The sequence below is a fragment of the Leptodactylus fuscus genome, chromosome 5, assembly GCF_031893055.1.
Source record: "Leptodactylus fuscus isolate aLepFus1 chromosome 5, aLepFus1.hap2, whole genome shotgun sequence".
Lineage (NCBI taxonomy): Eukaryota > Metazoa > Chordata > Amphibia > Anura > Leptodactylidae > Leptodactylus > Leptodactylus fuscus.
In genome coordinates this window covers 5,648,065-5,720,153 of record NC_134269.1, presented here as the reverse complement: position 1 = coordinate 5,720,153, position 72,089 = coordinate 5,648,065, and the positions used below count along the sequence as shown (strand labels likewise).

General features: G+C 42.0%; 2 protein-coding genes across 2 annotated transcripts; both read right to left on the bottom strand.

Moving 5' to 3' along the window:
• Positions 1–54,381: 54,381 nt before the first annotated feature.
• LOC142204660 (olfactory receptor 11L1-like) lies at positions 54,382–55,317 on the bottom strand. Its single transcript, XM_075275968.1, has one exon. The coding sequence runs from the start codon at positions 55,315–55,317 to the stop codon at positions 54,382–54,384; it is 936 nt and encodes a 311-aa protein (XP_075132069.1).
• A 10,397-nt stretch (positions 55,318–65,714) lies between these two features.
• On the bottom strand, positions 65,715–71,529 carry LOC142204338 (olfactory receptor 11L1-like). Its single transcript, XM_075275649.1, has 2 exons — positions 71,524–71,529; positions 65,715–66,644 (listed from the first exon to the last, which is right to left on the bottom strand). The coding sequence occupies exons 1-2, from the start codon at positions 71,527–71,529 to the stop codon at positions 65,715–65,717; spliced, it is 936 nt and encodes a 311-aa protein (XP_075131750.1).
• Between the last annotated feature and the right edge of the window lie 560 nt (positions 71,530–72,089).

The window sequence follows — 72,089 nt, the reverse complement described above, 5'->3', positions numbered from 1 at the left end:
TTCTGAAATAAATCCTATTGTTGTTTTAATTGAAAAATCAGTAAAAAAAATTGCATTAAGTAACTTTCAAAAATTTCAGTAGCAATCACTCTATTCGAGAGAACAGAGAACCCGGGCTTGCTGCACATATCACTTACCTCAGATAACACTTACCTCAGATTGGTTCATGCTCCTTTATCTAGTGTTGAAGATGAATTGTTCTCCTAATATTGATCTGAGGAGGAAAAAAAACATAAATCAGAAAAAATATCCTCTGGCATCATGGGGGTGAATGTAGCTTAATATGGAATTGTGTGAAGAGGATAAAGACCTGGAAATGCTTCATATACAAAAGCATTAGCAAAAGAAATTCCCTGGCTTCATACGGTATATATGAGCAGAAGACGAGGCCCGCGGAGGTAAATTATTCTATAGAGATTTCTGCTACTTGGTCTCATATGGGAAAATAAATTAATCTCATAAGAAATATAAAAATTATACTGCAAGGAATCAAATACTCGGTAGAATTTATTAAGAAACAAATTCGTAAATAAAGTATAATGTGTATTCAGAATAGTAACAATGTGTCTGATCTATTGAGAAACATGAAATGAATACATAATACAGATGGCGGTGAGGGACAACGGTCCCCAGTAGGAACCATCAAAGACCAAGACCCCACGTTACAGAAACATTGTTATTTATATTGCAGATTTTGCTACATTTTTTTGAGCCAAAGCCAAGAATGGATACAAAAGGAAAAGGAAATATCTAGGAAATGATCGATCAACTCTTGGCTTTGGCTGAAAAAAACAACAGCAAGATCTCCACATTGTATACCCTGCAGTCTGAACAGAGCCTTGAGTATAATAATTTCATATACAATTTACGAGTGACAAATCTGTAAGTTTCCCCTTTGAATCAAGCACATAATTTTTGGCAAATTTGGGTTGAATTTGGTTCAATCCGAGTTGTTTCACCGGGTATGGCTGGCTAGCAGGTCTGAACAATGAAGTAGTTATAGACCATTGTTGAATAGTTAGCCTTCATACTGAAGACCCCGCATTGTTTTTATACTTATTTTTCCTGACAGACTCAAAAGTCCAATTTTAACTGGAACCCATGGATGACATTAGTAGAAAAACTATTTTGTTATCTCCTCCAACTCCATATTGCTTTGTAGACATAAGCGAGTAGTACTTGATCAAGTAGGTATTCGATCGAATACTACGGTATTCGACATACTCGTACTCGATCGAGTACCACTCGCTGTTCTAATGTAAAAGTTCAATACAGAACTAGTATTGATTGGCCAAATGCTATACAGTTGTGAATCAACGCTGGTTCTTCTCCTACCTTTAGAAGTCTTCTCCGTGCAACTTCCCTGCGGCGTCTTCCGTCTCTTCCGGCTCTTCATTCACTCTGCCAGGCATCTGGCCTGGGCAGAGCCGACTGCGCATGTCTGCTTGTAGTGCAGGCATGCGCAGTCGGCTATGCCCAGTTCTGATGCCTGGCAGAGTGAATGAAGAGCCAGAAGAGCTGGAAGATGCCATGGGAACGCTGCAAGGAGAAGACTTCTCGGAGGATCCAGCCCAACCCTCACTCGTGGACTTGGTAAGTATAATTTGATCGAATGTTGCTTACCCCTGAAACGAGCATTTTCCCCCATAGACTATAATAGGGTTCAATATTCGATTCGAGTAGTCAAATATTGAGGGGCTACTCGAAATGAATATCGAACCTCAGACATTTTACTGTTCGCTCATCTCTATTGCTGTGGCATCTGCTCCCATAAAGGGATATGTTTTAACAGATTTATTTATTTAATTACTTAATTTTTAGATGAATTCTTCCTCTAATTCTATAATTGTCACTTCTCCAGCATCTTGTTGATGAAGTCTCTGCTAAATTATTATTTTTTTCTTTTCATAAAGTCACCTTTCACCTCCACTACGACACTACGACAAAAATAAAGTCCTAACAGCCCTGAAGCCCTGACTATGTTGTACTCTATATTTTATAGATACAAAGTCTTAAGAGTCCTGACAGTGTCATACACTATGTATTATAGATATATATAGTCCTAGGAGTCCTGACAGTGTCATACACTATGTATTATAGATATATATAGTCCTAGGAGCCCTGACAGTGTCATACAGTATGTATTATAGATATACAGTCCTATGAAAAAGTTTGGGCACCCCTATTAATCTTAATCATTTTTAGTTCTAAATATTTTGGTGTTTGCAGCAGCCATTTCAGTTTGATATATCTAATAACTGATGGACACAGTAATATTTCAGGATTGAAATGAGGTTTATTGTACTAACAGAAAATGCGCAATATGCATTAAACCAAAATTTGACCGATGCAAAAGTATGGGCACCTCAACAGAAAAGTGACATTAATATTTAGTAGATCCTCCTTTTGCAAAGATAACAGCCTCTAGTCGCTTCCTGTAGCTTTTAATCAGTTCCTGGATCCTGGATGAAGGTATTTTGGACCATTTCTTTCTACAAAACAATTCAAGTTCAGTTAAGTTTGATGGTCGCCGAACATGGACAGCCCGCTCTCAAATGATCTGAAAACAAAGATTGTTCAACATAGTTGTTCAGGGGAAGGATACAAAACGTTGTCTCAGAGATTTAACCTGTCAGTTTCCACTGTGAGGAACATAGTAAGGAAATGGAAGACCACAGGGACAGTTCTTGTTAAGCCCAGAAGTGGCAGGCCAAGAAAAATATCAGAAAGGCAGAGAAGAAGAATGGTGAGAACAGTCAAGGACAATCCACAGACACCTCCAAAGAGCTGCAGCATCATCTTGCTGCAGATGGTGTCACTGTGCATCGGTCAACTATACAGTGCACTTTGCACCAGGAGAAGCTGTATGGGAGAGTGATGAGAAAGAAGCCGTTTCTGCACGTACGCCACAAATAGAGTTGCCTGAGGTATGAAAAAGCACATTTGGACAAGGCAGCTTCATTTTGGAAACAAAGATTGAGTTGTTTGGTTATAAAAAAAGGCGTTATGCATGGCGTCCAAAAAGAAACAGCATTCCAAGAAAAACACATGCTACCCACTGTAAAATTTGGTGGAGGTTCCATCATGCTTTGGGGCTGTGTAGCCAATGCCGGCACCGGGAATCTTGTTAAAGTTGGGGGTCGCATGGATTCCACTCAGTATCAGCAGATTCTTGAGAATAATGTTCAAGAATCAGTGACGAAGTTGAAGTTACGCCGGGGATGGATATTTCAGCAAGACAATGATCCAAAACACCGCTCCAAATCGACTCAGGCATTCATGCAGAGGAACAATTACAATGTTCTGGAATGGCCATCCCAGTCCTCAGACCTGAATATCATTGAACATCTGTGGGATGATTTGAAGCGGGCTGTCCATGCTCGGCGACCATCTAACTTAACTGAACTTGAATTGTTTGTCCAAAATCCCTTCATCCAGGATCCAGGAACTGATTAAAAGCTACAGGAAGCGACTAGAGGCTGTTATCTTTGCAAAAGGAGGATGTACTAAATATTAATGTCACTTTTCTGTTGAGGTGCCCATACTTTTGCACCGGTCAAATTTTGGTTTAATGCATATTGCACATTTTCTGTTAGTACAATAAACCTCATTTCAATCCTGAAATATTACTGTGTCCATCAGTTATTAGATATATCAAACTGAAATGGCTGTTGCAAATACCAAAATATTTAGAACTAAAAATGATTAAAATTAATAGGGGTGCCCAAACTTTTTCATAGGACTGTATATAGTCCTAGGAGCCTTGACAGTGTCATACACTATGTATTATAGATATATATATAGTCCTAGGAGCCCTGACAGTGTTATACACTATGTATTATAGATATATATAGTACTAGGAGTCCTGACAGTGTCATACACTATGTATTATAGATATATATAGTCCTAGGAGTCCTGACAGTGTCATACAGTATGTATTATAAATATATATAGTCCTAGGAGCCCTGACAGTGTCATACACTATGTATTATAGATATATAGTCCTAGGAGTCGTGACAGTGTCATACACTATGTATTATAGATATATATAGTCCTAGGAGTCGTGACAGTGTCATACACTATGTATTAAAGATATATATAGTCCTAGGAGCCCTGACAGTGTCATACACTATGTATTATAGATATATAGTCCTAGGAGTCCTGACAGTGTCATACACTATGTATTATAGATATATAGTCCTAGGAACCTTGACAGTGTTATACACTATGTATTATAGATATATAGTCCTAGGAGCCCTGACAGTGTCATACACTATGTACTATAGATATATAGTCCTAGGAGCCCTGACAGTGTCATACACTATGTATTATAGATATATATAGTCCTAGGAGCCCTTACAGTGTCATACACCATGTATTATAGACATATATAGACCTAGGAGCCCTGACAGTGCCATACACTATGTATTATATATATATATATATATATATATATATATATATATATATATATATATATATATATATAGTCCTAGGAGTCCTGACAGTGTCATACACTATGTATTATAGATATATATAGTCCTAGGAGCCCTGACAGTGTCATACACTATGTACTATAGATATATATAGTCCTAGGAGCCCTGACAGTGTCATACACTATGTACTATAGATATATATAGTCCTAGGAGCCCTGACAGTGTCATAAACTATGTATTATAGATATATATAGTCCTAGGAGCCCTGACAGTGTCATACACTATGTATTATAGATATATAGTCCTAGGAGCCCTGACAGTGTCATACACTATATATTATCGATATATATAGTCCTAGGAGCCCTGACAGTGTCATACACTATGTATTATAGATATATATAGTCCTAGGAGCCCTGACAGTGTCATACACTATGTATTATAGATTTTTTTTTTTTGTTCACTTTGTATCTGAAGAACCATTCCCTTAAAAGTAAGTCACTTATCTTGTTTTTCATATACTTCAATAAATCACATAGTTACAGTGTGACCTATTTTTTCTTGTATGGATTGCTGTATAAACAAGAAGCTTCAGCTGCCTGAAGATACTATTAAACACACTATGTAACCTCAGAGTCACACTTGTTTTTCTGCCCTACCTCTTTTGTCAATATTCCTTCTTTGCCTCTCATATAATCTTCTCCCCTAGCCCGCCCTCTCTCAATAATCTGCCTCTCTCATGTTATCAGATTCCTATAGCCCCCTCCCGATCTCACATACTCCCCATATTGTCCCCTTTCTCACAATCAGGTCACTTTACAAGGGCTTATGCCAGTGTTGCAATGAGATTTCTTGGGTCCATCAGATAAATCGGTTCTGAGGGCCCACCCTCCAACAACTTCTTGAAATTGGGCTATAGTGCCCTTTGATTTTTGGTGTGCTCTCTTGAGACATTATTGTTTTTTTGTTTTTTTTTGTTTTTTTTTTTTTATGTAGATTGTGAGCCCCACATAGAGCTCACAATGTACATTTTTCCCTATCAGTATGTCTTTTTTGGAATATGGGATGGAAATCCATGCAAACACGGGGAGAACATACAAACTCCTTGCAGATGGTTTTTTGCCCTTGGTGGGATTTGAACACCAGGACCCAGCGCTGCAAGGCTGCAGTGCTAACCACTGAGCCACCGTGTGGCCCCGAGACATTATTGTGTTAGAGCCTGGAGCCAGCAAAGTATCTTCTTGTATTTTGATATGTTCCATACTAACATGAGATGACATCATCCTGATAGTCTATGGTCTTGGATGATCAATCTTAGTTTTAGTTTTACAGTTTCTTTCATAAATAGAAAATGAACATTTGTGCAGTTGCCAGACATGAGTGCCCTCCATGTGGCATAGGACTTCCGGAATCCTGGTTCCAGAAAAAAGCCAAATGGACAATGGTGGCAGACAATGGAGTTCTGGGGACAGATGCGCATGCTTTTTTCATTTTGCCTCTACGAAGCTTGATCCAATTCCAGAACAATTCTTTAAAAATGGTTATATTATATAGTGCCAGTAATTCCACATTTATGGAGTATTTCCTGTAGAGATTTTTTAATGTCCTTATTCCTCAGACTGTATATAATGGGGTTGATCAGTGGAGTAAACACAGTATATAGCAGGGAGAGGAGTTTACTAAGGTTCATGGTTTGTCCACCTGGGAACAGATAAACACTTAATAGAGTTCCATAGAATATGGAGACCACAATGAGGTGGGAGCTGCAGGTGGAGAAGGCTTTCTGTCTACTCATATTGGACTGAAACCGTAAGATGGTGACAAATATTTTAACATATGATGTGAAAATCATCGTGCTGGGGATGAAGAGTATAGGATAACACATTATATAGACCTCTAATTCAATAACATAAGTACTGGAACAGGCGATTTCTAGTAAAGGAACCAGATCACAGAAAAAATGGTCAATGATGTTTGGTCCACAGAATGTCACCATCGATAATGTTACAATGTAAATCAATGTAATGAAGAAACTCAACATCCAACATATGATGGTCAATATCACACAATGTCCACTGGTCATGATGGAGGAATAACGGAGAGGATTACAGATGGCCACATATCTGTCATAGGACATCACTGTGAGGAGGAAACACTCGAAGATCACTGAGACACAGAAAAAGAAAAACTGAATTGTACAACATATAGAAGATATTGCTCCTCCATTATTCATTAGAACCTGCAGTGTTTTAGGGACAATATCTGAGGTCAACAAGATATCACTGATGGAGAGTTGTGAGATGAAGAAGTACATTGGAGTGTGGAGGATCTTACTGGTGGACACCAGGGTGATGATCAAGAGGTTCCCACATATTGTCCCACAGTAAACCACCAGGAGAAGACAAAACAAGAAGATATTTGAGTGTCGTCTGAGTTGGAATCCTAAGAGGAAAAACTCAGTGACCCCCGTCAGGTTGTCCTGCTGGATAAATAATGTATATAAGTAGGTGAGTAAATGGAGTTCTAGCCTTTGAACACATTGGGGAAGAGTTATCAATTCACAGTCAGAATGTTGGAACTTCTAGAAACTCTCTATATTTATGAAGGTCCTTAACACAGCCCCCTTCATATGTCTAAAACTATGGATGGATTTTGTAGTTTACGACAGAGAAAAGTGTCCCATCCTATGTAAATTGCATAAAAAGAAATTGTTTTTGGTGATCGGGCGCTCTGTCGTTCAATAAGTTGGCGTTTAGCCATTGTGGACAACTTCCCTGTAGCTGGGAATGAGCCACTGTGGACAATATATCACAGACTGTGCTGTGAAATGGGTGGAACTCGCTATAGACAAGATTTATGGACTATATACTGCTGCAACATCTTGGCTTTAACACTACATGGGGAGCCCTGGCCTCAGACATGTTTCCTTATTTAACATAAAAAAATGAATAAAGAAACATACAGAATCACAATGCCTATATCTTAGTTAGTTATCTATATCTTAGTTATTGGTTGCCTCAACTCCCTCAAAAGTGAATAAAATTAAAAATAATAAAAAAGTCTCATGTACCCAAAATATTATCAATACACAATACACATTACATCTCACCCTGCAAATCACACAGCCCTGATGATGGAAGTATTAGAGTGTTGCGCACCTCAGGATATGTTGATGCAATTTTATTTATATTAATTATATGTAGTAATACCTATAAACATAAATCTGGTATCTAACCTGGAAAATATGAATACCAAAAAATAAACTAAAACAATAATAAAAAAAAAAAGTTAATGCTTTTGGAACATTCCTATTATAGATAATTTAATACTAATTTATAGATGACATCAGAAGCTGCATCAGGTTTTAATAATGTGTATAACTTATCTATATCTATATATCTATCTATATCCTTTTCTTACCTGTATTACGTTACTTGCCATCGGTGATTTTCATCCAAATAGCTCATGTAGATCATTTATGGTCAGTGTTGCTCCACTCCATTCCCTTAAACCCATTAGATGATCCCATAAAAAAGAGACAATTCTTGATACCCCGAACAAATAAACAGATAAATAAATAGTGGTTACATATACATATGCCATAACTAGAGATGAGCGAACACTAAAATGTTTGAGGTTTGAAATCTGATTCAAACAGCCGCTCATTGTTCGACTGTTCGAATGGGTTTCGAACCCCATTATAGTCTATGGGGGGAAATGCTCATTTCAGGTGTACGCAACATTCGATCAAATTCTACTTACCTAGTCCATGAGTGAGGGTCGGGCTGGATTCTTCTCCCTGCGCAGCGTCCCTGCGTCCTCTTGCGGCCTTGAATTCACTCTGCTAGGCATCGGGCCTAGGCAGAGCCAACTGCGCATGTGCGGGTATGCGCAGTCGGCTCTGCCCAGGCCGGATACCTGGCAGAGTGAATTCAGAGCCGCAAGAGGACGCGGGAACGCTGCGCAGGGAGAAGACTTCTAAAGGTAAGAGAAGAACCAGCGTTGATTGGCAATGTATAGCATTCTGCCAATCAACGCTGGTTCTGCATCAAACCTTAAACTTCAAACAGCTAGTAGTGTTCGATCGAGTACGAGTATTTTGAATACCATAGTATTCGATCGAATACCTACTTGATCGAATACTACTCGCTCATCTCTAGCCACAACCACTATTGACCTGCTCACCCAGGACACACGGACATTTTTGGGCGGCTAATCCTGTAGAAAGGACAGAGAATGAGGAGTCTGTGAGTCCTGAGATAAAACAAAGAACGTAAAACACAGAAGATAGATTGTGGGTCGGGGGTTTCATGGCGTAGAAAGGAATGAAAATAGAAGATTTATATACCATACATTGAAACATTTCAGTGAGACTCAGTGTTGTGGGGTAGGGCAGTGGCCATGGCAGTAAGTGCTGCTGTTACTATGTTACAATTCTCTACATTCAGTCTGTACAATTGTTTTTGCATTTTCTGCGCCTTGCCACAAAAAAACTTGATTTTTTTTTTCAAGCTCATGTTTACACAGCACTAAACTTCAGTCCAAACTGAGTCTAAGTGGCAAAATATTTTAATTTGAATGGGAGTTCAAATTCATTCTCTACCTCCTAAGGAAGCTTCAAATAACAAAAATGATACACTCACCTGTCCGCTGGAGAGCCTCCGTTCCGGTCCCCGATCTTTGGTTACTTTATGTTGCACACACGTGTATCAGCCAAGTAGAGGTTGAGTTGTGAAGCTGTTAGAACAGAAAAGCAACCAATAAGTAAGATATTGATTGGCAGACTCATGTGCAAGCCAAAGGTCAGGGTGACCTAAATGGAGATCCTTCCTTCCGATGGACGATTCTATGGGGATAACGTCTATCCTTAGGGAGAGACCACCTTCTCAGGTGTGTGGAGACTTATACATAGTTATACATAGTGGAGACTTAGCCATAGTTGCTCCACTGCAAGGTTATAACCTCTCATCATGCAGTAAAGGCTTCTGGGAAGTCGGGCATGATGTTCAGGGTGCGTGCTATAGAGGGCAGCATAACAGAGGCACTGTCTCCCTGTTTACATCTTGGGAGACAGATTTGCATATTCTTCTGATGGACGACTGATCTATTTGTACAATGGTCAGCTCAGAAGTAAATGTCTAGAATGTAAGACCCAGGGCTTGGGGTAGTGAAGGTACGGGCAGAAATATGGCAACTGCAGTCATGGCTGGTGATGGCTTTGTCCAGGCATCTGCTGGGTGAGAATTTGTCTCTGCACTACCGGGTGTAACAAAACCATTGCAGTGGTCAAGCTCTAACGGCTAATATATATGGCCAACATGGAGTAAATGTGTCTATAATGGCTGAGAATACTCACAATGACAATAGTCCTAGAATTTTCCAGTTGTTGCAGCCAATTCAATTCTCTTGATGGGAATCATTTAAAATTTTTCTCCTTTCTTGAAAATGTTCTTCTAAAAAAAATGATGCAAAACGTAGAAAGTTCTTGTTCTGATAAGAGTACGACAAGCAGCTCTACAATATCGGGATCTTCTATGAGTAGATGGAGCAGCTAACTACCTGTATATATACTGTATATACTCAGTAAGGGAGGGGAGGATGGAAATCAGTTTTGCTTTTATCTCAAGAGTCTCCTGTTCCTCCAGATAATTGAGAGGGAAAACTTCCAATAATTGGTTGTTGTCAAGAGATCACAAAGTTTCCAAACTTAAAAGCAAAACTTTATGAAATGTATTTAGTTTCAGGCAAGATAGCAAAAACTAAATTAAAATATGGGAAAAAGTAGTAAAAAAGTTCATCAATAGGTGAGATACAGAAACAGGGTAGAGCAAAAAAATGGCTGCCACCGTTTGAGACATGATATCCCCCTCCTCACTCCACCACCTCTACAAGAGTCAGGAGAACCAGAAGCCCCATCAGCAGTTGGTGCAGTATCTGGAACACCAACTTCTAGAAATGTTTTACTTTGCAGTGCCAAACGGTTGTATGACATGTCATGGACACCTACCGGCTGCACAACCGGATACATTCATGCCTAAGTAGTACGGTTACTCCAGCAGATAAACCTGACCCTGAGGACTTCTAGGTCTGCAGAATGGAGGAGAGGCAGGAGATGCTCCAGTTTGCTGTGGGTGTTTTTTCAGAGGGTGGTCAGTTCTGACGGAGCTGCCGGATCTCTGTGCACCAAACTAAGCTCCAAAAGTACGGACACATGACTTCAGTGAAAATGAATCAGGTATGGATTTGTGAGTCAGACAAAAGAGTGGTCAAGTACAGGCTGAAGGACTGTGAGAAGTGATGAGTCTACAGGTCATGAATGAAAGATCAGGATGGGCAGCTGAAGGTCACAGGTCAGGGATAGGCAAGGGACATACTCAGAAGGTCAGAAGAACAGGATCAAAACCAATGAAAATGTCAGAAAACAGTCTAAGGTCAGGAGCTAACAAGCTAAGATCTGATAGTACTCAGGTGCTCTGAGGATTGAGCAGATCTAAATAGGGAAGAATATGCAAATCTGTCTTCCATGATGTAATTAGGAAGTCAGCTGATGCCTCAGTGTTGCAACCCAATAGAGGGCGCTCACTGGAATGTGCAAGCCTGTCTTCCCTGATGTAGTTAGGAAGACAGAATTTCAGTGAAATAACCCAATAAAGGTTTGCTCCCTTTAGAAAACCCTTAACCCTGTCTAAGCCTCTCACCTCTACCAGGTTATAGTCTTCTCTACATCGGGCTGACGAGATGCAAGTACATCGAAACAGCTGTCCTCGGTTGAGAGACTATACCTGGTAATAATCCCAGCGTCACTGCAAAACAAAGGCCTCTTGGAAGGTCGAGCATGATGCTAAAGGGAGCAAACCTTTATTGGGTTATTTTACTGAGATTCTGTCTTACCAACTACATCAGGGAAGACAGGCTTGCACATTCCAGTGAGCGCCCTATATTGGTTTGCAACACTGAGGCACCTGCCTTCCTAATTACATCATGGAAGGCGGATTTGCATATTCTTCCCATGGTCCCTTGCAAAGTGGAGTTCTAAAGGCTTAATGAGTCTCCACACACCTATATGGTGGTCTCTCCCCAAGGAGTGACAATATCCCCTTAACCCAGATCTAAATAGGTGAGGGCTGCATGGGATTGGCTGGAAAGGGTGTTTAGTGGGGAGGAAGGGATTGCTCAGTCTATGGACAAGTTCAGATACATCATCAGCAGAGAAAAGTGCAGAGGACCATGGGCTACACATCAAGAGATCAAGGGACAACAGCAGTTTGCAGTAGTAGTATGACAGTGGTTGCAGACCATCATCATCACAGCTGTAAGATATACATGGAGCCACCCATTGGAGGGGCCCAGAGGCAGGGGCCAATAGTAAGAACAATGTGTCAGTGTCTATTAATCTCACCTCCTGGGCTGGGGCAGAGCTGACAGGACCTGCAGAGTATCTGATGGTGGTGGCCAAATCTAGTTACATCTAGATAAGCAAAATAAAACTCCAGCATGAAACAAACAACACACAAATCCAGGATGTATGTACATTAAGATCTATGACCCCTGAAATAGGATGTGTCAGGGTGGGAGTCAGGTGGGGGAACAGCGAAGGGTTTCGTACTGTTGTGTAGTCTGTCCATAGACGGTTCACAGAGATGTTATCCAGACAAGCCTAAATAGACATGTATTTAGAGTAAGTGTATAATGGGACATGTGTCACCTATTCCATGTGTGAACTTTGATCTTAAGTAAATGTGAAAGCTGTGGCATTGTAGTGATTGTCCAATAACGAGGAATGAGAATTCTGGGTGAAAAAAGTATCCTATGGTGGCAAGCAAGACTTGGTGTCTTATACCATATAGATACGTTTATTGGAAGATTCGATTTTAAAATCTGATTTCCGATCATTTTCCAGCCGATCCCGATCGCGAAATTTGCTCAATCGCCAATCGGGATCCGATCTTTCCCGATCCCAATCGCTCAACCCTATTCCTGATTACACTCGCACATCTAGAAGGTCCTGGAGAGGTAAAACCCTTTAAGGACACAACATGGTTTCTTATTTCTTTCTGACTTTTTCATGTTTTAGTTCCTATTTTGTTTTTCTGTGTACATAGCTTTGAGAGGGCTTATTCTTTGTATTACTTTTATTAGCCACCATTTTGGGTTACATATAATGTTATGATTAGCTATTACAGATGTTTTTGGGAATCCTTGTGAAATAAAACACAATTCTGTCGTCATTTTTTGCATTATGCGTTTACGGCCTTCACTCTGCACTAATAATGACCTGGCAGCTTTGTCCGGCGGGTCAGCACGATTATGGTGATACCAGATTTATATTGGTCTTTGTTATGTTTCGCTACTTTTACTAATAAAACGTCATTATTTGAATATGAAAGATTTTCCTGGGGTCACCGTATTTGACCTATAACTTTTTATTTACAGAGATATGTCGGGGCTCTTTATTTGTGGGGCTAGTTGCACCTTTTATTGGTATCAATGTTTGGTATGTATGACTTTTTGATCACTTTGTAATTTTTGGGGGGAAGTGAGGAGATCAAAATACGTTATTTTTTTAGGACGTACGGGATAAATAAAGCTATTTTTGGATTGTCGAGACAGGTGGATCTACCTAACATCCTATTAATCCTACTAATATTTGTGTATTTGGATGTTTGTTCCTCAATCACGCAAAAACGGGTGAAAGGATTAGCATGAAATTTGCCACAGACCTAGATATTCACTAGGAAGGAAACATAGGCTACTTTTTAGGTCCCACACTCACCCGGAATGCCGACTGCGATCAGTGAAAGTGCTCTCTGGCTCCGCTGCAGGACCTGAGATGATGTCATCACAGGTCTTTCAGCGGGGCTCCGATTGCTTGGCTGCAGTCTGGGGGCGTGCCACTGGGGAAATCGAGCGACCTGATACGTTAGTGGGCTTGCGTGGGTGCTACTACTGAGAAAGTCTCTGCCCGAGAAAATGACGGCTGCTCCCGGCTCGGAGCGACGACGCCATGCCGGCCAGCAGCAAGGAGCCGGCATAGATTGCGGCCACCTCACCCCACATTCTGCAGACAGCAGCTGTGACTTTTGGTCGGAACAAACAGGGCTGAAGGACCTGAGCTGATGTCACCACGTCATGTGCGGGGCTCCGATTGCCCCAGGAACTGCGTGGGCGGAGCTATAGACCCACAAGCCGGCGTGCACCCACTCACAGGAAGAAAATTCTGCCGTGCATGCTGGCATCTGAAAGCCGCACCTGCCAGCATCGCTGGAGCCCGGCGCGCGATGTGGAGTGGTGAGTCCGCCGGGGCCCTGGGGGTGGAAGGGTTACAGGGAACTGTGCCGCACTCCCACAGATCGCAGTCTACTTGTGCCACGCACCGTGCATGGCTGCAGCAGCTGCGCTGCACGGTCTGCCAACCCCATGCACCCATGTAACCTCGGCACATTGGGAGCCTGGGGTGGGGTGGGGTCGGGTTCGCAGGTGTGGGTGGGGGGTTGTTAGAGATGGCAAAAAGGGGGCACAGGGCGCAGGGTGTAGGGCAGGAAAGGGGGCACGGGGTGAGGTGGGAAGTCGGCTCAGGGTCATGGGTTGGGGAGGGAGAACGGAGCGAGGGAATATTGGAGCGGATAGAGAAAAAAAGTGGGGGGCCATGGGGAAAGGAAGGGGGTCAGTGGGGTGCAAGATGGGGGTCCATGGGCGCACTGGGGTTGGAAGGGCCCACTGCGGCCACAAGGCAAAGGTGGCACTGCATGTTGGGCATCCAGGGGGTGGGGGACTGCGGACGAAGTTGTGGGTAATGCTAGTGGTTGTATATTTTCAAGCAGATATTTTCTGCAATGTGTGGATGGGATTAGGGAATGGCAGGAGCGAGCAATGGCTTCATGGCTACCATGGCAAACTATTGGACCCCGCAATCTTATCTGGATACTGTGATCACTCTTGATCATGGCATCCAAGGGGTTAAACCACTGCAGTCACAATATATTCTAATTCTAAGTCCCGGGCCTCAGCTGGGAAATACAGCCAAGTGCTGGAAGTAATATCGTAACTTAATAATACAGTGAGCAGCGAGAAGAGGTTAAGGATGGAGTCAAGTATCTTTTTGGACAAGGAAATATGTAAATCATTCTTCCAGGTAACAATATAGGAGTGAGTAGGGCTGATAAGTCTTTCATTACATTAATCAGAGACAAAAATTTCGTAGGATGGCTTTTCAAGAGGAGCGGATAATTTGTGTATCGGTATTGCAAGGGATGGAGGGTTTGGATGGGGAGGGTTCATTCACCCTTGGTTCACATCAGTGCTTGGTAATCCATTTGGGGAGTCAGAACGGGGACCCCCTGAATAGACTAATGAACGCATTTGCCAGCAGTGTGCAGTGAAAGCACACGGACCCCATAGACCATGATGGGGTCCGTGTGCTTGCCACGAGATCTCCGCAGGGAACATGCGGACAGGAAAGTCCTTCACAATCTACTATCATGTCCGCATGACTTGTGTCGGCAGCATGCGGCAAGCACATGGACCCCATTATAGTCTATGGGGTCTGTGTGCTTTCACTACTCACCACTTTCAAATGCGTTCCGTAGTCCATTTGGGTGGTTCACATGCGGACTCCCCAAATGGATTACCAAGCACTGATGTGAACCAAGGGTACGTTCTGTACAAGGAGTTGTATACCAAAAGGTCTTATGGATTTCTGGTCCAACCAAATTAGTGAGGACAGCGGTAAACCCAGTGTGGACTCTTCCATCGGCACATAGAAACTTCTTAGGGAGAGTCAATGTTTGTAAGCCTACTCTAGAGTGGAAACAATTCCAGATATACAGTTAGGCCCATAAATATTTGGACAGTGACATAATCTTCAAGATTTAGCTTTGTAGCCACCACATCACATTTGGAATGAAACAACTTAGATACAATAGAGATGCATACTATTCATGCAAAGGTGTGAACAAAAATATCCTTTGTGACATTTGGGAATTGCAGCCTTTGTTTTTCTACAAAGTCTCCTTCTCCATGTTGTGGGTTTAATGCAGCATCTTCCAAAGGGGAAATCTATGTCTGGAATCACCTACAGATGTTTTACCTGTTTAACCCCTTTTTTACCAATAACACTTTTTGATTTTCGATTCCCAAACCCCATAACTTATGTTCTGTTCTCAGAGACAGAGCAGGGCTTATTGTTTGCAGGAAAAAATTGTTCTTCATAAGGGCTAGTTCACACAGAGTTTTTTGGCAGTGGATCTTGACGCGGAATCTGCCCCAAAATCCACCACTTCAATGGGAACCGCTCGCTTTTTTTCCACTACCTAGTAGCAGAAAAAAGAGGCGACAAGACCTATCTTTAATTTGCGGTATCTTCAGCTCGAGACTCGCTCCTGTTCAGGCCCATTCATTTTGCCCTAATCAGGATCGGGATGCTGCATGGTATGTTCACAAGGTGCAAAGGTTTCCGCGACCTTTTCCTCCATGTGACCATAACCTAATGGTGCCATTTACTATTCTGTGCAATGTCTTGGGTAGCTGGAAAACAATTCAGAATTGGAGGGAGAACGGGAGAAAAAAATGCATTTGTGCAACATTCTTATGGACTTTGTTTTTACTTCAAAAAGTTCCCAGCTGCAATATTAATGGGGCACCAGCCCCCGCCGGCTTGCACCGAGTGGCAGCGATCTCCAGCAAAATGGCAGCTCCCATGTGCCATCGCCAAAATGCCACTTCAGTCAGCTTTTGAGGGGGAGGTTAATGCCTGTGATCAGTGCACGCATATATAATACAGATGAGCGGCCACCACATTTAAAAACCCAACATCCACCAAACTATTATGTTAAACCATTGCTATTGATTTCTTTGATAAGTCACAAAAGAGTTGGGCCAAGTTGGGTGGTGTGGATGTCACTTACCTGTATTTGGGCAAGGCTTTAGACAGTGTCACATAACGAGCTTGACTTATATTGCTATTTCCTGGACATCGATTCCTTTCTGGGTGCCTGATATAATGGAGGGTGAGGAGGAGGAGAAGCAGATGGTGATAATGATGATAATGACAACCATGGATGTGACCTGGAGACAGGAAAGATTGCTGGGAGAAAGAGTAGGACGGTCTGCTCATTTTGCTTGCCAATGCTAATTTTATTTTGTCAAACTAGTTGGTGATGTTTTATGTGAGTACGGAGAGATTTACCTCCTTCCTTTTGCCTACATGGCTATGGCTAGTGACCTATTTGATACTTTGGCCCGGAATCAGTTCAGGTTGTTACTATTGCTGTTGCCAGGACTCTCTTCATCCAATGTCATCTACATCGGAGATGAAGCAGAGCTGGCCGTTTGCTGAGCTTGGCTACTCTGGAGTAGCCGAGCTGAGCGCACGGCCCCATGTAGCAGTGCTGGCCAATGTAGCAGTATCCAATGTAGCAGTCCGATGCAGCAGAGCTGAGTGTGCAGCAGGGTTCAGCGCACACTCAGCTCTGCTTCATCTCCGGTGTAGCTGTGCTGAGCGCACGGCCAGCACTGCTACACCTCGGCATAGGAATGCATTGACCAGCATTGATTGGCCGAATGCTATAGCATTCGGCCAATCAACACTAGTTCTGCCGATGGAGGCGGAGTCTAAGAGCGGTCCACAGCAGTCTCTATTCTGGTCTGATCTTAGACTCCGCCTCCTCACAGACCAGCGTTGATTGCCGAATGTTGTACTCTGTATGGCATTCGGCCAATCAACGCTGGTCAATGCATTCCTATGGGAAAAAGTCAACTCATGCATATCTCAAGATGACAGGGATCCCGACTTGGGCTTGTTTTATGCCCCCAGACATGCTTCCCCTGCTGTCCCAGTTGCATTCCAGGGTGTTGGCATCATTTCCTGGGGTCTCATAGTGGACTCCGTGACTCTCCTGAGTCGAACAGTGGTTTCCCCCTCAATTCAAGAAAGACATCGATATTTTGGAGCAAGTCCAGAGAAGAGCAACCAAAATGGTGGAAGGTCTGCAAACCATGTCCTATGAGGAGCGGCTAAAAGAACTGGGATTGTTTAGTTTGCAGAAGAGAAGGCTGAGGGGAGATTTAATAGCAGTCTACAAATATCTGAAAGGTAGTCACAGTGCAGAGGGATCTCCCCTATTCTCATTAGCACAAGGAAGTACAAGAAGCAATGGGATGAAACTAAAGGGAAAGAGATACAGATTAGACATTAGGAAAAACTTTCTGACAGTGAGGGGAGTGAGAGAGTGGAATAGGCTGCCACGGGAGGTGGTGGGCGCTCCATCAATGGAAATCTTCAAGCGGAATCTGGATAAACATATAGCTGGGATGATTTAGGAAAACCTGCACTCGCAGGGGGTTGGACCCGATGGCCCTTGAGGTCCCTTCCAACTCTACCATAAGAATAAGAATAAGAATAAGTATTTATTCCCCATAGACTATAATGGGGTTTGATGTTCGATCGAACAGTCGAGTATTGAGTGGCTACTCGAATTGAACTTCGAACATTTCACTGTTTGCTCATCTCTAATCATCACCAATGTTATTGTCTTCCCAGCCACTTTTCTTAAAGACTCATCTAGTGATAGGCGATTATTCCAAGACTTGTTTCATGAATATTCACAAGGTTTACTGAGAGATTCAGTTGGACAGAACCAGAAGTGCTATTATTATACTTTGTTGTCTCTTCTGCCCCAAGTGTAATAAATGAAGGTCAGGGGTAAAGAAAAATAAGCAGACGGAGCCCAAGGTGCCAAATTACTTTATTTATAGATTATACAGTCTCTCTACGCATTCTATATTTTTTGATTATTTCTTGTAGAGCATTTTTAATTTCCTTATTCCTCAAACTATATATAATGGGATTGATCAATGGGGTAAATACAGTATACAAGAGTGCGAGGAGTTTACTAAGGTTCATGGTTTGTCCACCAGGGAAAAGGTAAACACTTGATAGAGTAATGAAGAATATGGAGACCACGGTGAGGTGGGAGCTGCAGGTGGAGAAGGCTTTCTGTCTACTGATATTGGACTGAAACCGTAAGATGGTGACAATAATATTAATATAAGAGACGATAATTACGGTGATAGGGAAGAAGAGCGCAATGAAACATATTATAAAGACCTCTAACTGAATAGTGTAAGTGCTAGAACAGGCGATTTCTACTAAGGGAACAAGATCACAGAAGAAATGGTCCATGACATTTGGTCCACAAAATGTCAGCGTCGATAATGTTACAACGTAAATCAATATAATAATAAAAGTTAAGACCCAACAAATGATGGATAATATCACACAATGAGTCCTTGTCATGATGGTGGAGTAACGGAGGGGATTACAGATGGCCACATATCTGTCATAGGACATCACTGTGAGGAGGAAACACTCAAATCCTTCTGCGAAGCAGAAGAAGAAAAACTGAATCATGCAACGTAAAAAAGTAATGGACCCCCCATCATTCAATAGCAGGTGGAGTGTGTTCGGGACAACACTTGTCGTCAATGAGATGTCATTAATGGAGAGTTGTGTAAGGAAGACGTACATTGGGGTGTGGAGGTTCTTGGTAGTGGACACCAGGGTAACGATCAGGAGGTTCCCACATATTGTCCCACAATAAACCAGCAGGAGAAGACAGAACAAAAAAATATTTGCAAGTTGGCCACTCTGAAATCCTAAGAGGAAAAATACTATATCCTCAGTCACATTGCTCTCCTACATGTGTATAAGAGATAAGAGGGAGAATTAATACAGAATATAAACAGCTTCGTGGATGGATATGGATAATCATTAATTCATTTACAACCAGATTTGAATCAAAATTTCTAAAAGTTTTTGGCTCACCCAAACAAAACCTTTGGGGTTTGTCGACAATGCTCGAGGAGAGGTGAGGAAAAATAGCAAACAGTTATATTCCTCTTGCCTCACCTCTCTTGGGCATCCTTATGGCATCCTGTGATCTCACAGCGCCCTCTTCAGGCCACTTCTGGTCACCGACTAATGTCGTGTGCCCGAGAGTCATCGTTGAGGCCTGTGATTGGGCCTCAGTGGTCACATTCTGCCCAAAATGAACTTGAAGGCCAAACCTCAAGAATCATCAGGTTTGCTCCTCTCTAATAAACTCATATTTCACTAACTTCTTCAGCATTTGGCTGAGGAATAGAAGCGTTTTTGGCTGCTAAGTAAATACAATGTAGAAAAAAGCGAATGAGGTTTTGGTTGTGGGAAAAAAACACTTTAGAATAAACATTAGACATGAGCGAGTAGTACTCGATCGAGTAGGTATTCAATCGAATACTACGGTATTCGAAATACTCGTACTCGATCGAATACTACTAGCTGTTCAAATGGAAAAATTTGATGCAGAACCAGCGTTGATTGGCCGAATGCTATACAGTAAGCGGCCATTTTCTTGTAGTGCGGGCATGCACAGTTGGCTCTGCCCAGGCCCGATGCCTGGCAGAGTGAATTCAGAGCCGGAAGACGCCGCGGGGACGCTGCACGGAGAAGACTTCTCGGAGGATCCAGCCCGACCCTCACTAGTGGACTTGGTAAGTATAATTTGATCGAACGTTGCCTACCCCTGAAACGAGCATTTTCCCCCCATAGAGTATAATAGGGTTCGATATTCGATTCAAGTAGTCGAATATTGAGGGGCTACTCGAAACGAATATCGAACATTTTACTGTTCACTCATCTCTAATAAACATGTTTTCAAAATATCTGTGTTTTTGGAAAAACACAACTTGTCCATTTTAACTACGGAGTCACAAGTATTTTCTCTATAGATTTAATAGGGGAAGAAAATACAGAAAAAAATGCTGCAAAATCCCAGTGAGAAAAGCTGCAGAAAGAAACGCGTTTCGCTATGTGGGACCTTAGGCTCTATGGGATTTTGGACTATGTTTGCTTCATTTGTATTCTATAACTCTTATAACAACTTTGTAAACTCTTCTCCATTAAACATTATTGCCACTGGCCTATTCTCTAGCACCATTCACATGGCACATGACCTGGCTGTTTTGATTTCTGCCTTTCTCTCCTTTCTGGTGTTTCAGGCACTATTTTACCCATCCAAGAACACACTACTCTATTGTTATCTCTTGTGTATGTCACCCCTCCCCCTACCCTTATTCCTTGTCAATTGTAAGCAATTTTCCCCTACACTACACTGTAAGGTGCTGGTGATTATTACAGATAGAGTGCTATAATAAGTATGAAGGTGTTAGATCTTAAAATATGAGATGCACCCAGAAGCTGAGCCGGTATCACAACCACCAGGTACCCCTGTGTAAGGATTCAGGGGTAATGCCCAGTATCAGAGTACTCTCGGAGAGCGGGCATTAACACTGTTTGTTTCTCCCCTTGTTTAAAGAAAGAAAAAACCACAATGGTCACAGAAATAACTTCTGACAAACTGGAATTTGCCAAACTACATGTTGAAAGGCCACAAAGCTTCTGGGAGAATGTCCTATGGCCAGATGAGACAAAAATCCAACTTTTTGGCAAGACACATCAGCTCTACGTTCACAGACAGAAAAACAAAACCAACTGTGACACATGGAGGGGCTCTGATATGTTCTGGGGCTGCTTTGCTGTATCTGGCACAGGTGTCTTGAATCTGTGCAGGGTACAATGAAATCTCAGGACTATCAAGAGATTCTAGAGAGAAATGTGCTGCCCAGTGTCAGAAAGCTTGGTCTCAGTCGCAGGTCATGCTAGCAGAAAAAAGAACCCATTGAAGTCAATGGGAGGCTTTTTATTCTGCACTGAAATTCCACACCAAATTCCTCACCACTTTCCTAAAACCAAAAGTCATAGACTAAGCTATGTCATCACCATTATCTAACCAACCGAGACAATAAAGTAAACGTCATTTCTGCACAAAGATCAACTCACCTGAGCAGAGAGACTTGTTGTGTTTGCATTTTGCACAGACATTTGGGGACTGAGCCTTTTCGTTTCTTCTCTTATTCTGTTATTTTATCTTTCCAATGTTTTTGAACCTTTTTGTTGTACTGAGAGATCAATTTGAAACTAATAAAAAATAATAATAATAATAATAATAATAATAATAATAATAATAATTAAATTGAAATTTATCTTCACCTAAAAATTGTCCAAGATCTTATAACACTTTGTATATTCCAAGGGGATGTTACAAGTACAACTTATCCTGAAAAGGAAAACAAAACAATGCATAAAGGAGTTGTTTCAATACAAATGACTGTACATACAATATATATGGATACAGTAAGATTCAGAATGAGACAGTTTCCTGAGTGCTGAAACAACAGACCTTAAGGGACATTTGCAAACTTTTCAGCATTATGGAAATCCCATGGAAATCTGTAGATCTATTCATGGACTCATTTGAAAGAATGATATATTTAATGGATGTCTTACAGATCAAGATTGTAAGACATTTACTAAATATCCATACAAATAAAGATCCAAGACTATAAATATAGGTGGATGGAAAAAGCAAGTGCAAGTGCAGGGGCATGCTCCTGAATTCCCTCTGTCTTGGGTCATCCATATAAATCAACTGGTAAAGCGGAGACCCCAAGGGTTAAAATTCTACATAGATAGATAGATAGATAGATAGATAGATAGATAGATAGATAGATAGATAGATAGATAGGAGATAGATAGATAGATAGATAGAGAGAGAGAGAGAGAGAGAGAGAGAGAGATAGATAGATAGATAGATAGATAGATAGATAGATAGATAGATAGATAGATAGATAGATAGGAGTTAGATAGATAGATAGATAGATAGAGAGAGAGAGAGAGAGAGAGAGAGAGAGATAGATAGATAGATAGATAGATAGATAGATAGATAGATAGATAGATAGATAGGAGTTAGATAGATAGATAGATAGATAGATAGGAGATAGATAGCTAGATAGATAGATAGATAGATAGATAGGAGATAGTTAGATAGATAGATAGATAGATAGATAGATAGATAGGAGATAGATAGATAGATAGAAAGATAGGAGATAGATAGATAGGAGATAGATAGATAGATAGATAGATAGATGATAGATAGATAGATAGATAGATAGATAGATAGATGATAGATAGATAGATAGATAGATAGATAGATAGATAGATAGACAGGAAATAGATAGATAGATAGATAGATAGATAGATAGATAGGAGATAGATAGATAGATAGATAGATAGATAGGAGATAGATAGATAGATAGATAGATAGATAGATAGATAGATAGATACAGTGGCGTAACTAGGAATGGCGGGGCCCCGTGGCGAACTTTTGACATGCCCCCCCCCCCCCATCCCAACTGACACCGAAGACCTCGACCGACCCCCTCCTCCGCACTCTATTATGTCCCTTACTGGCCCCTGCACACAGTATTAACCCCAATAGTGGCCCCTGCACACAGTATTAACCCCTATAGTGGCCCCTGCACACAGTATTATCCCCATAGTGGCCCCTGCACACAGTATTAACCCCTATAGTGGCCCCTGCACACAGTATTATGTCCCTTACTGGCCCCTGCACACAGTATTAACCCCTATAGTGGCCCCTGCACACAGTATTATGTCCCTTACTGGCCCCTGCACACAGTATTATCCCCATAGTGGCCCCTGCACACAGTATTAAATCCAATAGTGTCCCTCTGTGGACACCCATAAACAATTATTATACTCTGGGGTCTTTTCAGACCCCAGAGTATAATAATTGGAGACCCGGGGAATAAAAACATAAAAAAAAACAACCCACTGTTGCTTCTTACCTGTTCCCCGGCTCCTGTGCTGTGCTGTCCTCCTCTCGCGTCCTTCTTTAATGACGTCGGACGTCACATGACCCGGGAAGCATGCCGGGTTCATGTGACGTCAGAGACGTCAGACAACAGTAGGACGGAGGCCTGGCAGGATCGCGGAGAGGTAAGTAACAGTGTTTGTTATGTTCCATTACCTCTCCCGATCCGCCGGTCATTATACTCGGGGGTCTGCAAAGACCCCCGAGTATAATGATAGCCCCTGTGGGGCCCGCGGTGTCACTTGCCGATCCCGGCCCAGCCAGAAAGTGAATAGGGCCCGTAACTGCCTATTTTAAAAAAACCACAGCGGTAGCGGCTGTCACCGGGCCCCCTAATGGCCCGGGCCCTGTGGCAGCTGCTACTGCTGCTACCACGGTAGTTACGCCCCTGGATAGATAGATAGATAGATAGATAGATAGATAGATAGATAGATAGGAGATAGATAGATAGATAGATAGATAGATAGGAGATAGATAGATAGATAGATAGATAGATAGATAGATAGATAGGAGATAGATAGATAGATAGATAGATAGATAGGAGATAGATAGATAGATAGATAGATAGATAGGAGATAGATAGATAGATAGATAGATAGATAGATAGATAGGAGATAGATAGATAGATAGATAGATAGATAGATGATAGATAGATAGATAGATAGATAGATAGATAGATAGATAGGAGATAGATAGATAGATAGATAGATAGATAGATAGATAGATAGGAAATAGATAGATAGATAGATAGATAGATAGATAGATAGATAGATAGATAGACAGGAGATAGATAGATAGATAGATAGATAGATAGATGATAGATAGATAGATAGATAGATAGATAGATAGATAGATAGATAGGAGATATATAGATAGATAGATAGATAGATAGATAGATAGATAGATAGATAGATACAGTGGCGTAACTAGGAATGGCGGGGCCCCGTGGCGAACTTTTGACATGGGGCCCCCCCCCATCCCAACTGATGCCGAAGACCTCGACCGACCCCCTCCTCCGCACTCTATTATGTCCCTTACTGGCCCCTGCACACAGTATTAACCCCAATAGTGGCCCCTGCACACAGTATTAACCCCTATAGTGGCCCCTGCACACAGTATTAACCCCTATAGTGGCCCCTGCACACAGTATTATCCCCATAGTGGCCCCTGCACACAGTATTAACCCCTATAGTGGCCCCTGCACACAGTATTAACCCCCATAGTGGCCCCTGCACACAGTATTAACCCCAATAGTGGCCCCTGCACACAGTATTAACCCCTATAGTGGCCCCTGCACACAGTATTATCCCCATAGTGGCCCCTGCACACAGTATTAACCCCATAGTGGCCCCTGCACACAGTATTAAATCCAATAGTGTCCCTCTGTGGACACCCATAAACAATTATTATACTCTGGGGTCTTTTCAGACCCCAGAGTATAATAATCGGAGACCGGGGGAATAAAAACATAAAAAAAACAACCCACTGTTGCTTCTTACCTGTTCCCCGGCTCCTGTGCTGTGCTGTCCTCCTCTCGCGTCCTTCTTTAATGACGTCGGAAGTCACATGACCCGGGAAGCATGCCGGGTTCATGTGACGTCAGAGACGTCAGACAACAGTAGGACGGAGGCCTGGCAGGATCGCGGAGAGGTAAGTAACAGTGTTTGTTATGTTCCATTACCTCTCCCGATCCGCCGGTCATAATACTCGGGGGTCTGCAAAGACCCCCGAGTATAATGATAGCCCCTCTGGGGCCCGCGGTGTCACTTGCCGATCCCGGCCCAGCCAGAAAGTGAATAGGGCCCGTAACTGCCTATTTTAAAAAAACCGCAGCGGTAGCGGCTGTCACCGGGCCCCCTAATGGCCCGGGCCCTGTGGCAGCTGCTACTGCTGCTACCACGGTAGTTACGCCCCTAGATAGATAGATAGATAGATAGATAGATAGATGATAGATAGATAGATAGATAGATAGATAGATAGATAGATAGATAGATAGATAGATAGATAGGAGATAGATAGGAGATAGATAGATAGATAGATAGATAGATAGATAGATAGATGATAGATAGATAGGAAATAGATAGATAGATAGATAGATAGATAGATAGATAGATAGGAAATAGATAGATAGATAGATAGATAGATAGGAAATAGATAGATAGATAGATAGATAGATAGATAGATAGGAAATAGATAGATAGATAGATAGATAGATAGATAGATAGATAGGAAATAGATAGATAGATAGATAGATAGATAGATAGATAGATAATAGATAGATAGATAGATAGATAGATAGATAATAGATAGATAGATAGATAGATAGATAGATAGATAGATAGGAAATAGATAGATAGATAGATAGATAGATAGATAGATAATAGATAGATAGATAGATAGATAGATAGATAGATAGATAGGAAATAGATAGATAGATAGATAGATAGATAGATAGATAGGAAATAGATAGATAGATAGATAGATAGATAGATAGGAGATAGATAGATAGATAGATAGATAGATAGATAGATAGGAAATAGATAGATAGGAGATAGATAGATAGATAGATAGATAGATAGATAGATAGATAGATAGATAGACAGGAGATAGATAGATAGATAGATAGATAGATAGATAGATAGATACATAGATGATAGATAGATAGATGATAGATAGATAGATAGATAGATAGATAGATAGATAGATAGATAGATAGATGATAGATAGATAGATAGATAGATAGATAGGAAATAGATAGATAGATAGATAGATAGATAGATAGGAGATAGATAGATAGATAGATAGATAGATAGATAGATAGGAAATAGATAGATAGATAGATAGATAGATGATAGATAGATAGATAGATAGATAGATAGATAGATAGATAGAAGATAGATAGATAGATAGATAGATAGATAGATGATAGATAGATAGATAGATAGATAGATAGATAGATAGGAGATAGATAGATAGATAGATAGATAGATAGATAGGAGATAGATAGATAGATAGATAGATAGATAGGAGATAGATAGATAGATAGATAGATAGATAGATAGGAGATAGATAGATAGATAGATAGATAGATAGATAGGAGATAGATAGATAGATAGATAGATAGATAGGAGATAGATAGATAGATAGGAGATAGATAGATAGATAGATAGATAGATAGATAGATAGATAGAAGATAGATAGATAGATAGATAGATAGATAGGAGATAGATAGATAGATAGATAGATAGATAGATAGATAGATAGATAGATAGGAGATAGATAGATAGATAGGAGATAGATAGATAGATAGATAGATAGATAGATAGATAGATAGATAGATACAGTGGCGTAACTAGGAATGGCGGGGCCCCGTGGCGAACTTTTGACATGGGCCCCCCCCCCATCCCAACTGACGCCGAAGACCTCGACCGACCCCCTCCTCCGCACTCTATTATGTCCCTTACTGGCCCCTGCACACAGTATTAACCCCAATAGTGGCCCCTGCACACAGTATTAACCCCAATAGTGGCCCCTGCACACAGTATTAACCCCATAGTGGCCCCTGCACACAGTATTAACCCCTATAGTGGCCCCTGCACACAGTATTATGTCCCTTACTGGCCCCTGCACACAGTATTAACCCCAATAGTGGCCCCTGCACACAGTATTAACCCCATAGTGGCCCCTGCACACAGTATTATGTCCCTTACTGGCCCCTGCACACAGTATTAACCCCAATAGTGGCCCCTGCACACAGTATTAACCCCAATAGTGGCCCCTGCACACAGTATTAACCCCAATAGTGGCCCCTGCACACAGTATTAACCCCTATAGTGGCCCCTGCACACAGTATTATCCCCATAGTGGCCCCTGCACACAGTATTAACCCCATAGTGCCCCCTGCACACAGTATTAACCCCATAGTGCCCCCTGCACACAGTATTAAATCCAATAGTGTCCCTCTGTGGACACCCATAAACAATTATTATACTCTGGGGTCTTTTCAGACCCCAGAGTATAATAATCGGAGACCGGGGGAATAAAAACATAAAAAAAACAACCCACTGTTGCTTCTTACCTGTTCCCCGGCTCCTGTGCTGTGCTGTCCTCCTCTCGCGTCCTTCTTTAATGACGTCGGACGTCACATGACCCGGGAAGCATGCCGGGTTCATGTGACGTCAGAGACGTCAGACAACAGTAGGACGGAGGCCTGGCAGGATCGCGGAGAGGTAAGTAACAGTGTTTGTTATGTTCCATTACCTCTCCCGATCCGCCGGTCATTATACTCAGGGGTCTGCAAAGACCCCCGAGTATAATAATAGCCCCTGTGGGGCCCGCGGTGTCACTTGCCGATCCCGGCCCAGCCAGAAAGTGAATAGGGCTCGTAACTGCCTATTTTAAAAAAACCGCAGCGGTAGCGGCTGTCACCGGGCCCCCTAATGGCCCGGGCCCTGTGGCAGCTGCTACTGCTGCTACCACGGTAGTTACGCCCCTGGATAGATAGATAGATAGATAGATAGATAGATAGATAGGGGATAGATAGATAGATGGATAGATAGATAGATAGATAGATAGATAGATAGATAGGAGATAGATAGATAGATAGATAGATAGGAAATAGATAGATGGATAGATAGATAGATAGATAGATAGATAGATAGGAGATAGATTTATAGATAGATAGATAGATAGATAGATAGATAGATAGATAGATAGACAGGAAATAGATAGATAGATAGATAGATAGATAGGAGATAGATTTATAGATAGATAGATAGATAGATAGATAGATAGATAGATAGATAGATAGGAGATAGATAGATAGATAGATAGATAGATAGGAGATAGATAGATAGATAGATAGATAGATAGATAGATAGATAGACAGGAGATAGATACATAGGTAGATGATAGATAGATAGATAGATAGATAGATAGATAGATAGATAGATAGATAGGAAATAGATAGATAGATAGATAGATAGATAGGAGATAGATAGATAGATGATAGATAGATAGATAGATAGATAGATAGATAGATAGATAGACAGGAGATAGATAGATAGGAGATAGATAGATAGATAGATAGATAGATAGATAGATAGGAGATAGATAGATAGATAGATAGATAGATAGATAGATGATAGATAGATAGATAGATAGATAGATAGATAGATAGAAGATAGATAGATAGATAGATAGATAGATAGATAGATAGATAGACAGGAGATAGATAGATAGGAGATAGATAGATAGATAGATAGATAGATAGATAGATAGATAGATAGGCTACAAACAGAGGGAAACAACATTGTCCATATTCATGACACTAGAATTACCTTGCTGATGTGACTCACGTTCCATTTTCCTGTTCTTCTTATGTAATACAAACCCTACTTACATATATACAGTATATACCCAGTGAAGGGGAAGCGACTCTATGAAAGTCTGCCATGACTTTGTGTCTCTCGTGTCTCAGATCACAGAGGAATAACATGCAAATAATGAACTATCGAGAGATCACAAAAGTTTCCAAAAGAAATGTAAAACTAAAAGGTGAAACTTTATCAAATGTATCTAACTTACAGACTTGGAACAAAGTTAAACATTGTTAAAAAAGTTGTGTAATGTCGCCTAAACAGTTAATCCTATCCTACTAATATTATAAATGTGAAGGTTTGGATGTTTGTTATTCAATCAGGCAAAAACGGCTGAACGGATTTGAATGAAATTCGGCACATACATAGATTGTAACCTGGAGTAACACATTGGCTACTTTGTATCCTGGTAAATGACATGTCTTGACAACTGTTATGAATTTTTGTTCACATACTATATTACACTGCTCTTACCTCAGCTTCTGAGAAAGCCAGGGCTGTCATCTCTTGGTGTAAGCACACAAATCCTCAGTGGTTTGTGTACACACATTTGCATATTATCTGATCTGCTCCAGGCTGACACACTGGATGTGAAATCACCTTTAATCCAAATTGGCAGTCTACTACGTATATGCCAGGAAAAAGAAAATCTAATTTGTTGCAAAATTCTAAAATGACAGCTAAGAAGGTAGGCAGAAGTCACAGAGTTCTTCTCAAGCAGAGCTGACAGGGATTATCGGCGCCAACAACAGGCTCATCATATGGTGTCCCAGCGAGCTGATGACATGCCAGAACAATCAGGGGTAAAGTGCGAGGAATGAGTTTAGTGGCAGGCCAGCTTAACTGCTGCTGAAACACCGGAGCAGGCGGATCATCAACGCCAACATGCTCATTACATGGATTCCCAGCGAGCTGCTGAGATGCAAATATGGGCACAAATATGGGCAAATATGGAACAAATATGGGCACAACGTGAGGAATTAGTTCAGTGGCAGGCCAGCTTAACAGCTGTCGAAACGCCATAGCAGGTGGATCATCGATGCCAACAACACACTCATTATATGGAGTCCCAGTGAGCTGCTGAGATGCCGGAACAATCATGGGCACAGCTCGAGGAATGAGTTCAGCATCAGGCCAGCTTGACAGCTGGCAAAACGCCGGAGCAGGCGGATCATCAAGTCAGCAACATACTCACTATATGGCTTCCCAGCAAGCTGCTAAGATGCCGGAACAATCACAGGCACAGTGTGAGGAACAAGTTCAGCAGCAGGAAAGATTAAGAGCTGCCGAAACACTGAAGACGAAGTCACGGACAGAGACACACACATATGGGCAATTCTTATATTGCCCCTACACAAACAAAAAATAAATATAACCATGTGAAGCCGAGTCCTCCTGCTAGTACACAGATGAACAATTACTAAATGAGCGTAAGACCGACACTCAACTGACTCACCCTCAAATATGGAATACAATTCCAGCGTGATTCATTGCAGCTCTTTTTACTGTAAGGCTATTCCATAGTTTTCAGACAGTGAACCTCTCAGCTCCTCATGTCCCCGCGTGTCTTTCCAACCTCTAGCTCCACCAATCTTCCCACTCCTTTTCCTAAAGACCGATGTGCCCCTCTACAATCCTCTTCAATGTGTCAGCTCAATATGTACACACTGTTAGGGAGTTTGTTCCTAAAAAAGGCTTGGACCCCCTAAAGTGGACCCAACGGGGAATCAGGTGGATAGGAAGCATGATTGCTATCCACCTGACCCCCGTTGGGTCCACTTTGGTCCATACTAGTTTCTCGTGATGCTTTCGGGTGTTGGCAGGATCCTGCGCGCTACCCTACACCCAGAGAGGACCCCTCTAGTAACTGGTTCCAATGTGTTCATGGTGATCGTGACTTAAGTTCACAACTCCATAAGGTGAGAATCTCATCCTCTAATTTCCTATACTATAACCTTCCCAAACGGCGTTACGTTATGCAGTGCCCAGTGCTCTGTTTGACTTTACTTTATATTAAAGAGAACCTTTCCTGTCCTCGGGCACATGTGGTTTTATACACTGCTAGACTGCGCTGAATTCAGTTGGCTTTTCATTATTTGCTCCGGGGCTGCACCATTACCGATGTCCTGACAGTCTAGTTGGGCTGTGAGGATGCCCCCTCCCTGACAATACTCATCCATAGACGTGTACTGTGGTAGGGGGTGTTCCTTATCGCCCAAGGGATGATGCTAAACTGTGAGAAACCCCGTCCCCCCTCCCCCGACTGTACTAGTCCATAGACTCGTACTGGGGGATATGTTCCTTACCGCCACTGATGACACATGAAGACTGTACTCGTCCATAGGCTCCCAAAACTGATCATCATGACTGAAGTAGAGACTGCTCTTCTTACAGGTTTCCGCTCCATTGTGTCTGCGGTTTTCTGCATACAGTAAGTTACTAGAAGCTGCTAAAACTGACCCACCAGCATGTGCAACACTGACCCTCCATGTGCCTTCCACCATACAACCATGAAATGTGGGAGGGGGTAAGAGCAATGGCCTGCCCGTGGATAAAGGTCCTGCTGGGAGGACGTGGCGGAGGTGGATGGATCCCACTGGGTGTAGACATTTTACTTACCCCGCATGAGGTGATGTCAGTACTAAAAAGTCATGGCCCTTTTTTGTTTTTCTAGACTGTGGCCTCTGATCCTCTGATTCAGTGGACCACGATAGCTAAATACTGTCCTTATTCATAACTGCTTCTCCATGCTCGGACCTCATTGATGGTGGCACCTGCGTGCTGGGGTTACTCCAGCAGGTAACGGCCTATTTTTTTTAAAAAAAAGCATCAGCCCCTAGGTCCCAGCCCTGTGGTGGGCGCTACCTCTGCCACCCCGATACTTACACCATTGTTCTTACAGCATAGGCATTGCAGTCCCACAACAACACCCAACAGGTTTCCTGCTCAAGCAGAGGTTATACTTAGCTCAAAAGGATCCGGCTATTCTAGGCTAATGCTAATGCTTAGGCTCACAACCGGGCCTAACACAAGCACTAGAGAGGAGCGAACAGTGAAATATTCCAGATTCAATATTCGTTTCGAGTAGAGCCTCAATATTCGACTACTTGATCGAATATCGAATCCCATTATAGTCTATGGGAAAAAAAATGCTCGTTTCAGGGGAAACCACTATTCAACTAAAGGAGAGTCACCAAGTCCATGAGTAGCAGGAAGAGAGTGTTTAGGAGGAGCGCTGTGCAGTTAAAGCACACGGACCCTATTAAAGTCTATGGGGTCCGTGTGCTTTAACTGCACAGCGCTTGCAGTTGCGCTGATATTCCTCGTCCTGCAGAACCAGCAATGATTGGCCGAATGCTATATAGTGAATAGCATTCGGGAAATCAACACTGGTTCTGCAGCAGGCTCGTTCTTGCTAGTCGGAAGAGCTGGCAGCTTGCATTTATGCGGGAGCTGACTTTTTCTCATAGGAATGCATTGACCAGCGTTGATTGGCCGAATGCTATACAGGCTTGTCTATGAGGAGGCAGAGTCTAAGATCGGTCCACAGCAGTCTCCATTGTTGTCTGATCTTAGACTCCGCCTCCTCACAGACAAGCCTCCAGCAGAACCAGCGTTGATTGGCTGAATGCTGTGCACTGTATAGCATTCGGCCAATCAACGCTGGTCAATACATTCCTATGAGAAAAAGTCATAACCGCAAGCTGCCAGCTCTCCCGACTAGCAAGGACAAGCCTGTTGCAGAACCAGCCTTGATTTGCCGAATGCTATACACTGTATAGCATTTGGCCAAACAATGCTGGTTCTGTATCGAATCATTACTGTGAATAGCGATAGTATTCGAATGAGTATGAGTGTTTTGAATACCGTACTCATCTCTAACAAACACCAAACTCCAAAGGAACTCTAGTGGGACTGAGACACTCAATGGCCACTACAGAGCTTGTCCCATTTAGGAGACATCACTCCACCCAACATCCAGAAAGATCCACAACAAAAGAAGGAACAATGGCCCAGTTTACTAATAGTAAGACAATGTAAAGCAGTAGTGTGAACATACCCCAGATTTATCACAGTGACTGATAGTGGATTATACATCTGACCTATCTATATACTGTTTAGTCTACATTTACACCATCTTGTATCTGGTTTACTTTGAACCAGAATTTTTCATTACTATTTGGCAGATTTTGGTACATTGTGACTCATTAAATCCGCACCCTCTTTCCCTAGGAATCAACCACATCTGTGCCAAAGAGGCAACAAAGAGGTGACAGAGGTGCCATGTCTAATGTGCAATTAATTGGCATTTTCAGACTATGAAATATCTTAATATCTGATACCTTGTCTCGCCAGGTTTTATCAGTTTTTGGTTTCTAAGGTGTGAAGATCTTTTTATTATTTAGGTATCACATTTTGGACGAGTTCCCAGGACTGACGGTTGTGCACACCTGGACTCCAGGTAAGATCCTATATCCAGATATATCACATTGCGCCTTAATATCGCTCCTTAATCCTCAAGTGTACAAGAGAATAAAAGGAAATCTTCACATCTGATCTGTCTATTCATTCAGAATCATATTCCATAGTTAGATTAGATATTAAGAAGAGTCTCAGGGGTATGGGGTCAGGATAAGGGTAACACATACATTTCATAAAATTCTTGTTTTTTTTAGTCTCTGTATGAAGTATTATACAAATAGGCTCAAGAGCTGACAATTAGGTATCCTGTAGTCATGTGCGCAAAGGGATAGATAGATAGATAGATAGATAGATAGATAGATAGATAGATAGATAGATAGGAGATAGATAGATGATAGATAGATAGATAGATAGATAGATAGATAGATAATAGATAGATAGATAGATAGATAGATAGATAGATGATAGATAGATAGATAGATAGATAGGAGATAGATAGATAGATAGATAGATAGATAGATAGGAGATAGATAGATAGATAGATAGATAGATAGATAGATAGATAGATAGGAGATAGATAGATAGATAGATAGATAGATAGATAGATAGATAGGAGATAGATAGATAGATAGATAGATAGATAGATAGATAGGAGAGAGAGAGATAGATAGATAGATAGATAGATAGATAGATAGATAGGAGATAGATAGATAGATAGATAGATAGATAGATAGATAGATAGGAGATAGATAGATAGATAGATAGATAGATAGATAGATAGATAGGAGATAGATAGATAGATAGATAGATAGATAGATAGATGATAGATAGATAGATAGGAGATAGATAGATAGATAGATAGATAGATAGGAGATAGATAGATAGATAGATAGATAGATAGATGATAGATAGATAGATAGATAGATAGATAGATAGATAGATAGATAGGAGATAGATAGATAGATGATAGATAGATAGATAGATAGATAGATAGATAGATAGATAGATAGGAGATAGATAGATAGATAGATAGATAGATAGATGATAGATAGATAGATAGATAGATAGATAGATGATAGATAGATAGATAGATAGATAGATAGATAGATAGATAGATAGGAGATAGATAGATAGATAGATAGATAGGAGATAGATAGATAGATAGATGATAGATAGATAGATAGATAGATAGATAGATAGATAGATAGGAGATAGATAGATAGATAGATAGATAGATAGATGATAGATAGATAGATAGATAGATAGATAGATAGATAGATAGATATATAGATAGATAGGAGATAGATAGATAGATAGATAGATAGATAGATAGATAGGAGATAGATAGATAGATAGATAGATAGATGATAGATAGATAGATAGATAGATAGATAGATAGGAGATAGATAGATAGATAGATAGATAGATAGATGATAGATAGATAGATAGATAGATAGATAGGAGATAGATAGATAGATAGATAGATAGGAGATAGATAGATAGATAGATAGATATGAGATAGATAGATAGATAGATAGATAGATAGATAGATAGATAGGAGATAGATAGATAGATAGATAGATAGATAGATAGGAGATAGATAGATAGATAGATAGATAGATAGATAGATAGATAGAGTGAAAAAGTGATGAACTAGATGTACAGGTATACAGATATAGGAGCAGAGATTTTCGCACCATCAGTGCACGGTTGGGGACCCCACAATCACCCTAAAGCAGATTCCTACTCTCTTTTATCCGTCTACTGTCTGTATCCACCTCTGGTAACATCAGGGCCAAAAATGTTGAACAATATGTTGGCAAAGAAACAATAGAATGGTATTGCCCAGATCTATAATAACAAAGTAACTAAAACTAACATTGGAACGTTATTAATAAGTAATATTGGGGCAGAATCAGTTTATGGACATAATGCCCCCTATATGGAGTCAGTCCCCGTATGGATCTCATCATCTTATAATCATTACTGTGACAATACAATGGCAGCTCACCACATGTTACTATACTATATACAGTCCTATGAAAAAGTTTGGGCACCCCTATTAATCTTAATCATTTTTTGTTCTAAATATTTTGGTGTTTGCAACAGCCATTTCAGTTTGATATATCTAATAACTGATGGACACAGTAATATTTCAGGATTGAAATTAGGTTTATTGTACTAACAGAAAATGTGCAATATGCATTAAACCAAAATTTGACCGGTGCAAAAGTATGGGCACCCTTATCATTTTATTGATTTGAATACTCCTAACTACTTTTTACTGACTTACTGAAGCACAAAATTGGTTTTGTAACCTCAGTGAGCTTTGAACTTCATAGCCAGGTGTATCCAATCATAAGAAAAGGTATTTAAGGTGGCCAATTGCAAGTTGTTCTCCTATTTGAATCTCCTCTGAAGAGCGGCATCATGGGCTACTCAAAACAACTCTCAAATGATCTGAAAACAAAGATTGTTCAACATAGTTGTTCAGGGGAAGGATACAAAAAGTTGTCTCAGAGATTTAACTTGTCAGTTTCCACTGTGAGGAACATAGTAAGGAAATGGAAGACCACAGGGACAGTTCTTGTTAAGCCCAGAAGTGGCAGGCCAAGAAAAATATCAGAAAAGCAGAGAAGAAGAATGGTGAGAACAGTCAAGGACAATCCACAGACCACCTCCAAAGAGCTGCAGCATCATCTTGCTGCAGATGGTGTCACTGTGCATCGGTCAACTATACAGCGCACTTTGCACAAATAGAAGCTGTATGGGAGAGTGATGAGAAAGAAGCCGTTTCTGCACGTACGCCACAAATAGAGTTGCCTGAGGTATGAAAAAGCACATTTGGACAAGGCAGCTTCATTTTGGAAACAAAAATCGAGTTGTTTGGTTATAAAAAAAGGCGTTATGCATGGCGTCCAAAAAGAAACAGCATTCCAAGAAAAACACATGCTACCCACTGTAAAATTTGGTGGAGGTTCCATCATGCTTTGGGGCTGTGTGGCCAATGCCGGCATCGGGAATCTTGTTAAAGTTGAGAGTCGCATGGATTCCACTCAGTATCAGCAGATTCTTGAGAATAATGTTCAAGAATCAGTGACGAAGTTGAAGTTACGCCGGGGATGGATATTTCAGCAAGACAATGATCCAAAACACCGCTCCAAATCCTCAGGCATTCATGCAGAGGAACAATTACAATGTTCTGGAATGGCCATCCCAGTCCCCAGACCTGAATATCATTGAACATCTGTGGGATGATTTGAAGTGGGCTGTCCATGCTCGGCGACCATCTAACTGAACTGAACTTGAATTGTTTGTCCAAAATACCTTCATCCAGGATCCAGGAACTGATTAAAAGCTACAGGAAGTGACTAGAGGCTGTTATCTTTGCAAAAGGAGGATCTACTAAATATTAATGTCACTTTTCTGTTGAGGTGCCCATACTTTTGCACCGGTCAAATTTTGGTTTAATGCATATTGCACATTTTCTGTTAGTACAATAAACCTCATTTCAATCCTGAAATATTACTGTGTCCATCAGTTATTAGATATATCAAACTGAAATGGCTGTTATAAACACCAAAATATTTAGAACTAAAAATGATTAAGATTAATAGGGGTGCCCAAACTTTTTCATAGGACTGTATTACTAAGATATGCCGTATCCCTGATAGCGATATTATACATGTATTGCTTCAATGCATTGTATTTACTAAAGGGGTTATCCACAGGATAGATCATCTATATTAGATCTGTTAGGACCCAACAGCCGGAAGCCTCTGGGATCACCTGATTGAGTATAGCGCCGCTCCTGGTAACACTTACATGCCCGAAGTCGCGCTGCTCACTTGTCATACAATGTGCATTGGTGGCTTTGGCTACTTCAGCGCTGTCCTATAGAGTTTAATGGGGCAGCAGTGAGTAGCACAGCTCATAGGTAAACATTACCAGGAGTCGCAGTGTCCCAGAACAGCTGATCTGCGGGGACTCCGGCTGTCAGACCTTCACAGATCTAATATTGATGGTCTATCCTAAGGATAGAAAGGAGATAACCCTATAACTTTATAATGTTTTATAATGGTGTACTATATTTGTGGTCTTTTAAATACTATGAGATCACAATATTGCTGGCATATAGGGTTAACATTCTAGTCTTCTGACTCCACTCTTCTATCTTATGGCACATGGGTGCGGTTAGACCATTTTAGAGTTGTCCTTATACAGCAACAAGAAGGTTTAGGATGATGGGAACTCCCTCTCTCATGGACATAAATGAGTGATGGACACAGTTCTGGGTCATCCATGGGGGGATCTATCACAGTTCTGCTGCTATCTCTCCACTGTCTCCTGCAGAAGACTATCCCACAAGAGTCCATCAACCAGATGATCAACCATGAACCAAGCTGGAACTACAAGACATCCAGATGAAGAAACCTAAGTATGAGCCTCTCGGATGATGTAAGCTAATGAGACCCCTGTTTCCTCTTCTAAACCTTTATTATGATGCCTGGATAGCTCCATTAGGAATCCTTCTGCTCAGTGTTAGGATGGGGTCCCGCAGGTTTTCCTTCCGGCGCACAGCGCCACCTGCGGGTCAATCCAGTTCTCGCCCTCGGCGTCGGACGGTAAGGGTTGTGGAGTCTAAGTCCAGCATTTGGCCTACTGAGCATGCTCAGACTTTTTGGAGACGCTCTGAGGCTAAGTCTTATTTTCACCCTGCTGAGCATGCTCAGACTTTTTGGAGACGTTCTGAGGCTAAGTCCCTTTCCACCCATACTGGGCATGCCCAGTGAGGTTATGGCCACTGCCTTGTGGGCTGGGACTTGCCTTTATATGGGGTGAGCCGACGCCCGCTGGGTGCTCACACTTTGACTATCAACTTTGAGACAGGAGGTCAGGGCTAGGTTCCTGTGAAAGGCAGGTGTTCAGTTCAGGAATTCTAGATAGGATTCCTGGGTATTGCCAGTAAGGAACTATTAGCCTAATTGTACTGTCCAGTAGGATTTTAGCTCCAAAGCTGTTTGTGGAGCCTTTGTGTTGATGACCAGGGGTGACACTTAACCCTTGGCAGCCTTTGTTGCAGCCAACTCACATTGGAAGCTGCCTAAACTCACTTACCCAGTGAAGCCAACTGGTGTAAGACGCATTGCAGCCGTTTTATATTAAAGTTGCACAAACACCCTTGCCCAGTGAAGCCAACTGGTGTAAGACACATTGCAACCAGTTCACACTAAAGCTGCACAAATACACTTGCCTAGTGAAGCCAACTGGCGTAAGCCTCCTTGCAGTCTGTTCACATTGGGAGCTGCGCAGACACATTCATCCAGAGAAGTTAACTGGTGAACGTGTGTTGCTCCCTGTTCACACTAGAACCGCACAGACATACTGCTGCCCTGCTCAGCCAGATGGCCGCCCTCCTGGGGCTTGTGGACCTCGACTGCAACCACTACTGCAGTCAAGAGGTTCTGTTAAATTATAATTTATATATATATAGACAGAACCCTAACACTCAGTAGGACGGCCTTTACCCCTTGTTTCTTCCAATGTCTCGTAGATTGCAGGAGTTGTGATCGGGGTCCTCAATCATCCGATGTCACCTCGATCTACTCATAGATTGTAAACTCTTGTGAACAAGGCAATTACTCTTCTTGTGCCACTCCGACCTCTTCATAGATTGCAAAACTGTGCAGGTCATTATATCTTCTTAGATTGTACATTTTTTGTTAGTGGTGACCAGAATCCTATTGTCTACTTCTCATGAGCAAAGTCCTTACAACTCTTATGTGATCCCCTCCCCCCATACCCTTATAGATTGCAAGATTATTTTGTTTCTGTGTGTGCCCTGTTGTACCCCATGTCCTCATAGATTGTAAATTTGTGTGATCAGGACCCTCACCCCTCTTATCTCACCATAGTCTGTTTGGAGTTACTCAGCTCCTTATACAAAATGCCAATTTTCAATGCAAGGACGGTTTATTTACCCAGTGTCAACAGCAATGTTTCACCTTCTCAATAAAGGAAACTTCAAGCAAAAAGGTTCAGTACTGATTGAATATCTTTAATAATTTTGGCACATCTTGGGGAGTCCATGCCCAGTAGGCCAATGAATGCTAGTAATCACACATGTAGGATGTAAGTGAGATGCCACTGGCAGAGCTCAGAAGAAGCAGTGCTGGACTGTGAGGTCATTTTAATAACTATTTTGTTTATTTACTTCTTTCTTTCGCCATTGGTTTCTTTGTGCTTCTTTACGGGGTATAGAAGCATTTGGACTCCACCAGATTTGGTGGACTAAATCAATGGACAGATTTTATTAATAAAATAAAATGACCAACAAGACTTGTTTTGGGAGGCTAGTGAAATAAAATCTGTTTTCTTAAGTCTTTGTGTTTACTATCTTAGCAATGGCTACTGTTATGTTGAGACTATCCATCTTCCATTATTACTCCGTAACCTTGCCTGTGTGATTGACATCCCAACCTGTCTACCAATCAAGCTTAGAGCGAGTCCTGGGCTTCCTATCTACAGGTCATCACAGGCTTGCTGGCTATTGTGACCCTGACCTTAGAATGTGTCTCTGATGAGCTCCTCTTTCTGGTTCTATTGTATTATTGATCTCTGACCTCTGGCTTACCCTTGTGACTATTCTCTTGATTACATTTCTGCACTGCATTGCTCGACTGTTAATGGACCCTTTCCTAGCTGTCCTCCCTTTGTTGTTGTTTGTCATGTCTGCGTTCTTTGTTTTCACTTATATATAGGAAGGGCTTGTCGAAAAGTTGTCGCCTATTGCTTAGGATAGGTCAAGCAAGCAGGAAGGGACAGCGTGGGAAACAGCTTAGGGCTCACTGTCTGTTGTGACTCTCCCCCCAGGGTTCACCTGCAGTTACTGGGGAATTGTTTCTCTAGCAATTCCCTTACAGGTGGCTTCTAAGGAGTCACTGTACTTAAGAGGTTACTCATAGCCATGTCAAAACCATGAGCAACCTCTTATAAACCAGACAGAGTTCAGACATCATTGCGCTCTGGCTGGCTCATGGGTTACTTTCTGCCATGCAGCAACAAATGGGTTACTCTCAGTCATTAAATGGCCAGATTCCATTTTTTAAATCAATTTTACAAAAGTGACTGTCAATTTTTCTAGGTTGTTAAATTTTTGAAAAATTCCGGTCCATTGTAAATCAGTGCACTCACTTCTAGTAGAGATGATAGATGTCGTATCCCTACAAGTTTGATAAGGATGACCTATTCTAAGGATTGTGTACAATAAATTCTGGAAAATTCCTTTAAACCACCCAGATACCTAGTCCTTAGCTTAAACACGCTAAGTAACATGGATGTGTTTACTGTTTTATGAACAATATACTATATGGTTGCAACATCTGTGCCTGTTTGGGTTTCTGCACCACCCTTTGCTCACACGCTGTGATGAATTGGATTCTTTGCTTAGCGTTTTCTGCTCCTCTCTCTTGGATTACAATTTTGTACTGCGTTGCTCAACTGTTACCAACCCCTTGTCTACCTAACCTCCCTTTGTTGTTGTTTGTCCTGTCTGTAATCCGTGTCATCACATATACATAGGAAGGGCTTGTCGACCAGTTGTCACCTGTCCCTTAGGACAGGATTGGCAAGCAGGAATGGACAGAGGCTTCAGCTTAGGACTCACTGTCTTGTCATGCTCCCCCCCCCCCAAGGTTCACAACAACCACTGGGGACTTGCTCCGCCAGCACTTACCTTATAATGTCTATTTGTGCACTTAATACTATGCAGGTGAAGTCAAGATTTTTATGTAACAGCTGTATAGATTTTTTCTGGATAGACAAACCTGACAATGATCCTAAACAACCAATTCTATGCATCAATTTCTACATTTTTTGATTATTTTTTGTAAAGATTTGCTGATGTCCTTGTTTCTCAGACTGTATATTATGGGATTGATAAATGGGGTAAATACAGTATACAGCAAGGATAGGAGCTTCTTAATATTTAAGGTTTGTCCTCCTGTGGGGAAAACATACACACTCAATGGAGTGCAGTAGAATATGGAGACCACAATCAGGTGGGAGCTGCAGGTGGAGAAGGCTTTCTGTCTACTGATACCGGACTGAAACTGTAAGACCGTGGCAATAATATTAATGTATGATATGATAATTATTGTGATTGGGAGGAAGAGAACTGGAAAACTCAGTATATAAAGCTCCAACTCAACAATATACTTACCAGAGCAGGCAAGGGCTGTTAATGGAGCGAGGTCACAGAAAAAGTGCTCGATAACATTGGGTCCACAAAATGTTAGCATTAATATTACTAAGGTGTCAATGAGCGCACAGAAGTATCCAAAAAACCAGGAGAGAATGGCCAACTTTTTACAATGGCCGCTCCTCATGATGACATTGTAATGGAGAGGATTGCAGATGGCCACATATCTGTCATAGGACATCACCGTGAGGAGGAAACACTCAAATGTTTCTGAGGCACAGAAGAAATAGAGTTGTGTGATACATCTGGCAAACGTAATGGCGCCACCATGATTCAGTAGGATGTAGAGCATGTTGGGGACAATATCGGTGGTCAATAAGATGTCTGTAATGGAGAGTTGTGAGATGAAGAAGTACATTGGAGTGTGGAGGATCTTACTGGTGGACACCAGGGTGATGATCAGGAGGTTCCCACATATTGTCCCACAGTAAACCACCAGGATAAGACAGAACAGGAAAATTAATGAACATTGGCTGATCTGAAATCCTACTAGATAAAACTCAGTGACCAAAGTTACATTAGTTGCCTACATCTAAAAAAAGAAATTAAATTTTTTTAAAAAAAGACTTAGAATTTAGATATCATATAGCGCAAGATCTTGCTAACACATTATTGGGTCCACAACCACATGACGTATAAAGAAAATACAATTAGTGGTTAGTTGGCTCACCATTGGCTCACATGATGTATAGATGTGTCTGCACTTAACTACTATATAGATTGGTTAAGGATTTGTAGGTATAATTGACATTTGTAGATTTTTTTATGGGCTGATCCCATCCACTTTGTAGATACTCTAAGGTGCAGAATTTTTGCAACATGGAGCTTCAGCCTAATTCTCTCACTGCAGATTAGTTTCTGAACTTTCTGTCCTAGTCTTCTGAATGGAAGAATCCATGTGCTTGCCACAACCTACCCCTGTTTCACATCTGCATTTGGTAGTCCGTTTGGGGAGTCCGCATGGGGACCACTCAAATGGAATGGAAGAGCTTATGAGAGCACACGGTCCCATAGACTATAATGGGGTCTGTGTGCTTTCTGCATGTGCGGCAACCCAGTGGACTCTGTTCCCTCTTCAGGGCTGTGCACAGACAAGGGGGTCCTCAAGTTCCACCTGTTGGATTCGGTAGAGTCCTTGTTTTTCGCCAGGGCGCTCCTTGTTGGAGAGGAGACCACTCAGAACATGCGGACAGAGAAGTACTTTGTGATTTACTTTCATGTCCGTATGACGTGTGCGGGCAGTGCGTGGAAAACACACGGACCCATCATAGTCTATGGGGTCCATTTGCTTTCTCTGCTCACCGCTTGTCAATGCATTTGGTATTCCATTCGGGGGGTCCCCATGCGGACTCCCTGAATGGATTACTGAATGCAGATGTGAACTAGGGGTTAGTCAGATGAATGGTACTGACTTCTAGAAGTTTCTGCAACACATGTGACTATCTAGCTCACATTACTGCGGGTTGGCTCCATCCCATATCACTCTGGTTATAGCCGTATGTGAAACCTGAAGTATTGCCATGGACAAGAGCAGCAGGGAAGTAATTGTAGTGCAACAGCGGGATTTATCTCATTTTATAATTTTAATGGCAATAATAAATATTAAAAAAATATTTTAAAAAAATAAGTCTGGAATAGTTTTACATAATGAAGTCTAAGAATAAAAAAACAAAAGCAAAAATCCCAGCGAACATAGGAAAGATCATAGTGTTGCAGTTACTTGATCCTAATCTATGTTCCCTGGACTAAATTGCCCCCGGCACATTATATTATTCACTAATAAATTGTCATATAAAGCGCAGGTTATGTTCCTGATATTTCTGCAGAATTGGAGGACACTTGAGCACCTGAAGGTAGTTTTTGCCTGACTCCAGCCTCACCTTGCTGTACACTCACCTCAGATATGTTCATGTTCTTCCTCCTAGTTCTGAAAAGGATTTATCTCAATATTGAGAAGAAAAAAACTTATATAAAAAGTGCATAATAAGAGATAAAAGCAAAGGGTTAATATAGAACACGAGGAGTATAACAAAGCTACAAATGTTTCATAGACAGCAGTATAAATGAGATGCGAGGCTTCATATATATAAACCTTAGCACAAGCCCACGGAGGAAAACAAGTCTGTGGAGATTTTGTTGTGTTGTCTCTTGTGTAAAAATCATGAATTCAGTACAAAATATAAAAATAAACCTAAAGAAGAATAACAATGACAATAACACTTTGTATCCAGGATTTTTGAGACAAAACTGGAATTAGACCAAAAAAAGAGAAGACCAGAACAGACGGTCATGGTTGCAAGCATATGCATGGACCCAGAATCCTGCCCAACATGGCCATGGTCACCTTCATGGTCAACATCTCGAGTTGGAACATAGTAAGTGAGATGGTACAAGGCCAGGCCATTTTGGGATTACAAGTCTGGCAAGATGTTTTTAGCCACATAAGAACAGCTGCGATGTGAAAACACTTTTCTGCCCATGAGCGGCACTGCCCTTACGGAACTATCTCTCTTTCTTATCTCTTATATACATAAAAATGAGTTTATGTCTGCCTGTCTGTCTGTTCTTTATGCACAACCAAATGACTGGACCAATCTTCATCAAATTTGGCACACAGATACTTCAGGTGTCCAGGAAGGTTTAAGACCAGGCCTCGACTCTCTCGGACGTACCATTCCAGAGATACATTATTCCCAAAACAATGACCCCTATCAGCCAAAACAAACCTGCAAGTCTTTCACTCACATTCCACCTGCCTTACACAGGTCACTCCAAATGCGCAATGCAACACTAATATCCAAACTGAGATACACACATCAGAGGATTAGCTACATAGGTCAGCACACAGTATCACACGCCAAAGGATTAGATACGTGCCTCTACACACCGTACCGCACACCGTAGGATGAGATACGCACCTCAGCACACAGTACCACATGCTGGAGGATTTGTTACGTGCCTCTGCACATAGTACCACATGCTGGAGGATTAAGCATATGCTTCTGCACACAGTACCACACGCCAGAGGATTGTATATGCTCCTCAGTACACAGTAACACATGCTGGAGGATTAGATACGTGCCTCTACACACTGATCCACACAATGGAGGATGAGATACGCGCCACAGCACACAGTAGCACATGCTGGAGGATTAGTTATGTGCCTCTGCACACAGTACCACCTGCTGGAGGATTAGATGCGTGCCTCTACACACCATACCACAGAATGGAAGATGAGATACGCACCTCAGCACACAGTACCACATGCTGGAGGATTAAGCATACGCATCTGCACACCGTACCATACGCTGGAGGATTAGATACATGCCTCACAACACAGTACCACACATCAGAGCTTTACTCCAGGTTTTTCACTGATGTCCAAATTAAGATACACATGATCACATGACACTTATGGACACACACAAATGACATATAAAACACACCAGTGCAAAACTGGGCAATTCTTATGGGGCCACTACACAAACAAAAAATGAAATATACCTGTACAAAGCCAGTTCCTACTTCTAGTGTGTTTATAAAGCACGTATACCATGTGGCCCCAGACAAGTAATAGTGCCCCCAAGTAACCCCTGAAACTAATGTTTTATAGTAGCCACCTAATAACTAACAATATCCCCCAGTGGCCACCTAACAATTAATACTGTTCTCCAGTGGTCCATTGACATCTAGCAATGTTACATAGTGGCCGCCAGAAGAGAAGTATTATTCCCTATTGAGCCTGGCAAAAAATCATGTCACCAGGTGACCCCTGACAAGTTTTAATCTCCTCAGTGGCCCCCTGAAACTAAAAATGTCCCTCAGTGACTCCATGATAACTCATAATGTTGTCTAGTGACCCTAGGTAAGAAATAATGTCTTCCAGTGGCCTCTGATAACTGATAATACCCCCCAGTGGCCTCCTGATAACTAATAATGTTCCTCTTTCCTCGTGACAATGTCACTTAGTGGCCCCCAGACAAGTAATAATGTCCCGCACTGTCCACACACAAGTAATATTATTTTCTAGAGGCCCCCAAACCAGTTGCAATGTCCCGTGATAGCCCCCTGACATCTAATAATGTATAAAGCAGAATTTATGCAACTCTGACCACTGCGGAATGACCTGTATATGTTTTCACTGGATCTGTTGAATGAGCAAATGGGCTGCACAGAGAAACCCCTGGACTGTTTCACGTGGTAGACAATAGTCAAAGAAACAAAAAATTACTCCAGCATGCCCAATTATATATAAAATATAACTTTTACTTCAAAAATTTAAAACCATAGTACAGACATGGATCCAGGCACGTACAAAAAATGTGTAAGCTTATCTGTTTTTTGTACGTGCCTGGATCTATTGATTCTATGATTCTATTTTTGTTAAAATTCTCACCAAACAATACATGGTGTTGAATAGTTCCACGGATACAACAAATCACTATTCTACTTCCATCATGACGGATAGTAGCCGCACAAACAAAGTGGCACAAGTGTTTGGTACAGATGCATTATCTGTCCACAAGCTTTGGAAGGCACCGGACCCTACCATTAAGGGAGGATGCCAGGGACTGCGATGGTGGGTCACAAAAGAGGTATTTGTTTCCCCATCTTTCCTCAACTCCCTCTTTAACTGCTGTCCTCTCTGGTTTTCTATGTTTGTTATTGTTGTCTTATTCTTGCTTCTTTCCCCTTTCTTTCTTGTATACTCTACTGTCTGCTACATTCTGTCTGTTTTCTTAACCCCCCCCCTCTGTGTTGTGTGCTTGCTTGGAGATGGTACGCTCTGGCTCCTCTTAAGCTGGGGTCGGAGCGCCCATCTTCCTCTTTCTGCTCCTGCGAGAGAAGCTTCCCTCCCACCCGCCCCTTTCCTTGCTGTTTTTCCCAACAGGGTTCTGTTTTTCAAAAAAAAAAAAAAAAAAAAAACTGGAGAAGCGGAAGTCAATACGGAGTGTATGACTGGGTTCACGGTTGCGACGCAACTCTGGTGACATGTGTTGGTATTGTCTGCGTTATGTTGGTCATAAAAAAAAAAAAAAAAAAAAAAAAAAAAGAGAGTGTGAAAAAAGTGCACAAAGTGGTCATAAATATGTTTTTGTTTTTGTCTGTTTTGTGGTTCTGTTTTTCCCTGGGTGCTGAACTTCTAGTTCTTTTCCTGGTTCCGTAGGTGGTGAATTTTATTTCTTTTCTTTCAGTTGATCCCAGAGTTCTCCTGCAAAGTCACAGCTGGCGTGCGGTTTTTATGAGAAAGTGAAAAGGGGCGTGCCGGAAGTGGGAGTGGCCTCCGGAAGCGTAGGGAGAGGGCAACACCCCCCTTCCGGTCTCGCGCTAGTTATTTCCGGTTTTTTGTTACAAAGTATACAGGTTAAAGGTTAAGAAATACAGGTTAATTAAAGCTGTGGCCGACCTCCAGCCCACTAAAAGGTTAATGCTGTGTCCGTGTCTTTATTTATGCGTCGGGGTATTGTTATCTTCCCTCTGAGTTGAGGGGAAAAGAGTTGGTGTCTTTCCATCCTCACAGTGGCAGGAACACAAGTCATTGTTCCATAAATGGGAAAAACTCCTACTCCAAGAGACTAAACATTTTTGGGATTCAACAACTTTGAACCAGTGTTTATCTAAGAATATGATCCCACGAGGACTCCGTATTAAACAACATCCAACATTTGTCTATGATGAAACGTTTGAAAAAACCTGGAATGACATATTGTCTGATTGCTCTTTGAATCTAATGCATCTTATAGTGTAATATGAGCAAAAAAAAAACTTGATTTATTGAAGGTGTATATAGAAACCACATGCCGAGAATTGGAACCTATTAAAAACACACAACAATACAAAGATAGCTATTCAACCATTATGAAAAAAATTGATAAGGCAGAGGAGGACATAATGGCAATTAAAAAGAAAAAATTTGCCAGAGAGACACAAGACTACAAGACAGGAACTATTTACATAAGGAAACCCCAGTTTCCCTACACAGGACCCCCAAGACCCATATTAAAAAACAACAGAAAATATGCAAACCATCCTAACAGGAAGGACTCGTTTGAATCTTCATTTAGAGACTCAGATGTGTCTTCGAACTTACGTAGTGATTTTTCTTCGGACAGTTCCTTGGATCTTTCCACTACATCATTCAGAAGTGCCACAAGATCTGCTAATCACAGATAAAAAAAACAACGAGGTGGAAAAAAGCACTCCAAAAGAAAGCAAAAGGTTTCATCGGAGGAATCTCTAAGTGGTGACAATTTAAACGGTGACATTCAAATTTTGTCTAGGGGATTAACCAACAACTTATCAGGGGAACAGGATACTTTGGGTGCCCAACAGGTTAATCCACGCATTGATCTTGATGATAAGTATTGTGATAATGTTTTGAATTTATCTTCAGTTGTATTATCTAGAGACCAATACAAAGTACTAAGTAAAGGGTTAAATTTTGTTCCAACATGCAATTTTAATATGTTTGGTACTTTGTTGGATGTCAACAGATTTATCAGATCCATTACAGTAAAAGGACATTTTTTTCAGGATAATCGGGAGGACCAACCAGTCCCTAACAGTATAAATAATGATGTCACTGACAAATCTGTGACTGATAATGAATTTGTGGGTTTAAATGTTAAAGAACAAACAGCCACCTCAGAATTGTTGAAATTAGCATACAAGGGGAGTCACAATCTCATTAGGGATATGCACACTACAGATGTTCATAGTTTGAATCCAGAGTTTTATCCCCTGCAATCACGAGTACCATCCTATCAGCTTTTCCAGTCTAAAGTTGAAAAGGATTTGAACGATGTGCAGAAAAAAAAATAGAACAATCTGCCTTTCGTTCAAACCTTACTATTAAAGAGCAACAAGCTCTAAAAGAATTGCAATCTAATAGCAACATAATAATCAAAATAGCCGATAAAGGCGGAAAAGTTGTAGTGATGAACAAAGAACAAGACAAACTGGGATGCAATGAAGTTTTAAATGACACCACTACGTATGCCAAGCTAAAATCTGATCCAACCATACAATATATGGAGTTATTGGATCAACTAGTCTCTGAGGGAATAGAATTGGGCATAATTCCGGCATCCAAACTTTCATATCTTATCAATAAGTTCCCAATAACACCCATTTTTCATGGGGTTCCTAAGATTCATAAAAACTCAGTAAATCCTCCTTTTCGCCCCATCATAGCTGGTATTGGGTCTTTGTCAGAACATCTCTGTGATTGGGTTGATGGTTTGCTTCAACCCTTGGTACACCACACCCCAGGGTACATAAAAGATTCAAAGTTCTTGCTACAAATTTTCTATACTTTTCATTGGAAACCCAGTTATTCATGGGTGAGCTGCGATGTCAGTTCACTCTACTCGTCTCGAAACGCGTAAGCTTATCTGTTTTTTGTACGTGCCTGGATCCATGTCTGTACTATGGTTTTAAATTTTTGATCTAATAATGTCCCTCAGTTGACCCTGACAACTGATAATGCCCTACATTGGCCCCAGAAAAGTAATAATGCCCACCAGTGACCCATGGCAAGTAATAATATACCCAATGGCCCCCAGGCAAAAATAATGTCCCTCAGTGGCCCCAGTGAAGTAATAATGCTCCCCAGTAGCCTCCTGACAACTAATAATGCCCCTCAGTGGTGCCCTGACATCTTATAATGGGACCCAGTGGCCTCCAGACAACTAATAATGTACTCCAGTTGTCCCAGGCAAATAATAATGTCCCTCCAGCAGGAAATAATGTCCCCTATTGGCCTCTGACAATTAATAATGTTCCATAATGTCCCCTAATGACCCCATGACAACTTATAATGTCTCCCATTGGCCCCCTTATAGCTAACTAGCCACTGCCAACTTCGTCTGCGGGATGTTGGCCTATATTCAGCAAATTGCTGCCGTCGATGATTTGCCTGCTCCGGCATTTCGGCAGCTATTAAGCTGTCCTGCTGTTGAACGTGTTACTCACATCATGCATGTGATTGTTCTGGCATCTCAGCAGCTTGCTGGGAAGCCATATAATGAGCGTGCTGTTGGTGTTGATGATCCACCTGCCCTGGCGTTTCGACAGCTGTCAAGCTGTCCTGCCACTGAACTTGTTCCTCGCGCTGTGCCTGTGATTGTTATGGTATCTCAGCAGCTCGCTGGGACGCTATATAATGAGCGTGTTGTTGGCATTGATGAGCCGCATGTTCCGGCATTTTTGCAGCTTTCAAACTGGCCTGCCGCTGAACTTGTTTCTTGCACTGTGCCTGTGATTGTTCTGGCATCTCAGCACTTCACTGGAACGTCATATAATGAGCGTGTTGTTGGTGTAGATGATCTACCTGCTCCAGCAATTCAGCAGCTGTCAACTCATCCCTCGAGCTGTGCCCGTGGTTGTTCTGGTGTCTCAGAAGCTTGCTGGGACACCATATAATGAGTGTGTTGTTGGTGTCAATGATTCCCCTCAGTTCTGCTTGAGGAGAGCTCTGTGACTCCTGGCTTTCTTCATAGCTCTCCTTGTTTGTGACAAATTAGATTTTATTTTTACAGGCATGTTGAAAATTGGCAATCTGCCAATTTGGATTAAAGGTGTTTGCCCATGTCAGTTTGTCTGCACTGCCTGGAACAGATCAGTTAATATGCAAATGCATGAACACAAACCACTGAGGGTTAGCGTGTGTCTACACAGAGTGATGACAGCCCTGGCTTTATCAGAAGTTGAGATAAGAGCAGTGTAATATAATATATGAACATACATTCATAACAGTCATGAAGCCATGTCATTTATTGGGATAAAAAAAAATAGCCTATGTTTTAATCGAGGTTACAATCTATGTGTCAAATTTCATTCAAATCCGTTTAGCCATTTTTGCGTGATTGAGGAGCAAACACACAAACACACAAACATCCAAACACACAAACTTTCACATTTGTAATATTAGTAGGATAATGTCCCACAGTGGCCATGTGGCAACTAATAATATTCCCTAGTGGTCCTTTGACATCTAATAATGTCATCCAGTGGCCCCAAGACAAGTATAAATGTCCTCCAGTTGCCACAAGGAAGTAATAAATGTCCCCAGTGGCACCCAGATAAAAATAATGTCCCTGAGTGTTCCGAAACAAGTATTAATGCTCCCCAGTGGCCCCTCAGACAAGTAATAACACCCTACATTGGCCACTAGAAAAATAAAAATGCCCACTAGTGGTCCTCAGACAAGTAATAATGTCCCCCAGTGACCCACAGGCAAAAATAATGTCTCAGTGGCTCCAGTCAAGTAGTAATATTCCCCAGTAGCCTCCTTACAACTAATAATTTCCCCCAGTGGTGCCCTGACATCTTATCATGGAACACAGTGGCCTTCAGACAAGAAATAAAGTACTCCAGTGGCCCCAGGCAAATAATAATGCCCCTCAGTGACCCTAGACAAGTAATAATGTCCCCTCTTTAACTCTCAGAGAAGTCATAATGCCCCCACTGGCTTCCTGACATGTCCCCCAGTGACCCACAAGCAGGAAATAATTTCCTCCAGTGGCCCCCTGATATCTAACAATGTTGCTCAGTGATCTTCAGACAAGTAATAATGTCCCCTAAGTGGCTTCTGCTATCTAATAATGTCCCCAAATGGTCCCCTGACATCTAACTATGTTGCCTAGTGATTCCCAGGGAAGTAATAATGTCCTCTAGTGGCCTATGGCAAGTAATAATGTCTCCCAGTGGCCACCTGACATCTAACAATGTTGCCTAATGACCCCCAAGCAAATAATAATTTCCCCCAGTTGCCACAAGATAAGTAATAATGCACCCAGTGGGCACCTAAAAACTATCAATGTACCCCAGTGGCCCCCAAACAAGTAGTAATGTCCCATTGTAACCCCCCTGACATCTAATAATGTCCCTTAGTTGTCCTTGACAAGTAAGTGTGCCCTCCAGTGCCCTCCTGACAACTAATAATGTCACCTTGTGGCTCCCAGATAAGTTATAATGTTCTCCAGTGGCCTCCTTACAACTAATAATGTCCCCAAGTTGTCCCCTGACATCTATTAATTTCCACTCAGTGGCCCACAGACAGGTAATAATGTCCCCAGTGGCCACATGACAACTAATAATGTCTGCAATTGAACCCCTGATATCTAACAATGTTGCCCAGTGACTCCCAGACAAGTACTAATGTTCCCCAGTGGCCCCCATTTAAGTAATAATGCCCTCACCTCGGCCCTTGACCAGTAACAATGTCCCTGAGTGGCCTCTGATAACTAATAATGTCCCCAGTGGCCCCCATGTAAGTAATAATGTCCTCAATTGAGCCCCTGACAGCTAACAATGTCCCCCAATGGTCCCCAAGCAAGTACTAATGTTCCCCATTGGCCATTGAGAACTAATAATGAGCCCAGTGGCGCCATGACAAATAATAATGTCCCTAAGTTACCCCCTCAGATTTAATAATGTCCCTCAGTGGTCCCCAGGTAAGTAATAATGTCTGCCTGTAGCCTACTGACAACTAATAATGTCCACCAGTGGCCCCATATAATTAGAGATGAGCTAGTAGTATTCATTCGAGTAGGTATTCAAAATATTCGTACTCGGTCGAATACCATGTGGTAAACGCAGTAAAAATTTGATTCCCCTCCCACCTTCCCTGGCGCTTTTTTTTACACCAATAAGGTGGGAAAGGAACTAGGACAACGTAGGCATTGGAAAAAAAAAAAAAAAAAGTATACAGTCATTGGCTGGCTAAATCAGGTGACCTCCACTGTATAAGAATAGTGGGTGTCAGTTTCGGTTCAGATGCCACTGTGAAGTAGAGAGGGAAAGGCGTTCTGCCTGGGTTAGCTAGGAATTAGTTATTTAGGCAGGAATATCACAGCAACAGCTCTTATAAGAGCTAAAATAAGATATACCACTGCTTGAAGATTGTATATACACCATCTGTATATACACCATCTGTATATATACACCATCTGTATACACCATCTGTATATATACACACCATCTGTATATACAATCTTTTTGCAACTAATTTTCCCAAAAGCCCTTGTTAGGGCTCCATCTACATACCACCTTTTCCCCCAATCTACCTTTCCCATCTCCTGTCCTGTACCTGTTGTAAGCTAGGTGTATACTTGCTATACAGTACACTTGTATACATATAACATACAGAGGATTTTGGGCTCTATACAGTATATCTTGCCCATCTTCTGTTATATACCTGTTTTGAGCTCAGTATATATTGAGCTCTGTATGTTAGAAATACAGAGGTATTTGGGCACAATATATCTTGCCCATCTCCAGTTAAATACTAGAAATGCATAAGGCTAGCGCAAAGGGACGAGGACGGGGGCTTGGAAATGCAGCTGGGAGCCAAGGCTGTGGTCAAGCCACTGCGGATCCAATGCCTACTGGTGAGGAGCAGCCAGCATTGCGCTCATCCACAATCCCTGGCTTGATGGCTACATTAAGCAGGGTGCAGGGTACAACGCTGATGAGGCCCGAGCACCAGGAACAGGTGTTACAATGGCTAGCGGATAATGCTTCCAGCGGCTTTTCCACTAGCCAGTCAGCCACTCCCTCCAGTCGTGTTCCTACCCAAGAGTCTGGCCTCTCCTTCCTCCCAACATGCCCATTCTTCCCAGCAGAGTCATCCCACACTTGCCCCCACCCAGGAGCTGTTTTCGGGTCCTTTTACACTCTTCAACTCTGTTCAACCACTTCCCGAATCCCAGGAGCTAACAGATGAATTTGTGTGTCCTGATGCCCAAACACTGGAGCATCTGTCATCTCCTGCCAATTTTGTAGTTGTGGACCTGCAACCAGCATTTCTCGTCCTCAATGATGAAGATGAGACACAGTTGCCATCAGGGCAGGCTGTTATGGCCATGTGCAGGAGGAGGAGCAGAGTGAGGAATTGGAAGAGGAGGTAGTGAACGATAAGGGGAAAGCAGTGTAGATGTGGAGGCAAGCTAAGCAGGAAAAAGTTGGCTAGAGGCAGAGGCATGTCCAGAGGCAGAGGACAGCTGCTTCAGAGAAGTGTTACGGTTCTGTGTATATATATATATATATATATATATATATATATATATATAAAATATCATTTTTAACTACAGAACCGCCAGGCTGCAAGACACTGCAGTGAGGTGCACAGGCCCAGGTGGGCGGCTGTATGTCTGAATGCAGACTACCAGTTAACTTCACTGGTAGAAATGTTAGTGCGGTTCAGGCTGCCAAGGGTTAACCGTCACCATTGGCCAGCAACACAAAAAGACTCCATAGAGGTTATATTGAGTTTGGAAAGTGTCTAGTTGTTAGGCTGTGATAGTGGGGTAATACTGTGACGTGGGCTTGTTAGATGCCCCCAGACATGCTTCCCCTGCTGTCCCAGTTGCATTCCAGAGGTGTTGTCATCATTTGCTGAGGTGTTATCGTGGACTTGGTGACTCTCTTTAGTCAAATTTTGGTTTCCACTCAGACGAGCATTTTTTTCCCCATAGACTATATATTGGAAACTTAAACTATGATATAAAACATCTGGTGTTACTTGGAGCCTGTCTACCTAAAAATAAGCTTGTTTGATCTTTTTTTTACAAGGGAAGGAATGATTTTCCCAAGATGGGCAGCCAAATTTTGGTGCATATTTTATCAACTACGTTTAGAATAGAGATCAGTTGATAGTTCTTGGTTTTTCTCTGGATTAGGGATAGTAACAATAAGGGTAAGTTCACACAGGGTTCTTTGGTCAAGATTTTGAGGCCGTATTCACCTCAAAATCCGGACCAAAAAGACGGCTCCCGTTGAAATCAAAGGAGCCATTCAGGTGTTTTTACCGGGAGCCAGCTTGTGCAGCAGCAGCTAACTCAATCGATCTCAATTTTAATAGTCCAATCATTCAAATGAAATCTGTATAGTATCAAAGACAAATAAAAAGGCAATTTAGTCCCATCACATGGCACACTTTTGTAAGTATCTGGTGAAATGTGCCTATTATTTTTCTTCTGTACTTCTGACTTGGAAAAAATCAATGCAAAATAAGTCAAACTGACAAATGTGAACCAAATCTGAAGGTTAGTAAGTATTGATAAATCACTAACTAAGCTCTGAAGAAATGAAGGTCTTGGTTGCCACATTTGAATTTACCAGGTTGCCCTCTTACCAAAGGATTCCTTTATTGCTTTCCTAATGTCTTTATTCCTCAGACTGTATATAATGGGGTTAATGAAAGGAGTAACCACAGTATATAGCAGGGAGAGGATCTTACTGGAGGTGAGGGTTAAGCCTTTCGTTGGGACAACATAAACAAAGAATAGAGACCAGTAGAATATGGAGACCACAATGAGGTGGGAGCTACAGGTGGAGAAGGCTTTCTGTCTACCAGTACTGGATGGGATCCTTAAGACTGCCCGAATAATATACGTATAAGACGCTACAATGATGGTAGTTGGAATGAAGACAAGTGGAATACATAGTAAATAAATCTCCAAGTGGATAACAAAGGTGTCGGAACAGGAAAGTTCTAAAAAGGGGAGAATGTCACAGAATAAATGGTCAATGATATTGGAGCCACAGAAATATAATTTTGTAATTTTTAAGATGTAAATCAAAATCACAGAAAACCCAAGTAACCAACAGAATATGGACAATATCACACAATGTCCACTGGTCATGATGGTGGAGTAACGGAGAGGATTACAGATGGCCACATATCTGTCATAGGACATCACCGTGAGGAGGAAACACTCAAATACTTCTGGGGCGCATAAGAAATATAACTGAGTGATACAGTCAATAAAACTAATGGCCGCCCCATTATTCAGTAGGACGTGGAGAAGATTGGGGACAATATTTGTGGTCAGTAAGATGTCACTGATGGAGAGTTGTGAGATGAAGAAGTACATTGGAGTCTGGAGGTTCTTGATGGTGGACACCAGGGTGATGATCAGGAGGTTCCCACATATTGTCCCACAGTAAACCACAAAGAAAAGACAGAAGAGGAAAATTCTTAAACGTTGACTGGTTTGAAATCCTAAAAGGAAAAACTCAGTGACCTCAGTCAGATTCTTCTCCTGCATTCAGAACAAATGGTAGTTATGCTTCTATAACAATAGCTACAGGGTTACAAATTCAAGATCTACCATGATTATCTGAAAATAAGTCCTAGCTACAGTTTATTAAAAAAAAAAAAAAAAGTGTCCAGACAGCTATACTTGTAAAAATGTAAATAGAAAACAGCGTCACCGATACAGTAGACCCTTCATCAGGTAAAGACAGCCCAAAAAGAATCGCACCCCCCTTCAAGAAAAGCAGATACCCGCAAAAGAATCAGACATTGACTTTAAGTGAACCATCTGTACAAGATTTCAGTAGTGAGAGAGTTCTCCATAATAATAAGGGTTGACTACCTCTAGTGCCGGGTTCTCACACACAGATCATGTAGTCCTGCTGGCATCACTCCATGGTGGCTGGTTCTGGTCACCCATGGGAGCCAACTGCTACACTTGGCTACAGTAGAACACTGCTGCAATGGCAAGGGGACCTGACAGTGACAGGCCTTTGATAGGTTTGGCACAGGTCTGTGTTTTAGAGCCGATCCACCATTGGCACTGGAAGACTCTGAGCAAAAAATTATATAAAACCCTGTCTTATTTTTGGAGAAACACGGTATAGTGTATCTTCTAGTTAACAAAAGTCACATATTTTAAGCAATTTTGTGTATTTATTGTCCAGTAGTCTAAAATAACCCAGACTATCATTTACGTGAAAATTATAAAATTTTTGTTTTTGAAAAAAAAAAAAAAAATATATATATATATATATATATATATATTATATATATATATTCAATATTTGCAAATCAATACATTTCATCTAACTTGTTAGTTAGGGGTGGAGTCTGTCAGCGGGAAAATCAGTGTCAAACTAATGGCAGTATTTTGTAGGATGGCTTCTACACTTTCCAAAGATGCCTTTCTTACGCTTCATTGCAGTTCCATTTCCTTGTATATCCGTGTTTTACACAGTCCAGTGACATTAATGTGAGCACCTGTCAAAATCCAGAATAGCCACGCGCCTTCTGCGATTGGTTATTTAACGTTGACGTCAAAAGTAGGCGGTGGTCACATTAGTAGGACTGGACTGTGTATTTTATGCAAATTATCTAAAAATGTTTTTTAAGGGCATTTCTTCTACTGCCAAGTCTTCACTCTCCAAACAGAGCCATCACTGCTGCCAAAGTGTGAAAAGGTTGAAGAGGTCAATCAAGCAATGGGGTGGAGGTGGGCAGAAGTTAGAGGTGATGGTCCAGAGTGGAGAGAAGCCTCAGGGAATTTGCATAAGAATAAAACACAATTTTTCATGAAAATGGAACCACAATGCAGAATAAGACAGGTATCTTTGGACAGTATAGCAGCCACCATACAAGGTACAGTCATCAGTTTCAAACCAATTTCCTACAGACAAACTCCCTTTAAGCCACCTCTATGTATTGTGCAGGCTTACACTTACATCTGATATTGTTTGTTTCTTGAAATCCATTCTCAAATTTTGGCATTACGTTTATAAATTTTAATTTTCTTGTGCAGAAACAACCGAAGGGGAACAAATAACATCACAGTCATGTTGTGCGGCCGTAAGACACACGAACGTGAGCTGGAATGTGATTGTATCTAGATATTTATATACTATGTAGCAGGCGAGGCGGCACGCGTCTTCGGGGGACTGTTTATCTTTGTCTCTTGAGGACCCTTTAAGAAGAATGAAGAATATAAACATAAAACTAATTAACTTGTCGTGTATAAGAAAATACAAATCGATAATAAGTTTCTTCCACCAAAGGAAGGAAATGATTGAAGTATAGCATATTATTAGTACCCAAAATAATGCAGTGGAAAAATGAAGTCTAAGGAGGGCAAGGGTTCCCTAATTTGAATATTGGGTAATGGGTTTCATGTAAGTTTATGTAATGAGCTGGTAGCGTGCCATATCTCATATGTCAGATTTGTAAACAGTTTTGGAGAGTGGTGGGACGGGGTTGGGCTTGTTCTTGACGAGTTCTTGGGAAGTGTTAAGTTAAGTATATGTCATATGAACGTATTATGGCAATTTTATTAGGTCTGGTGTATTGTATGCCTGTCTTAATAAAGGCTCAAACTGGAACACGAAACAAGCGATTTATGAATGGGCCACTGTGGAGTATATTATACTGTATGGGGGCCACTCTGGTGCATATAATACTGTGTGAGGGCCACTGCCGAGCAGATAATACTGCATGGGAGCCACTCTGGTGCATATAATACTGTGTGGGGGCCACTGACGAGCATATAGTACTGTGTGTGGGCCACTGCTGAGAAGATAATACTGTGTGGGGCCACTACAGAGCATGTAACACTGTGTGGGGGCCACTGCCGAGCAGATATTACTGTGTGGGGGTCACTGTGGAATATATAATAGTGTGTCTGGGCCACTGTGGAGCACATAATACTGTTTGTGGGCCACTGACGAGCATATAGTACTGTGTGGGGGCCACTGCTGAGCAGATAATACTGTGGGGGGGGGTCACAGTGAAATATATAATAGTGTGTGGGGGTCACTGCAGAGCATATAATGCTGTGTAATGGCAAATCTGAAGCACAAAATACTTTGTGGGGGCCACTGTGTAGCATATAATATTGTGTGGGCGCCAATGCAGAGCACATAATACTGTGTGGGGACCACTCTAGAGCATATAATAATGTGTGGAGGCCAGTTTGAAGCATATACCACCATGTGGGGGCCACAGCGGAGCACATAATGCTGTGTGGGGGCCACTGCCAAGCAAATTATAGTGTGTTTGGCCCATTTTGGAGCACATAATGTTGTGTGAAGGCCACTTCAAAACACACAATGCTGTGTGGGGCCCACTCTGGAGCATATAATACTGTGTGGGGCCACTGCGGATTACATAATACTATGTGGAGGCCACTGTGGAGCATATAATACTGTGTTGGGACCATGGTAGAGCACATAATACTGTGTGTGGGCCACAGTGATGCACATAATACTGTGTGGAGGACACTGCTGAGCAGATAATACTGTGTGTGGGGGGTCACTGTGGAGCATATAATATTGTATGTGGGCCATTGCAGGGCATATATTGCTGTGTGGGGGCCACTGTGGGCATATAATGCTGTGTGGGGGTCACTTCAGAGCACATAAGGCTGTCTGGGGGCCACTGCAGAACACACAGTGCTGTGTGGGGACCACTGTGGGGCACATAATGTTGTGTGGAGGCCACTGTGGGAATATAATGCTGTGAATAGTCCACTGTGGAGCATATAATACTGGGGGGGGGGGAATGTAGAGTGCCTCTATTGACAGTAGCAGATCCTGTTCACACAGTGGAATCTGACACCTAAATCAGCAGCAGTTACTCCCTCATTCTGCCTCCTATAAAAACTAATTGGAGCAGGAAAAAAAGCATCCTACTAGATCTTGCTGCAGATTCTGTAGCTGGTTCGGATGCCATGGCTTGAGTTTTTTCACTGTTTAGACTCATTCATTTGTGACTAATCAGTGGTGGAAAGTAGCAACAGAATGCTGATATCCCACACCATGACCCGGGGGAGAAGATAAAGAAGAATCCAAGGCAGATGTTCATCTCAAATTCCTTTTTACTTTCCGATGTCCGAACCAGATTTATCTACTTGTATTAAATGCAAACACTTATACTTACCTTGCCTCACCTCTCTAGGACATCTTCACTCCTCTTCTGCCTTGCGACTGAGGTTCTTCTCCCCAGACATCACTTCTGGGACCTGGGACTGGCCCTCAGCGGTCAAGTGGAGTGTGATGACATCATAACACTAGTGCCCCCAACGTGACCGCTGGGACCCAATCACAGGCACCAGCATGAAGGCCTGGGGAGCAGGATGTTAGTCACTGGCCCGAAGAGCTCCAGAGTGGATGCTGAACCCAGGACAGCTGAGTATGTTTGTTTTTTTTAATTACTTCACCTGGGCTGACATCTATTAGTAAGGGGCCCGGCGATCGCTAGACCCCTTTCCATTAGCAGTATGTATAGCGGTCGAGGAACCAGGCTTTCCTCGACATTTCAGAAAGGCTGGACTAGAATAAAAGTTTAATTATAAAAAAACCTAAAAGTTTAAATCACCCTCATTACCTAGATCACATATAAATAGGAGGACCCAGATTTGTACGGGTATATTTCATTTTTTGATTGTGTAGCGGCCCCATAAGAATTGCCCAGTTCTGCACGGTGTATTTTGTTTGTCATTTGTGCGTGTCCATAAGTATCATGTGACCATACGTATCAGTGAAAAACCTGAAATTGTTTGTTATGGATACCTGAAGTAAAGCTGTGTGACCGTGATCTTGTATAACAGTGTCATCCACAGAGCCCTGCCCCTTTAAAGCTGACATACAACAGTGAAGAAAAATGGCTGGGTTGCCATGGAAACCTATAGTATAGCTCTAATGGGTGGTACTGTGTGCAGAGGCACATATCTAATCCTCTGGTGTGTGGTACTGTGTATACAGGTGCATATCTAATCCTCCAGCATGTGGTATTGTGTGCAGAGGTGCGTATCCATACCTCCCAACTTTTGAAAAACAGAAAGAGGGACAAAATGTGCCACTGAAAATATAGCTCCTCCCACTTTTACATTGACTTTGCCTATTCTCATTCATTTTTCCTTGTGCCCTCAAGCAGTATAATCCTCCAGCAGTCCCCTATACATGATATGTCCCCTTTCAACTGCCCCATAGTATGAAGTCCCTCTTCTGGTGCCACAGTTTAAACTGGAGGAAACTGGAGCAGCTGGAAGGGGACATTAAACAGTGGGGATAATTGGAGGGGGACAATTAATTAATTGCAACTGAAGTGGGACATTAAACTGGGGCAACTTGAGGGGAGCATTAAACTCAGGCAGCTGGAAAGGGACATTAAACCATAGGAGTAACTGGAGGGTGACATTAAACTGAAAGCAACTAGAGGCAGATAGGTCCCCCTCCAGCTACTCCCACAGTTTAATGTCCCCTTCCAGTTGTCCCTATTTTAATGTCCCCCTTAGTATCTCCCCAATTTTCATGCCCCCTCCATCTCTGCCTCCAATTTCATCTCTTCCTCCATCTCTGCCCACCAGTTTCATATTCCCCTCCATTTCTGCCCCAGTTTACTCTCCCCCTCCATTTCTCAGTTTTATGCCCCCCTTCTTCTGACCCCAGTTCCATGACTCCCTCACCTCTTCCCCCAGTTTAATGTTGCCCTCCATCTGTGCCCCCTGGTTCATGTCTCTCTCCCTCCATCTCTGCCTCCAGTTTCATCTCTTCATCTCTGCCCCTGTTTCATATTCCCCCCTCCATCTCTGACCCCAGTTTCATATCTCCCCTTTATTATGTTCCGCCTCAATTTGCCCTCCAGGTTTAACATAAAAAACAGTGATACTCACCTTCCCTTGACCCCCACAGTACTCTCTGTAGTGTCACTCATGGAGCTGTAGGCAGGATGTGAGTGATGTCATCACATCACACCTACATCTCCAGGAGCCAGAGCGCTGCGGTGAAGCAGGAGCTGAGCTATGACAGCTCCTACTTCACTCGCCTGTGTATTCAGCTCATCTGCATCCTCTGGATGCAGATGAGTTGAAATCGGGACATACCTCCCGACAAATTCTGGGTCCTGTCCCACAGAATCCAGGATGGTTGGGAGGTATGTGTATCTAATCCTCCGGCGTGTGGTTCTGTGTGCTGAGGCACGTATCTGATCCTCCTACATGTGACACTGTGTGCAGAGGCGCATGTTACGGTCAGCAGGTTATCTTAAAAAACTAAACAAACAATAACCTGTGGACCCCAACTGGGCTCTGAGCCGCAGAGCAACCCTGGTGTGAACAAGGACTCCACCATATGGGTGAACTCTGTTAGTTTCACAGAGACATCCTCTGCAGTTCACGGCAGACACAAATGAAATAAGACTAGTCAGCACTCCTGAGCTATACTGAGACCCTATAAGAGTGTGTGCTACCAGCGCTATCTGAAACAAAGCAGCAAGCAGCCCAAACTAACGATGTCATTCTATCTCAGAGGTATATTCTAACTAAGCCCAACTAAGGAGTAAACACACTGGAATTCATGCACTCACACAATACAGGAATGAGGATCTGGAATGAGGCTAGGGCAGTGGGCTGACAAACCTGATCCCTTAAGTAGGGGAAGGGCGGTCCCAATCAGCCAGCTCAGCTGCCTAAGCCGGGAGCCCATAGTTGGACAGCAGTGTCAATCAACAGACCGAGCACGCCCACCAACTGCAAAGGAATTAACCACTGCTAAGCCAAACTGTCAGCAACAGGGAAATGGTGACAGCTAGCATGTGGAGTGACCGAATGTATGACAGCTGGAATATGAGTGAAACACTTGTAGGTTTGTATTGGCTAAAGCTGGTCATTGCTTTGCGAATACTGTATCGCTGATACAGTATGTTTAAGAGAGTTGAAGTCTGGTCTTAAATCTTTCCGGACACCTGATGTATCTGTGTCTCAAATTTGATGAAGATTGGTCCAGTCGTTTGGTTGCGTATAAAGAACAGACAGAAACAAATGTGTGTATATATATATATATATATATATATATATATATATATATATATACACACACACATACAGTCCTATGAAAAAGTTTGGGCACCCCTATTAATCTTAATCATTTTTAGTTCTAAATATTTTGGTATTTGCAACAGCCATTTCAGTTTGATATATCTAATAACTGATGGACACAGTAATATTTCAGGATTGAAATGAGGTTTATTGTACTAACAGAAAATGTGCAATATGCATTAAACCAAAATTTGACCGGTGCAAAAGTATGGGCACCTCAACAGAAAAGTGACATTAATATTTAGTAGATCCTCCTTTTGCAAAGATAACAGCCTCTAGTCGCTTCCTGTTGCTGTTAATCATTGTCTTTGGAGGTGGTCTGTGGATTGTCCTTGACTGTTCTCACCATTCTTCTTCTCTGCCTTTCTGATATTTTTCTTGGCCTGCCACTTCTGGGCTTAACAAGAACTGTCCCTGTGGTCTTCCATTTCCTTACTATGTTCCTCACAGTGGAAACTGACAGGTTCAATCTCTGAGACAACGTTTTGTATCCTTCCCCTGAACAACTATGTTGAACAATCTTTGTTTTCAGATCATTTGAGAGCGGGCTGTCCATGCTCGGCGACCATCTAACTTAACTGAACTTGAATTGTTTTGTAGAAAGAAATGGTCCAAAATACCTTCATCCAGGATCCAGGAACTGATTAAAAGCTACAGGAAGCGACTAGAGGCTGTTATCTTTGCAAAAGGAGGATCTACTAAATATTAATGTCACTTTTCTGTTGAGGTGCCCATATTTTTGCACCAGTCAAATTTTGGTTTAATGCATATTGCGCATTTTCTGTTAGTACAATAAACCTCATTTCAATCCTGAAATATTACTGTGTCCATCAGTTATTAGATATATCAAACTGAAATGGCTGCTGCAAACACCAAAATATTTAGAACTAAAAATGATTAAGATTAATAGGGGTGCCCAAACTTTTTCATAGGACTGTATATAATATATATATATATATATATATATATGAAACTAGCAGGAGGACCCGGCTTCGCACGTGTATGTTTCATTTTTTGTTTGTCTTGTGGCCTCATGAGCATTGCCCGATTTTGCACTAGTGTATTTTGTATGTCGCTTGTGTGTGTGTCCATAAGCATCATGTGATCATGTGTATCTCAGTTTGGATATCAGTGAAAATCCACAAAAAGTTGTTCTGGATATCTGGAGTAAAGCTGTGTGAATGTGACTTTGTGCAACAGTGTCCACAGTGCCCTGTCCCTTTAAAGCTGAAATGCATCAGTGAAGCAAAATGGCTGGGTTGCAGTGGCATGCGTGTATCTAATCCTCCGAGGTGTGGAACTCTGTGTAGATGCGTGTGTCTAATCCTATGACATGTGTTAGTGTGTGCTGATCTGTGTATCTAATCCTCTGATGCGTGTATCTCAGTTTGGATATCAGTGTTGTATTGTGCATGTGCAGTGACCGTGTGTATTGCAGTTGGAATATGAGTGAAAGACTTGCAGGTTTGTATTGGCTAATGGGGTCATTAACACATTAGGTATTCCTAAGTCTGAAAACGCCCAAACTATTAAAATGTAAAAACATTTGTCCCACATAGTAAACGCCATAGCAGGGGGGGGGGGGGGGGGGGGGAAATGCTGATTTGGCAATTTTTCTCCAAATAACCACTCAAAAAAAAAATGGAATAAAAATTGATTAAAACATCAGACATTCCCCAACCTAGTATCAATAAAAACTACATATTGTCCTGCAAATAAAGACACCTTACACATCTCTGTACACTGACATATAAAAAAGTTACAGGTTAGAATACGGTGATTCAAAGAATTTATTTTTTCTTAAAAATTTACAATTTTTGTAAAGTTATTAAAAAATTAAAAGAACCATATAAATTTGGTGCAGACAAGGACCGATCCTAATCTTCACTTGGAAATTGTGAATAATAGGAATCGCGCTTCCACAGTACTCGGATAAATGGAATTTTTCATTGCCAATAGTCACACAAGACAGCAATTTCATGTAAGTAAAATAATTTGATTACCACCACTTAGTCATCCCTCACCTGGATCTTGATGACATTTTTTGTTTAATTAAGGGTATAATTCAACATATTTCATGGGATCAGCTGCTATGGTTCTATCAAGGTATTGAAAGTGTGCAGCAATCCATTGAAGGAAGCCTGAAGGTCGTAGTACTAGAACATGTCATGGTGGCTATTTACTCCAGCTCGCCTCCTGAATAGGTACAGTGCTGAGGGGACCTTCATGGTACCCAGTGGAGGTGGTATTGTTTCCCTCGGGGTAAGTCCTAGTCATGGTTAGTTTTCCAGAGCTGGATGGGAGTTGTTTGGCCATGATGATAGTGCAGGAATAAGACACAAGATATGCAGGAACAGGTTAGATAACTTTACTTGAAGTAGAACATAGTAGATTAGTCTCCAAATATGGAAGAACAATACTTGCTATGGTTACTACTGTGAGTTGGGGCTGGGATGGCAGTTGTTGCAAACACTTATCACACGGAAAAAAATATGGTGTTTTACGGAGAGAGGACAACCTTGTTTTGCACCCCAATGAAAGGGAAACCGGTCTGGAAATTCTCTAACAGTGAAGACTCATCATTGGCACCATCCCCCTTCGCATATAGGTTGTAAGCCTTTGATGGAAGGACCCGCTATCCCACTGTACCAGTTGGACACCAAGTTAGTTTTTAGTACTTATTTTTGTATTTTTTTATGTACATTTTCTACAAATGCATAAAATTTTAAGGATCATCACCTATTTACTTAGGACTCTAAACACGAATTCCACATAATCAACAACTTTAGAGGTATCAAGGACAACAACACTAACACTATTTTTTCAATATTGTTACTATTTGCGCCTCCTGAAATAAACCTGCAATTGCGTTCATCCATTGGCTACATCTGTACGAGTCCCTGCTCTATCCTCTATTAGAATCCCAAACTTGTTATTTTGACCAAAGATCCAAAAATCCTGGAAGGGTCCGATGCTGTTTACAAGTGAAGAACTATCCGTGTAATAATTGTTAGTATTGTTAGGGGCTGAAGACCCCCAGAGCTTATGTTGTTGTAGTTTCAAATTAAATAATTAATTAACAGGCCTGGATTGGCTATAGCCATCCTTTTAGGCCTGGAGAACTCATTAAGACACAGATGGTGGTGTATCAAATGAGTTCTGTTTAATGGTGGCTAAAACAACAGTATATATCACATGGCGTAGACAAAACAGGATTGGCTAGTATAATTAGCATAACATCTATTGGTGGAGAAGTTTGTAACAATAGCCCTGATGCATATCTATTGGATAAGAAACTGGAGAGAGGTCACCCCCCCCCCCCTGAGGGCTGAGTGGGGGTGTGAGTTGTAGAAGACACATGACCTCAAAATGGTATGGTGACCGCATGGTGGCCACATGATCTCACAAAATGGCAGCTAACAGCACATGTCTCAAATACAAAATGGAGGTTACACAAGCTGACATCCTCCACACTTCCCTCCTTGCACAATCAGTTAATTACCCCTCTCCTCCCCCTTTATCTTAAAAAGGGTCTTCGTCTTTGATCTTTTCCTAACAATGTCCCTGGTCCCAGCCAATTTGTCTCCGTTCTTTGTAAGATAGCATCACCCAATACACAGAGCATAGTGTCTACATAACCAGTCTGGCAAGTTCCAAACGGCTCATCTCTGGACAGATAGAACAATCTCAGCCCCCACCTCTATACATAATTTTTCATAACATATTGTTAGCCCCCCCCCCCAGTATAAATATGTACAAACAATATATTATCAGGATTAAAATCTCATACAGTGAAACGTGAGGATTCTCTTGTTGTAACTTTAACAGATCACACACTTCTGAAGTTTTTTCTGTAAGCCTTTCCTGATGTCTTTATTCCTCAGACTGTATATAATGGGGTTTATGAAAGGAGTAAAAACAGTATATAGCAAGGACATTATCTTACTCACTGTGAGTGTTTGGCCTTTTGTTGGGACAATATAAACACCAAACATGGTCCAGTAGAATATGGAGACCACAATGAGGTGGGAGCTACAGGTGGAGAAGGCTTTCCTTCTACCAGTACTGGATGGGATCCTTAAGACTGCCCGAACTATAGAAGTATAAGACGTTACAATGATGGTGGTTGGAATGAAGACATTTGGAATACTTAATATATAAATTTCCAAGTTGATAATAAATGTGTCAGAACAGGCGAGATCTAAAACAGGGATAATGTCACAGAAGAAATGGTCAATGGTATTTGATTTACAAAAAACGAATTTTGTAATTTTTATGATGTAGATCAAAATAATTGAAAAACCAAGAAGCCAACAGGCAAAGGACAATATCACACAATGTCCACTGGTCATGATGGTGGAGTAACGGAGGGGATTACAGATGGCCACATATCTGTCATAGGACATCACAGCGAGGAGGAAACACTCAAATACTTCTGGGGCGCATAAAAAATATAACTGAGTGATACACCCAATAAAAGTAATGGTCGCCCCATTATTCAGTAGGACGTGGAGCAGGTTAGGGACAATATCTGTGATGACCATGATGTCGCCGATGGAGAGTTGTGAGATGAAGAAGTACATTGGGGTGTGGAGGATCTTACTGGTGGACACCAGGGTGATGATCAGGAGATTCCCACATATTGTCCCACAGTAAACCACCAGGAGAAGACAGAAGAGGAAAATTCTTATACTTTGGCTGGTTTCAAATCCTAAAAGCAAAAACTCAGTGACCTCAGTCAGATTCTTCTCCTGTATATAGAAGAAATAATAATTATGTTGCGATAAATCAGAAACAGAAGCTCCCAATGATTAAAGAGTTAAAATTAGTTTTCTAGATGGAAATACAACACTGAGCAAAGGTTTTAGGCAGATGTGGAAAAATAAATGCTTCAAAGTAAGAATGTTTTTAGAAATAGTAGAGTGAATGGGTTATTTATTGAATGAAGAAAAGAAAAAAGTGGAGGAGTCTGGGAAGTGATGAACCAATCTGTCTGAGGTGACCTGAAGAAACAGAAGGATTGGAGCAGGTCTACATCTACAGAAGATCTGGGCTTAGTTCTCCAAGATGGCGACGGGCACAACCTCCCTGGACAGTTCCTTCAGAAACTGACTGCTAGTACTGAGAAGAACTGATGGAGGGCAAAAGGGCAAAGGTCACACCAAATTTCATTGGGTTTAGATTTCTCTTTTTCATTCACTCTACGTTTTGTTCATCCACAAACATAAACCATTGCAATTTTTTGCCTGAAACTTTTTTTACATTCCTATATTTCAGTGTATTTTACGAATGATTTTTGTAAGTTACAGAGCGGACTGTGAAGCGATTATTCACTTTTATTGCAAAATTATATAATACAAAAGAAAAGTCATCTAAAAATGTGAAATATTTTAGGCAAAGTCTATAAATATTGCTTAGAAAAATAAGACAGTCGCCGTAAGAAATCGAGACCATAAACAACAGTGACTTGTAGATGAGGAAACATTTTTTTGAACATGGAATTTTCCATTAGACATTAATAATATATTTGCATATTTTTATTACATTTTTTGTAACCTGAGATCAATCTTGAGCAGACTTTGATATCTATCACTATATGGAGATTTACTAACATTACTTACATCTGATATTTTTTGCTTCCTGAAATTCATTTTCAAATTTATGCGATCTTAAGAAATGACTCAATGGGAATAGACAAGAACGCAGTCCTGTGCAGCCATAAGACACATGAGTGTGTCCAGATGTTTATATACTAAGTAGAAGGCGAGGCGCCGGGTACAAGTCTCCGGGGGGATTGTTGCTTTTTGTCCCCTCAGTCCAATTTGTGTAAGCAAATTGCAAAATTGAAATATAAAACCAATTATCTGATTGTCTAGGAAAATCTTAAACAATTATTTTTTTGTATTTGATGGTCCAGATACAATATAGAAGAAACAATGGTCAGGTGAGGTCAAGGGACAATGTAAAAAAAAGTTAAGTTTTTAATTCAGCTTTTTTTTTCAAGATTTTGCTGCACTTTTTTTGAATCAAAGCCAGGGATGGATTGAGCAGAAGACAAAAGTCTAAAAATGTTCTATATATTTCCATTTCCTTTTGTAGCCCTTCTTGGCTTCAAAAATACACAGTAAAATCTGCATCAAACAAGCTGCGTTTCCACAACGTGGATCCGTATTGTTAATTGTAATTGATCTCTAGTTCGCCTTTCTTTCACCTAGATCAAAATTTCAGTTGACTGCCCTTTCTTTGTATCCAAATGCATAAAATTGGTTTGATGGAGAGTCAATGGGAAGACCAGTAGTCATTTTTAGTACATTGTCAGATCTTCCATCGGCCATTGCTATCAGTGTATCTTATTGCACTGTGGTCTGTGGCTGTCTACACTCTTAGCCTAAGGCCTGGTTCACATCTGCATTCAGTTTTTTACACCACGTGGGGACCTGGTCTTACATTTTGTTACTGATAAAATCTTTTTTTTTTTTTGTTAACTTTTTTTTTTTTTTTTTTTTGCTAATAGTGATTATTTTTGAACCAATGCACTAACCATGCTTATTCACATAGTGTGTTCTACAACTACAGTGCAACATTGTCTGAAGTCTTTAAAGGGATTCTACCACTAAAACAACATTTTTTTCTATTTACCACGTCGGAATAGCCTTAAGAAAGCTATTCGTCTCCTACCTTGCTCAGTCACCTCCGACCAGCCGTTCCGTAGAAATACTGGTTTTTACCGGTATGCAAATGAGTTCTCTCGCAGAAATGGGGGTGGGCCCCAGCGCTCAAACAGCAATGGCGGCGTCCCCACTTCTGCCAGAGAACTGTCTCCAGCGATGTCTCCATCTTCAGCTGCATCCTCCCCTTCTCTCGTCATCTTCCGTCTGGGTCAACTCCGACGCCTGGGCAGTCGGCTCTGCCAGTGAGACACAAGTAGGTGGCTGGGTGCTCTTTGCCACCCACCATTTGGGACAGCACTGCACCTAACCCTACATCAGAGGCATCAGTTTGTTTGACAGTTTCTTTGATAAAATCAGGTGTGACCAAAACTGATTGTTTATAGAGGATTGACTTCACCTCTTGGAATGCCCCTCAGTCTTTTCACTCCATTTGACCATGACAGAATCAGTCCCCTTAGTTAGGTCTGTCAATGGGGCTGCAATAGTAGCAAAATTTGGGATGAACCTGCGGTAATAGCCCACGATTCCCAGGAAGCCCTTACTTGCTTGTTATTTAAAAGTCGAGGTCAATTTTGAATGGCCCCCTGTTATGGTCAGCAGGGTTTATTAAAAAAAATAAACAAAACCCTACGGAGCCCTCTGGGCCATTACTGCAACCAACCTGGTGTGAATACAGACTAACAGTTCCTGTCACTGCCAGCTAAATTAAAAGACCAGGTGTGCTCTGTTGCAACTCACAGAGCTCTGTGCAGTAAAAGCAGCCACACAATTAAACAAGCTGGCTAGCCTGAACTCCAGGACTAGCCAGAGACCAAGTAACCCTGTGTGTGGTAGTTCCACCCAACCACCCAGGCAACTACTGCCAAGCCCACTCCCAGTCACCCTGTCTGGAAAGTATTGCTAGCTGCCCCTACAGAGTTGCACCACAAACATACAAGGCAGCATGCTGCCTGACTACCAGTGGCATTGCTAGCTCAGGGGTCTTTTGCTAACTAGGGCAATTCTAATAATATTTCTGGCAGGAACCCAAGCACACACACAACACACATCAATTCAGGTTTTTGAATGAGATCATAGAGCGCCGGGCGTCCAGACCAGCCCCCTTATATAGGCAAGGGGCGGTCACCAGCAAATAGCCCAGCTGCCCAATCCGAGCGTCCATTGGTTGATACACATGTCGATCAACCAGTCGACCACGCCCGGCTGTTGCAAGGCAGGTTAACCCTTGCAACCCTGGAATTTGCAGAGGAACAGACAGCGACGCCCATATCATGGCCGCAGTCTCTGCATAATCCTAACACTACCCCCCCCCCTCCACGGCGCAACGACGCCATGCGTCTCCGGGTCGGAGACGAAAATGGCGAGGAGTGAGCCAGACACGATCCCTCGGGGACAACTCCGTCCCTGACCTATGTCTGATGTCAGCTGTAGCTCTGCTCCTGCCCTTGGCCTGACTCATGGTAGAGTGCACAGGCCGTGGAGCCTTACCATTTAAAAAAAAATTTGGCAAGTCAGGGGTGTATACAAGTCTAGTCCCTTTATTCTGCCCAGAAACTGTGCCAACACTCTGCTTAGAGTTAGGTTTTTCCCAGGCTCTCCCTTGTGGGCAAAAACCCTGGCTGACACCTAATGGCAGGGGACCAAAAGACTTTTTTGCAGATTTATGCCTCCTGCTTCTGCCTTGAGGCGGCGTTGCCCTTGGCAACAGGTCAGTGGAGTGATTAGGAGACCTAGGTACTGGCAGGGTCTTAAATGCATTTATAGTAAAGACCTCTGCAGACTGAGGCGGTAAGACCTCCTGCTTTGAAGGCCTCACTGGAGGGATGGCAGATGGTATAGCCTCCATACACCTTCCCTTGCACTCAGGACTCCACTTAATCTCCCCTTGCCTCCAGTCTATGACTGGTGAGTGTCGGCGTAACCATGGGAGACCTAGCAATACTGCATCAGTTGGGCCCTCCAAGATGTGAAGAGAGCTTCTCTGTATGCAGTGTTTTACTCCGCAGAAGCAACGGTGGCGTCTCAAATCGGATCTGCGGCCGAATCTGAGACCCATCAACCACTAATCTTAATGGGGGTCTTCAGAGCTCTCATGGGCACACCATTCTGCTGGGCGAATTTGGCTGACATAAAATTCCCCATGGCCCCAGAGTCTATCATTGCTCTAGTATTAACCCAACCATTACCCAGTTTAAAGGCTACTGGAAAACTGACACGATTATGGGACTTGTGTACCAAGTAACCCACCCCCGATGGACACTTGGCTAGCTTTCTTTTCCAGTGGGGTCGAGCATTGAGGAGCAATATGCCCTGGCCTGTTGCAATGGAAACAAATTACCCCCTTAATTTTCCTACTCCTGCTGCCACCAGGAGTGGAAACATGGGAGGTGTCCATAGGTTCAGTGGACTCCACAACAGGCGAGGCAGTGGTAGATTTTATGACCCCCCCTCAGAGACATGAGGTTATGCTCGAGCCCCCATTCCACTCTCCTATCAGACAACTGTGTATCCACACGAGCAGCTGAATTTATTAGGGCAGAGAGGGAGGTAGAAGGCTTTCGGCCTGCTAGTTCGTCCTTTATATTTGAGGACAAACCTTCCCAAAATATTGCCACCAGTACCTTATCTGGCCAATCCAGCTCAGATGCCAAGGTTCGAAACTCAATAGCAAAGTCCGCTACTGAGCTCTGGCCTTGCTTTAAACGTAAGAGCTGCGAGGCAAAGGTGGACTGGGGCACTGCACCATGAAACACCAGGCGTATTGCTTCACACAGCGCGGCTAGTGTAGCCAAGTCCACTGCATCCCGTTCTTTTAACGGGGTGACCCAGGCCAATGCTCTCCCAGTGAGCAAGGAAACCACAAAGGCTACTTTAGATTTCTCATCTGGGAAGAGACTGGGACAAGCTTCAATGTAAGTTTTACACTGGTGTATGAATCCCCTACATCCCTGCGGCTCACCCGCATACCGCTCCGGAGGCAGGAGAGGACACGGTGACGCTGCAGGGGTCGGCAGATTACCAACCAGCTGAGCCATAGCCTGAACTAAACCTTGAGACAGGTCAGAAAAATTAATTGTGGCAGCTGGTGGAGATTGCTGCAAGTGTTGCTCCACCGCGCCCAGGCGTGTGTTCAGACTATTGACAAGACTCGCCAATTGTGAAGACGAAGTCATTATTGCGGCGGGGCTCTGGCTCTATGATACTGTTATGGTCAGCAGGGTTTATTAAAAAAAAACAACTTAAAGGAAAACCCCACGGAGCCCTCTGGGCCACTAACTGCAAACCAACCTGGTGTGAATACAGACTAACAGTTCCTGTCACTGCAGCTAAATTAAAAGACCAGGTGTGCTCTGTTGCAACTCACAGAGCTCTGTGCAGTAAAAGCAGCCACACAATTAAACAAGCTGGCTAGCCTGAACTCCAGGACTAGCCAGAGACCAAGTAACCCTGTGTGTGGTAGTTCCACCCAGCCACCCAGGCAACTACTGCCAAGCCCACTCCAAGTCACCCTGTCTGGGAAGTATT

Excerpts from the sequence above, each read along its gene's own strand:
- LOC142204660 (XM_075275968.1), bottom strand. The coding sequence starts at position 55,317 with ATGCAGGAGAAGAATCTGACTGAGGTCACTGAGTTTTTCCTTTTAGGA.